We start from the raw sequence: 72089 nt of genomic DNA, 5'->3' as shown, positions 1-72089 counted from the left end.
GTATCGACATCGATACTGTCAAGGTATTTTATAGTTCAGGTAAATTATATTCAAGATTTATACATATGTAAAGGAAATCAAAATTACATGGTCGACACTACACTGTGGAGGATTCTTTTAAGGATTCAATCCAAATTCTGTTATATTTGTTGCAAATCCTGTGAAGCGTTTGTTTCAAATCATGAGGAGGATTTTTTGCAAATCCTTCGTGTGCAAGATTTGTTCCAAATACTGTGATGCTTTTTTTCCAAATCCTGTGGAGAATTTGTTGCATAGCATAGCATAGTTACGGTGTACTTCGTAGATTGGACACTAGTGATACTCATGCTTTTTTTTTAAATCCTTATTCAGATTGCTATCAGAAATCAAGGTGGGTGTTGTCCTTGAATTCAATCTAGGATAAAAATCATAAAAGCATGAGGATTACTACTCCTGATCACGCCCATCTCCACCGTAACTTGGGAGATGAAGGAAGTGTTGATGTAGTACTTACTTAACGAGACGCCCCCGACTCAGCGACACCCTCATAAGTACCACTGAGTTGGATATTGGGGAAGGTATTCGTTGGGTCAGGATTTGTCTGTAGCTGACAATGTGACCGTGGTAGATCTTACACCGTAACACACCACGCAAAGGTGTCTTCCCAGAGTTACGGGACATCCTGTGGAGGATTTGTTGCAAAACAGAAACTTAAAACAATTCGATAAAGTTCAAACGATCCTCCTTTAAAAATTCTGAAGAATTCTTACTTTCCTCTGGAATTCCAAATTAAAAATGCCGTGAGTATTTCGAAGATTTTTCTGGGGAAATTCAAAAGATTTCTTTGTGGTGTTTTTTCAGTAAGCAGAGCGACCGGCCGTTCCGCGAAAATTAGTTCTGCTTTGTGCGGAAAGCAATACGATCGGCTGGTCACCAAAATTGTGTGCTGCTTGGTGCGGGTGAGTAAATTAATAAGAAAGTGAAAATTTGTTGCTTGTCCAGTCGTATTTCTCCAGTAAGTGATACAGTGTTCGGTGGCTCATGAGTTTGCACTAGCCATAGAGTAAGCGTTGTGCAGTGCGTGATTTAGTCGTCGCGAAGTAGTTAAGATATAGAATCAGTCTTCGGGAAAATACGTAAGACACGCGTTGCTTTTCCGTCTTTGTATCATCATGAATATGGCGTCGTTCAAAAGAAATAATTAGTCGCTTACCAAGGCGATTTCCAATGTATTTCCTTCCCAACTAACATACTATTACTTTCCAGTGCGCTCATGGAGATGCAGAGGATTCCTCGGTCTCTTGTAGCAATGAGTGTCGAACTATTTTTCCTCCCCTTATCCTAATTGACTGTGAGGACATGGCCGGCAGCGTTATTGGTCTTGAACTAAAGAAACTCCGGAGTATGTACAGCGAGAATAGCTTTCTAGTCCCGAGAAAATTATTCAATTAGTGAGCTGTGCATTATTTGTTTTTTTCTCGGCCAATCACGAGAAGCAACTACGATGGGTACATTCAATCAAGCTAAGCTTAGCTAAGAAATTCAAAAGATTATATTGTAAGACGAGTTAGTAGCATCCCATTTAATTTGTAGCTTTACAGATACTTATTTTGACTTCAACAGGGCTGTCTTCAGTGTCTCATATCTGACTAGACGTATTCAAATTATGCGGATACGGAAACAATCCAATTCATTTTTTTATATGAGAAGATATGTGCATTGCTTTTACAAAACTATTTCTTCTTTTACAGTTGTACAACATCCAGGAACTGATCGACAAGGAAGACTTCACCAACAAGCCGAGAGAAACTGACCCGAAACAGTTTGACTGGCAACACTATTTCCATCTGGAAACAAACCATAAATAGCTCGATTTGCAAGTATCCAACTTTCCAACCATCCTCCAATCGGTTACGCTTCAGGCAAGCTACGAGCGCAACCCGATCAAGGGAGTGAAATTATCCAAAAAAATCCGGCGACACTGCCGTTTTCGTGGAGTGCGGAATTCACGCCCGCGAATGGATCTGCCCCGCTCTGTGCACCTACATTCTAAATCGACTGCTCACGTCCACCGTGCGCAAAACTATGACGATCTACAGATGATCGGTAAACGTGGCTCGGAGGCGATTTGTCGCACACTCGGGAAGGAGTACGTGTCGGGGGTGATGGTCGAGACCATCTTCAGCGTGTGGCATTTACGTTCGATTTGAGAGGGCATCCGGATAATACGAACATGTTTATTCTGCCGGCGGAGGAGATCCTATCAATTGGAAAGGAAACGTTGGCCGCTTATGTGGCCATGCTTAAGACCGCCCGCGAATTGGGGTACTATGGAGCTGCAGAAGGGCAGAAAGGTGCATTGCGAATGGAAATCGATTAGCCATTATTAGTAGATTTTGTCATCAAGTTCCTTAGAAATGAATTACTAGTTATATTGTTTGAAGGATAAATAAATTACCATCAAGTTCAAGTGATTATGATATCATTGCTTAGGGTTAACATTTGATCCAAGCAGACCTAATCAATAAAATGCAGTTTTACCTTAGATTTAGATTATTTAAGCAGTAAATAGATCCGCTTTTGACCTCGTTCATATTTTCTATACCAGTATACACTTTCCAATTGGGGAAATCTGAAATCGCTACGAGAATATTTCCCAGCCTTCCATAGTAACATTTTGGTTTTGTGCTGGTTTTATAACACTCTTGTAAAGTAAATTATGGTCTACGTGAAAAAGCAAACTGCTTCAGGTTCTACTCTCTGTTAATCGATGAAACCATCGATTTGAAAAACACGGGTAAGCCAGCTGTCTTTATAGGGGAATTGATGATCCCCCTTAAATCTCAGGAATTATCAGCTTTGATTCCAAAGAAAAAACAATGATGGAAGCTGTCATGATCTGTATGAAGGAGCTTAAACTTTCCTTTAACTATTTTAGCGGCCTCACAACTGATGGAGCACCAGCAAAAATGGAAAAGAACACTGGCGCTGTGACACTTCTAAGAAAGGAAATGCAAAGGTATGACGATATTATTCTTCCACATTGCATTATTTACCAAGAAAATCTGTGTGCGAGAACGATCAATAATTCTAAAATAACAACGCTCTTCATCAAGACAATCAAGTTGATCAAGGTGGGGGGACTCAACCAACGCCAATTTCAAATGATGTCGACGGAAATGGAAGCAGAATACAGAAATTGGCTGTGTTATTGCGAAGTTTGTTGACTAAGTCGTGGTACCATGCTTGAAAGATTCTATTTTCTTTAAGAGGAGTTGGCGCTATTTTTACGAGATAAAGGAAACCAGTACCCGTGCTGAATGATTCTGAATGGGTGTGTGATTCAGCTTTTCTACTGGATATAACAATACCATCCACTGGATATATCCAAACATGTTAATATATAGTTGCTTATGGATGTGGCTTTCTCAGTCTGAGGATAATCAAAACGGCTAGATTTTGACATTACTTGAAATTACTTAATTTCAAAATCTAGCCGTTTTGATTATCCTCAGACTGAGAAAGCCACATCCATAAGCAACTTTAATTCCAGTCAACAATTAACAATTAATATATAGTTTGTTTTCCAATATTAACGTTTTTGGAGAAAAAAAACCTTACATTTTGGCACAGTCAAATTGTTGCTGCAAAGTTGGGATATTTTCCTCGTCTTGCTGAAAACAGTTCATGCAAATCTGGTGGTACGAAGTACAATTAATTGATTTTGGATAACGCAGTATTGAGACAAATTTGCATTTTCTCAACACCGTTCGCTCTTCGTGTGAATAGTGTACCTGGAATGTTTCAGATGGAAATTATTGACCTCCGATTCAACGACTAGCTCAAGGAGCAAACATCATTCATAAATTTCTATAGCGACTATGTGAATGAAGAAAGTTTCCCTGCTCCTCGCCAGCATGCTATGAAAATGTTTTCTCTTCGGAAGCAAATAGGTATCTGTGTGAAGAGCTCTTTTCAAGAATGAAAGCAATAAAAAGTGATAATCGTTCCTCATAATCTGACGAAACCATGGAATTTTTCGTGCGAACTGCGGTTCACAACAATAAGTCTCGGGTATTGAGATTGCCAATAATTACAGGTTTGCCAAAAGAAAATCAACCCGTTTTGTAAAAAAAGCAAATGAAGAAGAACATTTAGCTCCATGTTAATTCACCGAGTATAGAAGCGGTTACCCCGGAAATCACGATTTTGACGTAGGACTTACGTCGTGTTGAAAGAATTTAAACGTTATTGGCATTCATCGCAGCGAACGAATTTCTAGTGAGACTCCTGGGGGGAAGAGCCGTTTTGCCGAATGCCATTTGGCCGAATAGGTCATTTGGGCGAATGCGTCATTTGACGTCTCACATCTCACTGTGAAAAGTGGAAATAAGAAGTTAGAAGCGATGAGTGAGAAATGTGGTCTCCATTCTCACTTTGCTCTTCTCACTTTACGCAGTGAGAAGTGAGAAATGAGCGGTGAGACGTTAGAAATGAGGTTGTGAGGAGTGAAACGTCCCACTTATCACTCATTTCTTACATTCTTCGCAATTTGCCCTTATGGCTGAAAAAGCCATTTGGTTGAAAAGGTCATTTGGCCGAATAGTTATGTTCAGGGAATCAATATTCGAGTAACGCCAAACAATATACCCTTTGTCGTCAACAGAGTTTGTTACTGACAAACGCACCTCGCAACAAGCCTTGATCAGAACCCAAACACAACATGACAAGAATCATTTGCCGTGCATGTTCTGATATTTCTGAGAATACGCTGCTAATTTAGTAATCATAGTTAGATTCTCAAATATTTCCATAAAAGCAGAAGCTGTGATAGCATAAACACGAAATAAGCTGTAGAGATAATGCAGAATAACGGGATGAAAAGTTAGCAACAAAATTGTCTTCTTTTTTGTTGCTGACAAAAAATTTCGGATCTTTGTCAATATTATCTCCGACAAAAACAAAGCTTTGTCGTTAGTTCTCTTTGTCGCTTGTTTCGCTTGCGCATAGAAGAAAAATTGATTCCCTGGTTATGTTACTACTAGAATAGTCAAGTTGAAGGTATAGCAATATACCATAGAAATGGGAACGGTATGGAAGTCCATTTCCAGTTCTAGCGATTGGTAGAACATGAGAAATATAGAGAAATATAAAAAGTAGGAGAATGGAACGGACTTGGAATTGAACCCACGACCTCCTGCGTATGAGGCAGAAGCAGTAGCCATATGTCTACCAACCCGAGCAAAGTCTGAAAACATAATGAGAGCAGATAGAAAACATATTTTGATATTGATATCAAATTGAACCCTTAATTTGTTTTCAAATATGAATAATTATGACTGATTACATACTTTGATCTCATTTTGCTGTTGATTTCTAAATTGTATGATCTGACATCAAACTGTGTACTTATTTTGTTATCGGAACAGATATCAAAATTAGTTTTCGGTTTGCTCTCATCGATAGCAGAAATAGTTTTCGATTTGATGTCACAGTAAGATTTTTCTGCTTTACTTTTTGTTATTATAACCGTTAAAACGACCAAAAAGATATCAAATTAAGTAATCATATTCGGCGATTTCACAACATCAAAACAAGTTATCGATTTGCTCTCAAGCTTTGCTCGGGAAGCCCGTTCGGCAGGTATTTCCGTCCATCGTCGTAGGGGCTAAAATCCACGAAACCAACTTTACAAATATTGCATTACAATTTAATAATTGTTGATTTTTAAATATAAAAATGCACTGTTTGAATTTTCTGAACCGTGGAAATAAAAATTGAGGGTGTATTTCGGTGATAAAAATCAGAAGGGTTGTGTATAAGACACGACAGTAAGGTAGACGTTGGACAACGTAAGGATATTATTGCATTACATTACGCATTGTAGTTTATTATGGTTTTGATTTTAGTGTTAAATAAAGTATTATTGTTTTGTTGGTTTAAATATGAGTATGGTTAAAGCATGAGCATCTGAGACACATTGTGATCAAACATGTTGTGGATTGTGGATTATTCACATCACAATTAGGTTGATCTTTATTTCTTATAATAAAGATCGATTTCCTCACATGCCAACAGCATCCGAGATACATTTAGCTTGGTGTCGCTGAGGAAATGAAGCGGATTAGAACTGATCTGTTAAACCGAAAGGCCCTTTTCAGGACCACAATAATCACCAGAAGAGGGTTATTACCGACTTGATTTTTACTCTTTGTTCGAACTGTTTGAAAAGAACCTAGAAGAACCTAGAAGAAGAATTATTTTGACACGCGCTCGTGATTTTACAACCGACGACAACATTCTGCTGTCGCCAAGCGATTATGATTTGCACTTTAATCAAAAATTAATCTCAGCTAAACCTTCGCTTCCCCAAAATTGTGATCCTGAAAATCGATTTACTTTCAAGACCTACCCAATCACAACTGCAACAAAACCAAATAAATATCTTGAGAAAATTGCATTTGGCTGCCACTGATGCCATCCATGTGAATAAGTATTTGTAGCATCTTCCCCCGACGCGCCTCTCCCTCGTGATACTGCTACGGACGGCAACTTTCTTGCGTCGCAAAGCGGTTAATTTGCACTTTGAACAAAATTCTTCACACAACCTCTTTCCTTGTATAAAATGGTGGGTCTGAGAAGAACCGATTAGGACGACGGGACTGGGACCGCTATTCGCTATCCACGACATTTGAAATGAAATGCTACGCGCCTGGAGGAAAGCAATTTTCTTATAATCAATAAAGGAGGCCCATTAGACCCGCCTCTTTGTTGATTGGTATGAGTGCAAATATTGGGTAACTGTACTGCCCTTCTTCTTCTCTCTTCTTCTTCATTGGCATTGCATCCCCCACTGGGACATTGCCGCCTCGCAGCTTAGTGTTCAATTAGCACTTCACAGTTATTAACTGCGAGGTTTCTAAGCCAAGTTACCATTTCTGCATTCGTATATCATGAGGCTAACACGATGATACTTTTATGCCCAAGGAAGTCGAGACAATTTCCAATCCGAAAATTGTCTAGACCGGCACCGGGAATCGAACCCAGCCACCCTCAGCATGGTCTTGCTTTGTCGCCGCGCATCTTACCGCACGGCTAAGGAGGGTCCTACTGTACTGCCCATGATTGCATATTTGTAACACTCGCATTTTTGTTTATTTTGTAAAAGGCCTGTGAATCGTTCTGAAATCTCAATTAACTGCATCTAATCCTACAACAGTAAAATAGGCTTTACTATCTTGCTTATCTGTGGTAAGCTGGAAATAATTCAGTTTGTGGGAAGGATTGACAAACGATTTACAAAATCAACCAAAAAACAAATGTTACAAATATGCGATCATGGGCAGTGTAACACTCACCAGAGGGGCGTGGCTACAGGATTAACTTTATTGATTACAAGAAGCAGCTTCTCCACGCGCGAGCCATTTCGGCTAGCAGACACGCTTCTAAGTTCGAGACAGCAGCACGTACGGACGTGATTTTTGCTCGCGCTTTTTTTCCAAGTGTATTTTCTCGTTCATTCGATGTTTACGTTTTTGCTTCGTCGCGTTGGCGTTATTTTCTCCCGGACCCGTCATGGGAGACTCGGTGACCTCGGTGGATTCGGTCGCTGGAAAAGTGCCTAAGCGCACTGCTCTTGGAGGCGCGGGTAACCCCTCCAAGCAGCTTTTGCAGAGCAACGTGTTCTCGCCGTTGTCGCTTGATGACGCCAGCAATCCGCCGAAAACGAGGAAGAAGCAGCAACCGCAGCTGCCGCAGGTGCAACCGGAGCGGAAGGAGAAGTGCCCGCCCGTGTTTGTGAAAGGCGATCCACCGGATTTACGCCCAAAAATTCGCCAGCTGATCGCTAAGGGGCTTAAATGTACTTTTCGGCTCTGCAGCGAGGGCGTGAAAGTGATGCCGGCCAACAGGGACCATCATCAATCCGTCGTGGAGTTCCTCGAGGTCCACAAGTATGAGAACTGTGTAGCTTGCTGCTGCGCCAGGAAATCACCCATTGCGCATTATTGCACTCGGCGAAGGTATCGCCTTACTCGGATCACTGTTGGACTCTGACTGAGGGAGAACGATGCTTGGCTGCTTGCTCGTCACCAACACCAAGACGGCATAAACAGCATATAATATAGAGTGGTATACAACAGGGCTGTCTCGCCCCACACATCCCCCTTTCTCTCCGGCTTTTTTTTTATTAGTCTCTTGCAATTATAACTTGTCCTTGGTCTCCTCTTTTATTGTAAAGGTATTATTGAGCTTATATTTAATTAAAAACTCGGTAAAAATACCACTATAAAGATTTATTTGCCGAAGGCACAATTCAAAGGCCAAGGAAATCGAAAACCATTTTCTACGGAATATTGTGCTATATTCAGGCAACGAACAGATATTTCCGGTTTGAATAGATGAAGCTTCCTCCAACGGTTGTTCATTTACCTCATTCATATGCTCCAAGATTCAATTTGTACGTTGGTCTTCCTGGTCTTCAACCCATAGAGGGCCATCGCACTTTGTAGGTGATTGTAAGTACGATTTTCTACTACAATTTTGGCGCGTCAATCTCCAGCTGCTGAGCGAAGCACATCAACTCAACACCACGACCTCCTACCAAATATTCCTCTCTCTCATCTGTCACTTTCCCATCTAGGGCTAATGCTAATGGCTAATATATATATGCCCTTTATTCGGTTTATGTCATTTACCATACCCGTCTCAATCCCTACAGATGCGTCTCCGAATTTCGTCGCTGGTTCATTCATTTCATTTATTCAGTTTACATCTAAACAGACAACACTGAATCAACAATTTGACGCTACAATACACGGTTTGAGGCCTGCACTTGGTCTGCCCACCTCGCCGCTGTGCTCCACGCCGTCTTATTCCTGCCGGATCGGAAGCGAACACCATCTTTGCAGGGTTGCTGTCCGGCATTCTTGCAACATGTCCTGCCATCGTACCCTTGCGGATTTAGCTACCTTCTGGATACTGGGTTCGCCGTAGAGCTGGGCGAGCTCGTGACCACACAACGTCTTCTTGCACACCGTCAAAGATGGTCATAAGCACCCGTCTCTCAAATAATCAGAGTGCTTGCAAGTCCTCCTCGAGCATTGTCCATGTTTCATGTCCGTAGAGGACTACCGGTCTTATCAGCGTCTTGTACATGTCACATGGTGGTGCGGTGGTGAATATTTTTTTGACCACAGTTTCTTCTGGAGTCCGTATTAGGCCCGACTTCCCCAGATGATACGCCTTCGATATTCACGATTAACATTGTTATCAGCCGTTAGCAAGGATCCAAGGTAGACGAATACCTAGACCACCTTGAAGGTATCCCCGTCTATCGTAACACTGCTTCCCAGGCGGGCCCTGTCGCACTCGGTTCCGCCCACAAGCATGTACTTGGCTACGATGCATTCACCACCAGTCCAACTTTTGTTGCTTCACGTTTCAGGTAGGTGTACAGTTCTGTCACCTTTGCAAATGTTCGGCCGACAATGTCCATGTCACCCGCGAAACAAATAAATTGACTGGATCTGTCGTCGCTGGTATTGAATCCATAGATCTGCAGTCAAACAAAGTACGCGAACACAATAACCGCCCTAGTTTCAGCTCCGAACTTCTTCTGAAACGAACTTTCTCTCGGAGCTTGATCTGTCAAACTAAATGATGCCTTTTTTAGTGCAATTTTATGAGAATCTAGCGCACTTCGTCCGAAGTTGGGTTTCTAGCCTATGTCTTGCATGCTATGATGGCATAAACACCAGCTATCTCGCATCGACAAAACACGCTAGCAGTGCACCACTATCTTGTGCATCTTCGCATTCGTTCAAAAGCCTTAATTCCTTACACAAGCAAAGTTATCGGCCACGTATAGATAAGCAAACTCTGCATTTATTATCCGCTCTTTTTTTCCGTTATTCAATCACACGCACATTCTCTAAAAATAGTGATCGACATCACTATATGTGCCATATTCCGAGTACTGATCAAATTTGACACGATATTTTAGGGAGCATCAGAGCTAGCGAAGTATCAAATTCTTTTTTATATGAAATTGTATCTGAATGATAAATACATCTCAAGACAAGACTGATCACCATCGATGCAAACTCATGGTACAGCTACATTGTCTTCTTTTATGTCTTTTCCTGTCATGTACATCGTTTTCCAGGTGGTCATGACTGTAGCAGGTTTCCTCTATCTTGTCGTTCCGTGTCAAAGCACCAATTCCGACATTGCTAAACGGTCCTTATACAAATCATACTAATAGAGTTATTCCATACCAAAGCGTAACTCTCTGAATGTTCCCGAAAGGATCGAAAGCGTTCGTGTAATTTAAAATACTCGTTTTTCCCCTTTCCAACGTCGCCTTAACTAATCTTGTTAGTTTATCCGAAAGTTCACATTCGTGCATTAAATACCATAGCAAACGAACATAACAAAACGATACAGATTTATTTTTAGTATTCTATTCTGTAGTGTGCTCATAACATGTAAGGGAAGGTAATCATATGATAATTACTTCTGCGTCATACGCAGCTAGTCGTGGGATCAATCCCAAGTTCAATTCTCCTACTTTTTTCTCTCCATATATTTCTCATGTTTTAGCAATCGCTAAGATTAGAAATAGACTGAATACCGGTTCCATCTTCTATTCTTTATCTACAACTTGACTAATTCTAGCCGTAACTGTTAGAAATCGAAAAGAGCAAAAGGAAGCTCGTTTTGGCATCCATTCCAACCTGTTAATCAAGATGAGCCTCTTCCATAGAACCTATCCCCTAGATTCCAATAATATTCTCGTGGCGAGTGCAGAAGTGTTCTTGGTTTACAATGTGGCGAGTGACTGCATCTTTTATCAATTCCTTTACATCTACGGTAGCCCGAAAGGACGTGGCCAGCGCCGTTTGTTCCCAGACAACCACCCATCGCATAAGAATGTACGATTAAAATCGTTTACCGATCCAAATTTCATCAAAATCGCATTGTGGTGCGAAGCTCATCAGTTTATTTATAAACTTTCCCGCACAGTAGGCTATTTTGCGAGTTTATTCCAGCTTCATATGTTGACATCGCATATTTCTGCAAACAAACTCAAACGAAATCGGATTATCTGTCAAACAGAGTTTGTTATCACAAACTACATCGCAATGTATAACGAACAAACTCGCATAAAAATCGTGCATATCGCATACACTGCCGTTCAACGTCGGATTAGAAATACGCATATATCGCCTCCACTTTTGTACGCAAAAAGCGTTTTCGCGACTGGTAAGCGATGAAATTTGTGTGCATAGGCATCGCATAATAGAAAAACAATTCTATTATGCATGCATACTGGTTGTCTGGGTTAACCCCCCTCGAGCTTTTGAACTGAGCACATTGAGGTTCTCAGTGCAAATCTCATGCCCTAGCCATTGGTTCTCTATGCAATTGAGATTGTTCTGATAAAACACGGAGTAGCAACTACGACATGTAAGGTTATCATGCTCAGGCTCTACTTTGTTAATGCAGTGTTCTTCTCATAAGACAAGAACCTCGACTAATTCTATTCGTTTTTGGAGCGAAACATCGTGATTTCGCATGAATTAAAACTCAAGCATAATCCATTTCTTCAAATTTGCAAGTAAGCTATCTAAAACAATAGGATCGAAATTTTAAGATCTGGTCAGGTATCTGGGTATTATTGTATCACCATGGTTGGAGATACATCCAATGTTATTCCTGACATTCGATATTAGCTGCACCAAGTTGGGGTCTTTAGTTAGCCTTGTGATTGAATTGCTAAACATTACTTTATTTTGCAATTTGAAATCGAGGCTCTTCAAAAGCGTCATTGCGGCATCCACAACTTCAATATTACTTTCTTACAACGTGCCTTTGCAGTTTTTGACGTAGGACTTACGTCTCTCTTTACTATACCGGGTGTCATTTCAAAATTTCTAAATCGGCCGCGTTACGCTGTGTTGAAAGATTTCAAACGTTAACAGCTTTTACCCTAGTGAACAGATTTCTGCAGTTAACCCCTCAATCGACAGCTTTCAAGTATGCCTTTCATATTAATGCTTGATAATATCCGAAACCTTGTTTCAATAGGCTTAAAACTGTTTTCAAAGCAAAACATTGAATTCACGAAAACCTATAAATATGAGTACCGCATCATGCTTGCATCATTCCATTACCACGTTCTGATTGGTGCAGACGTCAACGAATGAGCTCACGCTAGGTCTGCTAAGAAGGCATAAAATAGCGCAGCGCGAATTTTTCCTCTCAATCTAACCGAAACAGGCAAAGCAATAACAGCATCGCATCGTCGGAATTTTGAACGGTTGCATCATCGTCTCAGCCACGCATTCGCAAACCTAAAGCCTTTTTAAGAGCAAGGCAGAATCGTCAGCATTCTCAGGTCAGCATCATCGGCATTTTCAGCCCGTCATTGTCGAGAAGCCAACAGTAAGCGCGGCACGGCGGTGTGTGACGATAGAGTGTCGACGACAACACTACTGATCAAGTTTTCTCGGCCGATGGCAGCAGCGGTTAAGCGTTTGGTATTCCTGCAGACATCGATTCATAATGTTTTAAACAATCATAAACTCCCAGTTGAACCGCTCAAGAGGAAATTTACATCTAACATTGTGAATGGATCTTTTCAGAACCACTAATATACTTACTAAAGAGTTTTCGCAATAGAATCATTTTGAAAATGTAGTACAATCAACTTAGAGCAATTAGAGAGCGTTTGCGTGACAATTTTATTAATTCGCGTTCATGGCGATGAATTGTTACAAAATTATGTCTTCCTCGCTCACGACAAAAGAAAATGCGTTTCTTATTCTAAGATTTCAACGAAAATTTTGTAATTTCTCCATTAGAATTCCAAAATTGTCACTGTTTTGAGTCTAAATATTTGAATTTAAAATTTGATTTATTTGTTGATGTGAATAGGTAAATAGCTACTGAATTTTGTGCAACTTTCAAACGTTGGTATATAAAGCTTTTGAATATTCTTGGTTAAAGCTTGGGAAATTCTAACAGAAATTGGTTGGTGACTTCCTGCTGGAAAACTTCCGAAAAATCTGTTGGTAAATTTTCAGGATTTTTCACAGAAATTCTTGTGATCATAGCTAAATTAACTTGAAGGAAATCGCAACGTGAATTCTTGCGGGAGTTTCTCGGAATCTCTGCAAAACTCTTCCGGGAAAACATTTTCAAAAATTTTCAACAATTTTTTCAAAATCAACATCAAAAACAATTTCTGCGGAAGCACTTAAAGACAGGTGTTCATGTCCTTCAACAGACATGTTTTGAATACGCCATGCTTTAGAATGGTTTAAAAATGACAACAAGTGGCGCCCTCTCCTCATAACATTTGTTTAATCAATGCTCAAGAGTGTAACCATGGAATTCAAACAGGGTTTGTTAATATCCGAAAATTGATGTTAGTAAATAACTACAAACGTTAATTTTGTTCTCGAAAACATTTGCTAACGAGAATAAAGCCCATCTAAATAGACATAAAACTAGTTTTCAAATAAACGTCCTTAGATATAGAATTTCATTTGTTTAAATAATCCTAAAACTAAATCCGCACAAAGTCCTAAAATCGTTATGTAAATCAGCGCCGAATCCACGAAAACCGCAAAATCCGCGAAAATCGCGAAATCCGCTTAGTCGTAACAACCCTGAAATTTTATGCGTGATTTTCATAAATAACGTCAAAACTAACAGTGGATAATTTTTCTGACTTAACCGCGAAGTGGACGAAGGACTTCACTTGACCACGTCTTTAAAGATTCATAAGATGTTCAAATCTTTCACATAATCTTATTTGGATAAAAAGCCACCGATAACAGCTCAAACATTAATAAACTATCAATCGATTTTTCATCGAATGTTGGATTTTTTGGCATTGATAAAAAAATATGTAGAAAAACATTGTTTGATACTGACCGCACACAAAGCGAACGTGACTGAATGATCGTCCCATGTTATGAATTCTAAATCTTATCACCCGAAATCCCATGTCCGGGTGTTTCCTTCCTTCTACTACTAATAATGTTGTCTCAGAAAAGAACACCCCACTTCCCACCTGAACTGCAATTCTAAACTCGCTTGCCCGGCTTATTGGCCTGTATCAAGCGAAAAGTCCCGTTAAGAAATAGACGCCAGCAGCGAGCAACGAGCGTAAAAAAGAAGAAGCCCTTCTCGAACGCGTTGATGATGATGACGCTTTGGCTGACAAAGAAGCGGGATACAAGACACTAGCTGATTGGCCCACCAATTGGGAAGCAGAGAAGATTCAAAATTAAGTATTTAGTATAAAAGAAAAGTGCATTCACTCGCAGAGCATTCAGTCTTTTTATACCATCACTAGAAATTCGCGGTTATTTGAAAAGATCGTTTTCTTACTTTTTGCATAGCCGAAGCAAACAGCCTTTTCAAGGCTCTAAGAGTTGAAAATAATGTTCTCCTTCAGTCGCTATCGCTTTTGGATTAGAAGGCGCTTCAGTGGAAGGGCTGAGATACAGTCTACATCCCCTGCTAAGCCAACTTGTGGTTTATTTCAGGCAGTCCTTCAGTGGGAAGGTTGCCACTGTCGAGGCTAATATTTCGTGACCGGACAGATACTTTCTGAATTTTTTTGATGATTCTTGTTCGAGGTAGATTTGATTTCTGTGTCGGTTTGATGAGAAGATTTTGCCAAGGAATGGTATGCAACGCCGATTATTTATCCAAAATAATTGATGTGAGAAATTTGGACATATTATGTATCTTAAAGGTATGGTCAAGTCAAGTCCTACGTCCACTTAGCGGTTATGTCACAGACATTACCCACTGTTCGTTTTTTAATTCGCATTTTTTTATTCGGTGGTTCAGTAGAACCATGCTACAATAAGCTGAATTTGGCAGATTATTATGCATTATGTTGTAGTGTGTGTTTTGTTTTATCACCAACATCGATTTGGCACTTATGGTACTGGTACTTTGGCTGCTAGGCTGAGGTAAACTAGATATTTGATACGTGACCAGGTGAGTCATTGGTAATCTTGAACTAAGCTTAGATTACGCAAGTGAATTGAGCAAGTCGCTTGACTTGAACATCTAAACTCCCCCGTTCAACTCATTTGCACGAAAAGAAAGTTGAACATGTTCAACCTTTGGTAAGTCAAATGAATTTTACTGAAATGATCAAATTACCTTGTCAAAACCTCGGTTAAAACATAGCATGATACTTTAGGATCAATGCCCCATTGTTTTTTCCTCAGAATCTTGCTTTGTGTTTTCTAGTGCTTTTAACACACCATTCTGTTTTTCGTCATCAAACCATTTCAACTATGAACGGACCTTTCAAATCGCCCACGACATGCTTTGAACTGTGTTCCAACTCGCAAACCTTCAGCTATTCAACTTATCTGGCCATCATCATAACTCCCATATCATTCCAACTTTATTTGGCGGTCTTCCCAACACGCCATTACGGTTCTCAAAACACGTAAAAAATCTCAACTTTTCTTGGCGGTCCACCTAACACGACATTTCAGTTCTTTCACACCCAAATCATTCAAGCTTCACTTAGCGAGCTTACCAATACGCCATTATGGTCCTTAAAACACGCTAATCATCAACCGTCTAAGACGAGTTGAGTAACTCCATTTAATTCCCCAAATTATTTCGATATCTTTGCAGATACGTATTTCGACCACAACTGTGTGGTCGTCTTCAGTGTCTCGTACTTGACTCGACGACGCTAATCATTTCATATTTTCTTGGCGGTCCTCCTAACACGCCATTGCGGTCCTCAAAACTCGCAAAACAATTCATCTTTTCTTGGCGGTCCTCCAAACTCGCCATTGCGGTCCTCAAAACTCGCCAATCATTTCATCTTTTCTTGGCGGTCCTCCAAACACGCCATTGGGGTCCTCCAAACACGCCATTGCGGTCCTCAAAACTCGCAAAACAATTCATCTTTTCTTGGCGGTCCTCCAAACTCGCCATTGCGGTCCTCAAAACTCGCAAAACAATTCATCTTTTCTTGGCGGTCCTCCAAACTCGCCATTGCGGTCCTCAAAACTCGCCAATCATTTCATCTTTTCTTGGCGGTCCTCCAAACACGCCATTGCGGTCCTCAAAACTCGCAAAACAATTAATCTTTTCTTGGTGGTCCTCCAAACTCGCCATTGCGGTCCTCAAAACTCGCCAATCATTTCATATTTTCTTGGCGGTCCTCCAAACACGCCATTGCGGTGCTCAAAACTCGCAAAACAATTCATCTTTTCTTGGCGGTCCTCCAAACTCGCCATTGCGGTCCTCAAAACTCGCCAATCATTTCATCTTTTCTTGGCGGTCCTCCAAACACGCCATTGCGTTCCTCAAAACTCGCAAAACAATTAATCTTTTCTTGGCAGTCCTCCAAACTCGCCATTGCGGTCCTCAAAACTCGCAAAACAATTCATCTTTTCTTGGCGGTCCTCCAAACTCGCCATTGCGGTCCTCAAAACTCGCCAATCATTTCATCTTTTCTTGGCGGTCCTCCAAACACGCCATTGCGGTCCTCAAAACTCGCAAAACAATTAATCTTTTCTTCGCGGTCCTCCAAACTCGCCAATCATTTCATCTTTTTTTTGGCCAAACGCCATTGCGGTACTCAAGAGACACGCAAACAATTTCGAATCTTCTCCGTTTTACTTACTTACGCAAACGCGTCTCTCCCAATTTGGAGCACCGGTCCCCACGTAAACACTGCAAAAAGCAAACATCCTTCTTGGTTCAGGAATTTTCCTTTTCTTCTGGGATTGCGCAGTGGGTGATTTCCATGACGCAGTATTTTTATCAGACGCATTAGTTTTAACATTATTCCACTTGATACTAACAAAAAATGAGCAGTAAAACCTGCCACTGTCGCCAAATGTGTAGCTTGCTGCTGCGCCAGGAAATCACCCATTGCGCATTATTGCACTCGGCGAAGGTATCGCCTTACTCGGATCACTGTTGGACTCTGACTGAGGGAGAACGATGCTTGGCTGCTTGCTCGTCACCAACACCAAGACGGCATAAACAGCATATAATATAGAGTGGTATACAACAGGGCTGTCTCGCCCCACACAAGAACTATACTCATGATCACCCCGGCACGAAGCCGCTCAAGGCTCTGCTGCGAGGACTCCACGACATGAAGGAGGAAGAGCTCCAAGCAGAACTTGAAAGCTGCGGACTGAAGCCAGTAGCCGTGCACAAGATCGATCGTCACGACAAGGCGAGGAAATATCGCGACCAGCTTTACGTGATCCATCTGGAGCACGGCTCCACTACCTGGAAGGACCTGAAGCTGGTTGGCGTTATAAATTACACCGTCGTTGACTGGGAGCGATATCGGCCAGTGCACCGCGATGCACCAGGTCTTCACTCTTGGCATGTTCATCATTGAAAATGGCTGCTAGGGTGGGCCTGGTCAACTGGAACGCTTGCTCGCTCAAGAGTAAAATAATTGAGCTGGAGGATTTCCTTGAGGAGAAGGAAATAGACGTGGCGTTCATCGCCGAAACGCACCTAAAACCGGAGGTGAACATCAACATCCCGGACCTCCGCATCGTGCGACTCGACCGGCCGACCAGGGGAGGTGGTGTGGCCATCGCTCTTCGCTACAACATCAACAGTCGTCTGCTTCCAACCTTCCAGCTCAGTGTCATCTAGGCCATCGGTGTCAAAATCATCACTTCGGTCGGCACAATCGCGCTCATCGCGGCGTACTGTTCAACGCAAGCCAAAGCCGGCGAAGGATCATCGGCTGCCCTTCGGAGGGACATAGTCAAGCTTACGCGGAGGCAAGGCCAGTATATCATTGCCGGCGACTTGAATGCCAAACATCAAGCCTGGGGCAACAGTCGCGGCAATCGAAACGGCACCATCTGGAGCAATGATATGAAGGAAGGTCACTACACGCCGCCGCCGCCGACGATTTTGGGTCGGCGCGCCGCCGATCATAATTTGGCCACGCCGGTGACTAACCGCAATAAAAATAATCAATTAACTTAAGTCGAGTCGAGCCAAGTAAGGGTATGCGATAACACACTTTTTCCTAACGAAACGAAACGAAACGAAATTTAAAATGTCTATGTTGATTCGGATCGAAACGAAACGAAATATAGATTTACTTTCGAGACTTCGAAACGATACGAAATCAAGGTTCATTTAATTCGAAATTTTTCGAAACGAAACGAAATTTTAATTTTTTTTTCCGCGGATTTTTTATTAAATTGGTTTTACATTATGTACGCAATTCTGATTCCACTTTTTCGAAGTAAAATAACTGTTTTGCGACCAATAGAGTTAAAATAACAGAAGAGGAAGTCGGTGATAAATTATCGCATTCTCGCCGCATATACCTTTGGCGATAAGGCCAGCATTTGTGCCGCTTTCAAAGGAATTCATCATGGAGCATGTGCTCCCAAATATGATCAATTTGATATCAGTTTTATTCCAGTTAGTATAAAAAATATAGAAATTGTGGGATTTTCCATACACGAATTTCGTTCAAAACCTTAGTTCACCTAAGAATAATGTAATTATGCTGAAGCATACTTCATATTGTCTTGTCGGCGTGGTTCTATGGTATTGAGCTAAGTCAAAATTAGAAAATGAATGATAAGAAAATTATTTTGAGCTTTTTAGTGGAATGTCTTCACATGTCATAAGACGAGTTAATACAATCCCATTGAATTCCACCACTTAATTGTATCTTGACAGATACGTATTTCGACCTCAAATGTAAAGCCGTCTTCAGTGTCTCGTACTTGACTCGACTCGACGAGAAAATGAATGCTTGAATTATTATTTTTTATTTAGTGGGATACTCAATTATGTATCCACATCTGCCAGGTGCATACACAGATAGAGAATTGAAATTTGAAAAAGGCGTAACAGCCAAAACTTATTCCTTCTTATTTTGCGTCTACATATATATAGCATACATTTGCTCACTAGAAGAATCATGTGCACTAGGGTGGCTCAAATCAGTATGGAAAAAAACTTTTTTGCAATTCCTGATCATAATACCTGGTTTACAGTTGTCATTTGAGTGATAAAACGGCCTACTTTTCCATACCAACAGAATGGGTGCTTTAATGACCATTATGCAACTCAAATGGGTTGCATAATATTCATTATAGCACTCATTGAGGTGCTATAATGAAAAACCTACATTGGGACAGTAGTTACATGACTACTTTTAGCTGAATTAGTTTGGGTGAGTGTTTAAATAGTGTATTCTAAGCGTCTCGTAATAATTGAAATGGTTTGTTGGACATAACATCACAATTTTCCAAAGGCAATTGCATCCATCGCTTCATAGCTTTTCAAGCTATGCAATTTGGCAGATAAGATGTAATCTTATTGTTCTCTGCCGCAACATAATTTATTCGCATGAATGATCATGTGGAGTAAATTCGATTGTACAATTTTGGTATAGATTTATCATATTAAAGCCCATTTTCGTCATTGCAAATAAATAGCGTACTCGTTGCAAAACTCGATTTTTTCAGCACTCGTAGTATTTATCCAACTCGGCAAGCCTCGTTGGATAAACGTACAACTCGTGCTGAAAAAATTATCGTTTTGCAACTAGTTGCACAAACTACTATTTAAATTTTTCGATGGGCCGCCCTCTTATTCGGTTCTATTTGATGCCCTGATGCTCTGGACAAAATTTCAGCCAAATCGGTCAACGTTTGGGCGGTGCTAAACTCGTTGGAAGTTTATATGCAAAAATGTATGCAGAAACATCCAAAAACAGTGATTTGCAGTTAGACGGCACAATTTACAATGAAGAACTATGATACTCATTCAGATCTTGAAGAATTTAATACAGAATGTTATGCTGAAAACCGCGAAAAGATTAGTGTTTGCCCGGCGAAGTTATTAGCATTTCTCTGCAGTGGGGTTTGAGCAAATTTCGTTTCTTTTACCTTTGAAAGTAATTAAATTCACCCATACAACACTCCAGTAAAAGGCTAATATCATTGCCCAATAAACTCTTCTCGCGGCTTTCAGCATAACATTCTGTATTTAATTCTACGAGAACTGAATGAGTATCATAGTTCTTCATCGTAAATTGTACCGTCCAACTGCAAATCACTGTTTCTCGATGTTTCTGTATACATTTTTTCATATAAACTTCCAACGAGTTTAGCACCGCCCAAACGTTGACCGATTTGGCTGAAATTTTGTTCAGAGCATCAGGGCATCAAATAGAACCGAATAAGAAGGCGGCCTATCAAAAAATTTGAAAAATTGTTTTTTGAGCCACCCTAATGTGCACCTTTCTAAAATGCACAAAGATATGTACTTCAGATTGAATTTCACAGACCCATAGTCTTATATACAATCAGCTCGACGAACTGAGCTATTGTCTGTGTGTCCTTGGCATATGAGCAGAGCTGTAGCATGGACTCCCAGCGCCCTTGGCGAAACCGGTTTAAGGCGCCCCTTACTTTCTTGGCATGTTCAAAACAAACAGCATGATAAGAGCTGGGATACTTTTAAAATCAATTGGCCTGGGTCCCTCCTCATTGCTTGATCCCGGGAAATGAGAAAACGAACCCTTTGGATAAGGTGGGCGCTTGTACGATGATGTTCACGACCAGAAAATATCCTTGTATGATTTTTTTTTCTATTAGTTCGTCAGGAAAATCTTGAACTAGCCTCAGGAATCTTGAAACAAAACCAACAGAACTGGAAAAAGGTAGCTGAATATTTGGCTGTATTTTATTCGCCCGTTGATGGATTAAAAATTGAATAAGGGACGAGAATTCATTCGAACCATGTGTCGCCCATTAGCGTAACTAACAAAAAATTCTAGGGGGGCTAACTTTTTTTTCTAATGGGGATGCCCTGATAATGCTTTTATATGCATCTTTAGGGACCATGTCAGATAGCTAGAGATCACTCGTTCGGGTAAAAAACACTAAAAAATGGGTAGTTTTTGGCTGTTGCAGTTTTGTAACGCGGCAAAAACGAGTTCAATTCAGCATCCGACGGTTTCTATAATTTATTTAACGTCTTTCAAGGATTGGAAGATTTTTTTTTGGACATCTAATACTTGAAAAAGGTAAAATAAATTACCGAAACCATCAGATGCAGAAATAAACTTATTTTTGCTGCGTTATAAGACGGTAACAGCCGAAAACTACACAATCCGTTATGTATCCACAGTCGCCAAGCATTAATTCTGGAAATAAATTAAAAATATTGAAGGATTGATCATTTGTTGCTGAATTTGAATTTCTGGTGCTGGATAATCAAGGGGGCCTAATATCCTTCGTTTTCAACATTTTTATCGCAAAACATAATAATTGTTCAAAGTTTGAAAACTTGATAAAATAGATTCAACTAGCTTGTATAGAGATTATAGAGAGAGCTAGATATAAGGGGGGCCAATTTGGTCCTAGGTGTGGCTATAGACCCCCCTAGGCCCCCTGTAGTTACACCAATGTTGTCGCCTACTGTCCAATCACTATAGGGTAACGATGGTATTTTAAACATTTGAATACATTTTTTGAAACGTGAATATTACAGAGAATAAATAGGTACATGATACCCATTTATTCAACTCTCGGAAGACAATCTGTTTGCAGCGAGGAATATCAGGATATTGTTTATGTCGTGTAGGCGTGCAAGGAACATCGTGGCCCCAGACCTGCACTAAATGAATATCTCCGAAGAAAACAACCAAAGCCTCCGAACAAATATTGAAAGCGGGTGAAGCGCTTATTCAGCTGAAAATAGTCGTGGGAAAATTAGCTTAAATTGTTTGTTGGGATTAGCGAAGTGTTGGCGGGTCTTGATCTCTATTACATGTGTCTTGATAACCAATTTTTGAGGGTTTCTCAATGAGAATAGATAGAAGGTGAGGAAAAAGACCAAATGCAAGCGTATTAGTGGATGATGAAAAATGTAAACCATTTGGTGACATACATATTTGCACGGCTTCTTATGGGAGCTCGTTCGAATGTAGTAGTGAAAGCTTTTTTGCCATACACGAAAGGCACGCACTCAATATATGGATTTCCATACCTTAGTATTTATTTTCATTGAGGGTTTCTGATGTAAGAATGTAACCATAGTCCGCCCATCCTCTAGTCTGCCATACCCCATCACGAATATCTTTCTCTTGTTTTCCAGTTTAATATCTGTCGTTTCCCTTCCAAATGTCTTCCTCTCGGTATTGTCTCCCAAGAAAATGTTTGTTCGTTCCATTACAGAAGTGAAACATCGTCAAGAATGGCAACTATGTGAACATCAGCATCGAACAAAAATTATACGCGGTTTTTACAGTCTACTGTGTGTTTCGTCTTTGGCGTATTGAAGTCCTCACCTGGGGCTTCTTAGCTTAGCTTAGACTGACTGTATATATCATTGGTTGCTACTCCGTGATTGATCAGAACTGGTGCAAATTGCGTCCTCGTCTGGGGCTTCTTCCCCAGAAACTTGTTCCATTCTTCTTCTCAATTGTATTTCCTGTTCAATTCAAGTGGTATCGAAGCGCGTAAAAAAACGTGATGAGATTTTTCATCATTTCCCACAGCTCTGGTTTTCGGCGCCCCCTAAGGCCTGGCGCCCTTGGCGGGGGCCAACCTGGCCAACCACACGCTACGACGCTGCATATGAGAACAGCTATTATGGTCAGAATGAGCTGAAAGCAATCATAAGTAAGGAACTTTCAACAATTATAATGATCTTTCAACCCGTTCTGGATTTTTTTGACGTAGGACTTACGTCTCTCTTTACTATACCGGGTGTCATTTCAAAATATTCAAATCGACCGCGTTACGCTGTGTTGAAAGATTTCAAACGTTAATAGCTTTTACCCTAGTGAACAGATTTCTGCAGTTAACCCCTCAATCGACAGCTTTCAAGTATGCCTTTCATATTAATGCTTGATAATATCCGAAAACTTGTTTCAATAGGCCTAAAACTGTTTTCAAAGCAAAGCATTGAATTCACGAAAACCTATAAATATGGGTACCGCATCATTCTTGAATCATTCCATTACCACGTTCTGATTGGTGCAGACGTCAACGAATGAGCTCACGCTAGGTCTGCTAAGAAGGCATAAAATAGTGCAGGGCGAATTTTTCCTTTCAATCTGACCGAAACAGGCAAAGCAATAACAACATCGCATCGTCGGAATTTTTGAACGGTTGCATCATCGTCTCAGCCACGCATTCGCAAACCTAAAGAGCAAGACAGAATCGTCAGCATTCTCACACTCAGCGAACTGGACTATCGAAATTCATAACTGGCGCCTTATGAATCTTCGCCCGATTATTCCAACAACAGTGCTTCTTATACGCAGTTACCTTCTCAGGTATTCAAGCGTCGATGGGCGTAATCAACTAATTAGAGAGCGTTTGCGTAACAATTTTATTAATTCGCGTTCATGGCGATGAATTGTTACAAAATTCTGTCTTCCTCGCTCACGACAAAAGAAAATGATTTCAACGAAAATTTTTGAAATTTCTCCATTAGAATTCCAAAAATTGTCACTGTTTTGAGTCTAAATATTTCAATTTAAAATTTGATTTATTTGTTGATGTGAATAGGTAAATAGCTACTGAATTTTGTGTAACTTTCAAACGTTGGTATAAAGCTTTTGAATATTCTTGGTTAACGTGATTTTGTGTTTCAGCAAGTATACTCTATTACCACTATTACCACTCTAGCTAATTTGAAGAGTTAACGCAGTAGCGTCACGGTATCACAAAAGACAAGCAATGTAGTGAAGAGACATTGCGAGGGGTGCTTAAACATATAATTCAATGTGCAGCATAACATGTCGAAATAATGTGCTAGAAAGCATCATATGATCCCATTTTGGAATCTCAGTTTAAAAATGTAATTAAAATTTTCAAAAATTGTAAAATTAGTGTAATATTTGCAATTATCGCACCCCTGGCAATCATTTTTAGGCGTTAGTCATCTTTGGTAACCCAAGATGGTGTGAATGTGCTGTCTGTTGCCCAATATATGGGGATTCTTGCTTGGTTGGTCAACGTAAAGGTAGAACCAACAAATGTTTTGCGATGTATTCATCAAAGAGGTGGAACATCGGCTTAAGTTGCAATGCTGTAATGAAGAAAACATTCGTTTTATTGATCAATGTAAAGCCTATTACGCAGCTCTCAAGGAAAACGGTCAAGGAAAATTTGATCAAATTACCAAAGTAATTTTGTCAATCGGTCAAGTAGGCGAAAAAATCATTATTTGTGCTGTCATCAAGCATGTAAGCAAATGGAAATAATAGCTACAACTTTGTTTTTCTAAAAAAAAAATCATTTCTTTCAGCAATGTTGGACCAAAATCAATGGATGAACTCCTCTAAAAAAGCCAACGCTGGCCGCTCGTACCGACGTAGGTGTGCATCTGAAGATGTTCGCTGAATGAGCAATAACGTGAACGCCAAAAATGTGAAAATTGTGAAGTCTTCGTTTGGCTGCTAATGCAATGGTTAATAAACGCTTTGCCGAGTTGTGTATCCGATGATTTCTAGCATGACACGTAGTGAATCAGTTCTCAGCTCTTTTGACGTAGGACTTACGTCTTTCTATACTATACTGGGTGTCATTTAGATTTTTGGAAATCGAGAGCGTTACGCTGGAAGGGAAGATTTTGAACGTTACTAGCGCCTTTATCTTTCGATGGATTTTTAAGACTTATATATCATTCGACTCGGACACTCTCCAGCAATTTGCGTATTTCATTGAAACTTAAGATTATTAACGATAAGCTATTGAAAATTTCAATTCTTGTCAAATTCAGTAAAAATTTCATATGTAACCAATCCCGTGCGTTCCTAACACGGACCTCAGAATGCGGTATGTTACGGGCCTTCGGGTCTATCGGAAGATTTTCTTTGTGTATAAAAGAAGCAGTGTTTGCCGTGTGCGAGTCATTACAATTTGTGACAGCAGCGCGTACTGACGTGCTTTTTGCTAGCGCATTTTTTCGTTTCGTTCGTTCGCTGTGTTTACCTACACAGCGACATCATGCAGTCACCAGCGGTAGAACTGCCGGTGGGTCTGCGAATATGCATGAAAGAAGTGGGCGCATTTTTCTGTCATTCTGTGCTTGATGATGGTCGGATGCAGTGGCTGCTGCCTCAGCAGCCCAGGGCAGCGGTGGTGAATGAAGAAGTATAAAATTAGAGAGATTTGGTCTGCTCATCCAGGTGATTGGTTTCATAGTCCACATGATCCCGGGATGGGTACGAGTCATGTCATATTTGTCAAGTTGTGCTTGGTACTAAACGACACGTACATTAAAACATGGTTATACTATAACAGTTCTGATTCCCCAGCAAACAAAATCAACTACACTGATGAAAATAATAATTTGATTAAAATAATTACTTTCATTTGTTTGCAGAAGGCATTAGCAATTAAAGATGCACAATCAGCAATAGTGTTAATATCCATTTTAGCTTAGAAAATTTCGCTGTATTATTTGTAAATGTTTTAAAAAAGTTCACAAAAAAATATTTCCAATAGAATATTTAAATAAACTTTATCTTATTCTTTGTTTTGCATTTTCTGAGAAATTGTATTTATAAACTTGACGTAGACTTAATAAACTTGACGTAGAGTTTACAATCAAAACATTGAATAATTTTTCGTTGACGTTTTAGCAGTACCTCCTCTATTTTAGTAGGGTTACTGCTCCTTGACTTGTTTCTTATTGTTGTGATTTTTTTTCAGCAGTAAGCACGCATGTTACCAAAAAGAAGCAACGAAATTGGTGCTGTATTTCTTTGTTTGGAAAACGGGACAGTTCCCCTAAAATAGCACATTTTGCACAGGTCTGAAAATTTTATAAATAGATTTTTAAACTTCAAATACTATCATTAATAAAACCCAGATTAATCCACCTAGCGTTGGTTATGCCTTTCTCGCATTTAGTTAAGACACCAACCTTATATGGGGTTTATATGGTCCGATGTACTATTTTCTTCATAACTTTAAAACGCAATGACCGATCGTTATAAAATTCAATAGTGATCAACAAGGCTTTGTCCCCTGTCGAATGCGAGAAAATCGATTAAGGATTACTATACGAAAAGTTGTCTAATGTTTTATAGCTTTTGTGCACACATACACATACAGTCGATTGGTATATAATACTATGGGTCTCATAAGCTTCTATAAAAGTTCGTTTTCGGAGTGAAATGATAGCCTTTCGGTACAACTTAGTTGTACGAGAAAGGCAAAAATATATAAATGACCTTCATTCGTTGAGTAAGCTTGAGTAAGGGCTTAATAGTTAGAAACAAAGCAATTCTAAGTACGTATTTAATTATTAGTTTCATTTCCAGAGGTTTTGAATAAACAAATTGCTAATAATTCTACAAAGCATGGAAGTAGTCGTTTCTAATATCAATACCTATAATCAAACTCCATAGATGCAAAAGTAAGAAGTTAAATGTAAATACGTTACGTTTACACAAGTCCTACGTCTACTCGCGGTTATGTTGAAAACATTACCCATTGCTCGTTTTTTTGCAAATTCTATGCGAAGATCTAGAAATGCCCACTAATCTTCAATGTTCGTTACATATAATGCAAATAATCGAAGATGAGCTTAGCTCGATTAACTGTACACATTATTTATTTTATTTATTCAGACTAAGGTCGAAGTGGCCTGTGCGGTATGTAAGAGTCTTCTCCATTCGGCTCGGTCCATGGCAACACGTCGCCAGCCACGCAGTCTACGGAGGGTCCGCAAGTCATCTTCCACCTGATCGATCCACCTTGCCCGCTGCGCACCTCGCCTTCTTGTGCCCGTCGGATCGTTGTCGAGAACCATTTTCACCGGGTTATTGTCCGACATTCTGGCTACGTGCCCGGCCCACCGCAGTCGTCCGATTTTCGCGGTGTGAACGATGGATGGTTCTCCCAACAGCTGATGCAACTCGTGGTTCATTCGCCTCCTCCATGTACCGTCCGCCATCTGCACCCCACCATAGATGGTACGCAGCACTTTCCTTTCGAAAACTCCGAGTGCGCATTGGTCCTCCACGAGCATCGTCCAGGTCTCGTGTCCGTAGAGGACTACCGGTCTAATGAGCGTTTTGTAGATGGTCAGTTTGGTACGGCGGCGAACTCTATTCGATCGAAGCGTCTTGCGGAGTCCAAAGTATGCACGATTTCCAGCCACTATACGCCTCCGAATTTCTCTGCTGGTATCATTTTCGGCAGTCACCAGTGAGCCCAAGGACACAAATTCTTCTACCACCTCGATTTCGTCACCACCGATGCCAACTCGCGGTGGGTGGCTCACATTGTCTTCTCTTGAACCTCTTCCTATCATGTACTTCGTCTTCGACGTGTTGATGACTAGTCCGATCCGCTTGGCTTCCCTCTTCAGTCTGATGTAGGCTTCCTCCATCTTCTCAAAGTTACGTGCCATAATATCTATGTCGTCGGCGAAGCCAAATAGCTGGACGGACTTATTGAAAATTGTGCCACTCGTGTTAATCCCTGCTCTTCGTATTACCCCTTCCAAAGCGATGTTGAATAGCAGACACGAAAGACCATCACCTTGCCGTAACCCTCTGCGGGTTTCGAAGGGACTCGAGAATGCCCCTGAAACTCGAACTACGCACATCACCCGATCCATCGTCGCTTTGATCAACCGTGTCAGTTTATCCGGAAATCCGTTTTCGTGCATTAGCTGCCATAGCTGGTCCCGATCGATTGTATCATATGCGGCTTTGAAGTCGATGAATAGATGATATGTGGGCACGTTGTATTCGCGGCACTTCTGCAGTACTCGGCGAATGGCGAACATCTGGTCCGTGGTGGAGCGTTCGCCCATAAAACCCGCCTGGTACTGCCCCACGAACTCCCTTGCAATTGGTGCTAGTCGACGGCATAAAATTTGGGAGAGTACCTTGTAGGCGGCGTTCAGCAATGTGATTGCGCGGTAGTTGCTACAATCCAGCTTATCGCCCTTTTTGTAGATGGGACACACGACAACTTCCATCCACTCCTGCGGCAAAACTTCCTCCTCCCAAATCTTGGTAATGACCCAGTGCAGCGCTCTAGCCAGTGCCTCACCACCGTGTTTAAATAGCTCTCCTGGTAGTTGGTCAACCCCAGGGGCTTTGTTGTTCTTCAGCCGGCCGATCTCCTCCTGGATTTCCTGGAGATCCGGGGCCGGTAGAATTATGTCCTGCGCGCGTTCCCCTAGGTCCATCACCATACCGCCATCTTCCTCTGCCACATACCGCCATACCGCCATCTAACTGTACACATCGTAGTTGCTAATCATGATTGGGCAAGAAAAAGCAAATATTCAGTATGCACTGCTCACCAATTAAATAATATTCTTGGAATACAAAAAAGTTATTCTTATTGTATAGGTACTTGCTGTGTAGTTTCCCATTCATGACCAATAACGTTGCTGGTCACGTCCTTACAGTTAATTTAGGATTAGGAGAGGTAAATTCGTTTAACACTCATTGTTATGAAAGTCCGAGGAATGCTCTGCATCTCCGTGAGCGCTACGAGAAAGGAATCGTTGGTTAGTAGAGAAGGTAATTCATGTGAAGCCCCTTGGTAACCGACTAAATATTTATTGTAAAGTTATTTTGAAAACAAGTAGACGAAAACTGTGTTTCAAATCAATCCAATACAAGATGAATGTGCTTCGTTTAACAAGCTTCTACAATACGATCGCTTCCGCACTAAATATTTTTGTACTCTTCGATGCAGACATTAGTCATTAGTGGCGTGATCAGCATCTGTAAGATCGATTGCACACTGGTTAAAAAAAATCTGCTACGCTATGTAGATTTTTTTTCACTTCGCGTTCTTCTAGCTGCCATCCCATGACCAGCAGCAACACGATCGATGCCGTATTCATATTGTACAAATAGTAAAAAATATCATAAAATATAAATTTGAATCTTGGAAACACTGAAGACGTTTTATAAAAGAAAACTACATACGTATTAATACGACTAATACGACTAAGAATAGGGTTATGTAAGAGGCGTTAATAGAAAAAAATGTATACCCTAAAGTTTTGAAAACAGCTTAAAGATTTTGTTCAGCGGCGCAGCCAAAATTTTTGATAATATAAAGAATGGTTTAAGTTTAAATTTGTTTCGAAATTCCGCGGAATTCCGTTAACTTTCGTTAGAAGCTAGTTTTTTCTAGCGAAATTTTTGTTATTTTACGAAACGAAACGAAATCAAGAAATGAGATTTCGCCATGCTCAAATTCCGCGAAATTCCGCGGAATTTCGTTTCGAACCACCAGAAACGAAATTTTTCGAAATACCGCATATGCTTAGAGCCAAGCACGAGATTCAGTGTCTCGGTCTAATAATTGAGGTCGAAATACGTATCTGTGAAGAAATACAGCATGGTAGAGTTAATTGGAATAGTACTAAACTAGTCTTACGGAAGTTCATAAATGTTGTTAAGGTGGATCTCGTCAAAATTCAATTTCAAATCTATCTCAAGCGATGGTGTCCCTAAGTCGGTGTAGTGACATACCTTGTCTTGGTTATTTAATAGGTTGGTTGATTAGTTTGAAAGTTTGAATGAGTATAATAATACATAAATTGTTAAACTGATCTTTGGAATGCGTTAAGTCAAGGCCTCATTTAGCCGGGCACCTAAACTTGTAGGTGACTCGCAAATTGGGTTTGTTGTGAGGCTTGGATACATGCCCAAAGCGTTCCCAATTCTTAAAGGATCTGGCATTGGTGCAGGAAAATTATTGCAGTTAAGAAATTTCAAGTCAAGTTGCACATTAGTTATTTAGACATTTTTTTCCTATTTATTTAAATCAACTTATTTAATCAGTATTCTTTGTTTTAAGACTTGTGCTATTAGGATAATTGGCTTATAAGACTCCCGAGTAAGTAATTCATATTTTGAAATCAATTTCTGAATATAACTGACATAACCACTTGCTGAGCATCAGCAAATATTGCTGAGTAAATATTACGAGCATCAGTTAAATACGCTTCTTATTTTCTTATTCACAGCTATTGTAACACAGAACTGGGGTCAGCCAGAGCTCATTTTAGTTATGTTGATCATCTATTGAGATTTGTGCATACAAGAACCCGAGGTGGGTAGTAAACTGTTGTAATAACTGACTTCACAGTTATAAGACAAACACTTTGCCTTGGGACGTGATCATTAATTAGATATCAAGAGACGACGCACTCCGTTGATGGTTAGAATCAATCTGATTTTATTTTCCATATGCTAATGCTACGTCCCTACTCATACATGGTATGCGGGGTGGATACGTGACCTTTTCTGCAATGGTCAGCATAAATACGGTCGTCGCCCGAGTGGCATGATCGCGGTTATGCTGATCATAATGTTTATGTTATTGGATTGTAATGTGCGCTCTTTCAGAAGGCTCGTATCCACCACACGCCCTATCTAATTATTTAAAAAATCATAAGGGTTGTGTACAAGACACGACCGCCCGACGTAAACTATGTAAAACCGTTTGGTGAAATGAAGAACCTAGCAAGTCTCATCATTCATGAATATTACAAAATTATTCTTTTGATTACTTTTGAGACAACACTGGTTTCGAGCAATATTCAAAACATAAAATCCAACGATGGCAATATGTTGCAGTTTAGCGGTAAAATCATAGAGCCAGCATATGCATTTAAGTGAAATACTCTTGTGATATTCTGACTAACGAATGGTTGCTGTTGTGCTGGTGTTTAGGAATCCGCATGATCTGAAATCTGTCATTTTCAGGGCATTAAATTTGTCATTGGAGGAATTTGGTTTGACGGAGAGTAAATTCATGAGATTGTTCCGTTAAATCGGCAGCAGTAACGCAAAAATTCATTAGATTCAATCCATCATTTGACTTCTGCAGAGTTAGTGATTAAAAATCCATCGAAAGATAAAGACGCTATTAGCGTTTGAAATCTATCCTAATTTCGAAACGGTCTCGAATTTGGAAATTTCCGTTTTACACCCTGTATCTTCCCCTTAGACGTAGTTTACGTCAAAAAATTCGTCTCGGCTTAACCTTCGCTTCCACAAAATTGTAATCTTTCGATTGATTGTTAATAATCCGCCTTCCCAATCACAAGCTGCAACAAAACCAAATAAGATCTTGAGAAAATTTCACCTGGCTGCCACTGATGCCATCCAACACGGCAACATTATTACGTCGCCAAGTGGTTAATTTGCTCTTTGAACAATATTCGCCTCACCTCTTCCTTTGTATAGGATGGTGGCCCTGAGAAGAACCGATTGAATCATTCAGCAACTCCCCGATGCTGGGACCGCTCTCCGCGACATTTCTAATGAAATGCCCGCGCGCGCGGAGAGCAGTTTTCTTATAATCAATAAAGATGGCTCATTAGTCCCGCCTCTTTGTTGTCCGGTATGGCTGGAAATATTGTGTAAACGTCATACACTCACCAAAGGGGCGTGGCTACAGATTCAACTTTATTGATTACAAGAGAGCAGCTCTTCCGCGCGCGCGAGCCATTTCGTTCGAGATGTCGCGGAGAGCAGACCGTGGTACCACCTTCGGCATCGGCGGAGCTCCTACCGGAAATTTTATTCCCGGCGATGGTGTGGGTCGCGCGGTCGTCGTCATTAACATTAGCAGCGCTCAGTTTAAATTTTCTTGTATGAAGTAGGGGAAATGACGGCTTTGGCAGGTTTTGTGCTATTATTGTCAGGGGGGTTTTGTTGACCAAAATTCATGAAATTTGACCACAATATTCTTTGATATGCAAAGAATGTTTAGGCCAAATTTGAGCATAATGAGTTACAGAAAAAAACCCCTGACAATAATAGAACAAAACTTGCCAAAGCCGTAATTTCCCCTACTAACGATTGGCTACCATCAATGAAAGTAGCTTTTAAGTCACAACTTGAGGCGAGATGAGTTTTGATCAAAGTAAAACTTAATTGCTTGGTCATGGCAGATTGAAAGACTTATAATTTTAGTAGATAGTCATCCATGTGAATACCTTTTTGCAGCTTCTCCGTTTGACGCGCGCTCGTGATTCTACATACATACAGAAAACATACGATGATTCAACTCATTCATGAGTTTTAAGGTACTGAAATGCCACGTGCGCGCGGGAGAGCAGTTTTCTTATAACCGATAAAGATAGATCATTGGTCCCGCCTCTTTGTTGATCGGTATGAGTGCAAATATTATGTAACCGTAACACTCACCAAAAGGGCGTGGTTACAGGTTTAACTTTATTGATTACAAGAAAGCAGCTCTTCCGCGCGCGCGAACCATTTCGTTCGAGATGTCGCGGAGAGCAAACCGTGGTACCACCTTCGGCATCGGCGGAGCTCCTACCGGAAATTTTATTCCCGGCGATGGTGTGGGTCGCGCGGTCGTCGTCATTAAAATTAGCGCTCAGTTTAAATTTTTTTGTATGAAGTAGGGGGAATGACGGCTTTGGCAGGTTTTGTTCTATTATTGTCGGGGAGGTTTTTGTTGACCAAATTTTATGAAATTTGGCCACAATATTCTTTGATATGCAAAGAATGTTTAGGCCAAATATGAGCATAATTAGTTACAGAAAAATCCCCTGACAATAATAGAACAAAACTTGCCAAAGCCGCAATTCTACTAACGATTGGCTACCATCAATGAAATAGCTCTTAAGTCACAACTTGAGGCGAGATAAATTTTAATCAAAGTAAAACTTAATTGCTTGGTGATAAAAGATTGTTTTCCATCGGTAGTAGAATCACGAGAGCACGATCAGAGAAAGACTTATAATTTTAGTAGATAGTCATCCATGCGAATACATTTTTGCAGCTCGCGTGCTCGTGATTCTACTACCGATGGCAACATTCTGCTGTCGCCAAGCGATTATAATTTGCACTTTAGAAAAAAATCGTCTCGGCTTAACCTTCGTTTCTACAAAATTGTAATCTTTGGATTGATTGTTAATAATACAAATTCATATTTCTAGCATCTCCCCCCGAGGCGCACTCGTGATTCTGCTACGGACGGCAACATTATGGCGTCGCCAAATTTGATCTTTGAATAATTTTCGCCTCGCTTCTTCCTTTGTACAAAATGGTAGCCCTGAAAAGAACCGATAAATTTCAAATGATGCAACGATTCACACCACGGGCTGGAATACAATTAGCTCAGCAACTCCGCCGGGATTGCTCTCCGACACATTTCCCTCGCGCGCGGGGGAAAGCAGTTTTCTTATAATCAATAAAGATGGCCCATTAGTCCCGCTTTTTTGTTGTCCGGTATGAGTGCAAATATTGTGTAATCGTAACGCTCGCCAAAGGAGCGTGGCTACATGTTTAACTTGATTGATTACAAGAAAGCAGCTCTTCCGCGCGCGCGAGCCATTTCGTTCGAAATGTCGCGAAATGCAGATTGAGGTCTCACCATCGGCATCGGCGGAGCTCCTACCGGAAATCTTATTCTCACCGATGGTGTGGGTCGTGCGGTCGTCATCATCAACATCAGCACTCAAATTAAATGTCCTTGTCTGAAGTACTAACGATCGGCTACCATCAATGAAAGTGGCTCTTGGGAGCGTCCACAAATTACGCAACGCTTGGAGGGGCAAGGGGGGTCGGGCGAAGTGTGACGACCCATACATCATTTTTAAATGATTCATACAAAAAGTGTGACATAGGGGGGAGGAGGGGTTGAAAATGCCCAATTTTTGCGTTACGTAATTAACGGATCTTCTCTTAATGTGACTTGGGGAGGCATTACACACCGTGTTATTTTTCCTATCTTTTATCTCTTTCTAACATTGTCACCTCGTAATTTTGGAGTGACGTATTTCGGTTTTCAGTTGTTTGATGTAACTGTAAATGTATCAGCATGTAGATTGCGAGTAAGCACGCGCCGGTGATACTTTTTCAAAATCATATTTGTTGTAGAAAAAAAATTAAGCATTAATGATAATCAATAGTATCAATAGAATTGGCAAATTGCTGAAGGGTTTCCGAATCGATTGATAAGTAAATGTCGAAAATCCATCGAAAGATAAAGACGCTATTAGCGTTTGAAATCTATCCTAATATCGTGACGGTCTCGAATTTGGAAATTTCGGTTTTACACCCTGTATCTGAGTCTTCCCCTTTGACGTAGTTTACGTCAAAAAAATGCTGGTAAATTAATTCTTTTGTGTAAAATGGTGATTCTGAAAAATCATTATCTTGATAGAAAATTTCACTTGGGAACAACTGACGCCATCCATACGAATACATATTTGCAGCACCTAAGACGCGCGCCCGTAATTGTGCTGCTGGAATCACAAAACCGAAAAAGAATTTCACTGCCACTGAAGCCATCTCCCTGCGATGCGCGCTCGTGATTCTGCTACGGACGATAGGCAACTTTATGGCGTCGCCAAGCCAATCTTCCTTTGTGTAGAATGGTGGCCCTGAGAAGAACCGATTGTCGACGATGACCACATGATCCACGACACGAGCTGGAATTCGCTCAGCTGGAATTCAACTCTGGGAGCGATGCTGGGACCGCTCTCCACATTTCAAATGAAATGCCAGAGCAGTTTTCTTATAATCAATAAAGATGGCTCATTAGTCCCGCCTCTTTGTTGTCCGGTATGACTGCAAATATTGTGGAACCGTCACATATTCACCAAAGGGGCGTGGCTACAGGTTCAACTTTATTGATTACAAGAAAGCAGCTCTTCCGCGCGCGCGAGGCATTTCGTTCGAGATATCGCGGAGAGCAGACCGTGATACCATCTTCGGCATCGGCGGCGGAGCTCCTACCGGAAATTTTATTCCCGGCGATGGTGTGGGTCGCGCGGTCGTCGTCATTAACATTAGCAGCGCTCAGATTAAATTTTCTTGTATGAAGTAGGAGGAATGACGGCTTTGGCAGGTTTTGTTCTATTATTGTCGGGGGCGGTTTTTGTTGACCAAATTTTATGAAATTTTGCCACAATATTCTTTGATATGCAAAGAGTGTTTAGGCCAAATTTGAGCATAATTAGTTACAGACAACCCCCTGACAATAATAGAACAAAACCTGCCAAAGCCGTAATATCCCCTACTAACGATTGGCTACCATCAATGAAAGTAGCTGTTAAGTCACAACTTGAGGCGTGATGAATTTTGATCAAAGTAAAACTTAATTGCTTGGTGATAGCAGATTGTTTTCCGTCGGTAGTAGAATCACGAGAGCACGATTCAGAGAAAGACTTATAATTTTGCTTGACAGTCATCCATGCGAAAACATTTTTGCAGCTTCTCCGTTTGACGCGCGCTCGTGATTCTACATACATACAGAAAACATACGATGATTCAACTCATCCATGAGCTTTTAGGTGCTGAAATGCAACGCGCGCGTAAGTAGTAGTAAAATTCTTCTTTATTTAAAACATTTTTTGTTCTATAATTAATTTTAACATGTACAGTGATCGGCCGGTTGGCCCTCCAACTTCAATTTCAATTATTGTTATTATTTTGATTATAATGTTTGACTTAATTTTTAAAATATAATGTATCATGACGGCCTTCAGGAGGCGCTAGTGTGTTTTTTAAAATTTGATAACCTAACTACTATGTACACTAATATTTACAATGAAAATTTGATAACCTAGATTGGAACTAGCGCCCTAAGCGCTTCTTGGTCCGAGTGCAAGCAACGGACCCTAAACTTTTCTTTACACTCACCAAAGCGTTCATGTAAGGTTTTTATTCCGGCCAGACGGTGAACCTCGGATGTTCTTGTCCTGGGAGGGGTGTTGAGGATCATCCTCAGGAATTTGTTTTGGACCCGTTGAAGTTTGAGGTGGTGGGTTTTAGCGCAGCTTGATTTGCTTGTAGACAGCAAGCTTATTTTTCAGGGACAATGACGACCGGCGGTTGATCAAAGGGTACAGTAGTTTCAACAAGACGTTACACTTTGTCACCGTTTTGTCAACCTGTTGCCTGAAAATAAGCTTGCTGTCGAGGGTCAAGCCAAGGTAGTCGGCCTCATTGGCCCATTCCACAGTCGTGCCATTGAGGATGATTTTACAGTCCCCAGGCGGAACAAGCTTAGGGGATTTGGAGTGGGGGAAAATGATGACCTGGGTCTTCGCCGCGTTGATACAGATCTTCCAGCTGGTGAGGTACTCTGTCAGGGCATCCAGGCCTCGTTGGAGTTTTGCCACTAGCGCTCTGATCACTCTACCGTTGTAGACGATGGATGTGTCATCTGCGAACAGAGACAGAATGCCGCCTTCTGGAGGTTCTGGCATGTCGGAGGTGAACAGATTGAAAAGCAGGGGCCCGAGGATACTGCCCTGGGGAACGCCTGCGACGATGTTGTGCGCATTGGAACTCGCTCCGCTGATTGAGACCCGGAATGTCCTTGCCGACAGGTAATTGTTGATGATTTTCACCAGGTAGCTGGGAAGATTGTAGCGTTGTAGTTTGTACACCAGGCCATCATGCCATACATTGTCAAATGCCTTCTCGACATCGAGTAAGGCCATGGCGGATGTTTTCGAGACAAACTTGTTCCGTCTGAGGACGTTGGTAACTCCGGTCAGTTGGTGAACGGTTGATCGACCGCATCGGAAACCAAACTGCTCCTCGAGCAAGATGTTGATATTTTCAGCAGACTCAAGTAACCGATGATGAATAGCTTTTCGAATAGCTTGGATAATCCTGAGAGAAGGCTGATGGGACGATAGCTTTTGGGTGAGGAAGGATCCTTCCCAGGCTTCCGGATGGGGATGACTTTCGCTGACTTCCAGGACGATGGGAAGTAGCTGAGCCGGAGACACTGATTAAAGATCAGCGAGAGGTGCTCAAAGAACGGAGCACTCATGTGTTTGAGCTCGAGATTCAGGATGCTGTCGAAGCCTGGGGCCTTCATGTTCTTCGACGATTTGATATAGGCCGTCAATTCGCCAGCTGAGATCTCCAACTCCTCCGAGAAGTCGTTGGGAATCAAATGGATGTTGTTAGCATGCGTGTTGACGGCTGCTTCGTGTGGACTGACGATGTTCTGCCCAAGATTGTGTGAGCTGACGAAGTGACGACCTATTTCAGCGACCTTCTCTGCAGGAGTTATCAAGCGATCCTTAGAGCCATTATTGTTTAGTGGGATCAAAGGTGGAATGGGCCGAGGCTTGGATTTTAGAATTTTGGTCATTTTCCAGAACGGCTTAGCATAATCTGGGAGAGTGCGGATCTTATTCGAGAAGTCGTTATTTTTGAGGTCCACCATTCTGGCCTTGATAATTTTTGTGATTCGATTGCAGCGTGCCTTAAGCTCAGGCAGTCCAGTACGCTGAAACTGCCTGCGAGTGACATTCCGCAATCGAATCAAATCTTTGGTGAGTGTATCGATGTTTAAGGAGTTGCTTACCTGCCGAGCCGTCGGTACGTGTTGCTCTCGGGCCGCCGTGATCGCCTCCTCGATAGCGCACAGCTGGCGGTCGATACTTTCCGGCGTCTCCGGACGCACCTCGTAGTCGACGGTGTTATCGACGCACTGCTGGAACCGCTGCCAGTTCACTCGGTGGTAGTTCCGCCGTAACTGCTGGTGCCGATTGACCGAGGAGCCCAGTTCCGCCACCACCGGATAGTGATCCGAACTGAGCTCCTGGTACACAACCGGCTGCGAGACGTGGTCACTCAGGTTTGTAATGTAGAGGTCGAGCGTTGCGTGGGCACCGGACCGACTCAGCCGAGTGGGGGAATCCGGGCTCAGGATCGTGTAGTGGCCTTCCTCCATGTCGTTGCTCCAGATGGTGCCGTTTCGATTGCCGCGACTGTTGCCCCAGGCTTGATGTTTGGCATTCAAGTCGCCGGCAATGATATACTGGCCTTGCCTCCGCGTCAGCTTGACGATGTCCCTCCGAAGGGCAGCCGATGATCCATCGCCGGCTTTGGCCTGCGTTGGACAGTACGCCGCGATGAGCGCGATTGTGCCGACCGAAGTGGTGATTTCGACACCGATGGCCTCGATGACACTGAGCTGGAAGCTTGGAAGCAGACGACAGTTGATGTTGTAGCGAAGAGCGATGGCCACACCACCTCCCCTGGTCGGCCGGTCGAGTCGCACGATGCGGAAGTCCGGGATGTTGATGTTCACCTCCGGTTTTAGGTGCGTTTCGGTGATGAACGCCACGTCTATTTCCTTCTCCTCAAGGAAATCCTTCAGCTCGATTGTTTTGCTTTTTAGCGAGCAAGCGTTCCAGTTGACCAGGCCCACCCTAGCAGCCATTTTCAATGATGAACATGCCAAGTGTGAAGACCTGGTCGAATCGGGTTTTGCAGCCGCGCAGTCGAGTGGCGAGCTGCGCGAAGATCGGCATCAGTTGCTCGGGAGTGTCCAGCGGGGCAGATTCTTCCGGTGGGACGGCTTCGTTCTCCGACTGCCGACGGAACCCAGGAGGAGGAAGCGGGGCCATTCGCTGGTGGATGGTGCCGACGATGCTGGAGCTTGGCCCGATGCAGCTGCCGCTGCCAGTCGCGTGTGCGGCTGCAGCGGTGGAGGTATTGGAATCACACGACGGGGAGCCGGGATGGCTGGAAAGTTCACCTCGTTGATTACAGGAACACGGTTCTTCTTCGGAATGGTCCTGGTGGAAGCCTTCTTCCGGATTTCCAGGAACTCGGCTCGCTTTGGGCAGCCCTTTGTGGTGGCCCGATGTTTGTCGCCACAGTTGGCGCACTTGGGATCAGCCACCTCCATTTTGTCGCACTCGTCAGTCGGATGGGGTTCGCCACACTTGTTGCAGCGCGGCTTCATGCGGCAGTTCCTGGTGCCGTGCCCGAAATTGAAGCAGTTGGTGCATTGCGTTACATCGCGGTGCACTGGCCGATATCGCTCCCCAGTCAACGACGGTGTAATTTATAACGCCAACCAGCTTCAGGTCCTTCCAGGTAGTGGAGCCGTGCTCCAGATGGATCAGGTAAAGCTGGTCGCGATATTTCCTCGCCTTGTCGTGACGAGCGATCTTGTGGACGGCTACTGGCTTCAGTCCGCAGCTTTCAAGCTCTGCTTGGAGCTCTTCCTCCTTCATGTCGTGAAGTCCTCGCAGCAAAGCCTTGAGCGGCTTCGTGCCGGGGTGGTCATGAGTGTAGTACTCATACTTGTGGACCTCGAGGAACTCCACGACGGATTGATGATGGTCCCTGTTGGCCGGCATCACTTTCACGCCCTCGCTGCAGAGCCGAAAAGTACATTTCAGCCCCTTAGCGATCAACTGGCGTAATTTTGGGCGCAAATCCGGCGGATCGCCCTTCACAAACACGGGCGGGCACTTCTCCTTCCGCTCCGGTTGCACCTGCGGCAGCTGCGATTGCTGCTTCTTCCTCTTTTTCGGCGGATTGCCGGCGTCATCAAGCGGCAACGGCGAGAACACGTTGCTCTGCAAAAGCTGCTTGGAGGGGTTACCCGCGCCTCCAAGAGCAGTGCGCTTAGGCACTTTTCCAGCGACCGAATCGGCCACCGAGTCTCCCATGACGGGTCCGGGAGAAAATAACGCCAACGCGACAAGCGAAAACGTAAACAGCGAAAGAACGAGAAAAAACACTTAGAAAAAATGCGCGAGCAAAAAACACGTCCGTACGTGATAGCCTCCCCGATGGTGTGGGTCGCGCGGTCGTCGTCATCAACATTAGCAGCGCTCAGATTGAATTTTCTTGTCTGAAATAGGGGGAATGACGGCTTTGGCAGGTTTTGTTCTATTATTGTCAGGGGGGTTTTTGTTGACCAAATTTTATGAAATTTGGCCACAATATTCTTTGATATTAAATTAATGATTTCGTGTGTGTTACTTCTACGTGAAGTTAAACGATTTACAATGATATGGAAGTGCTAATATCATCTTCCAAACTTGGGCGTACATGATCATGATAGCATTAGAGGCGAAAGTATAGAATTGATAGTTCCGTTAGGATACGGCAGGCATGAAGAATGTTTTTATAGAAGTCGATTTGAAAGCGAGCGGAGGGCAATATTTGTGATGGCACATATCGCACGACCTTCCTTCTGCCAAGCTCCCGTATGAAGGGGGAGGGAAGAATATCAGTGTGGAAGCTGGAGATATATCAGCTTCCACACTGATATTCTTCCCTCCCCCTTCATACGGGAGCTTGGCAGAAGGAAGGTCGTGCGATATGTGCCATCACAAATATTGCCCTCCGCTCGCTTTCAAATCGACTTCTATAAAAACACTAGCTTTATGTACCCGGCCTTGCTCGGAATTGCCAGTTTGGTTTGCAGTTTTCTTTTACAATCGGAAAATGATAAAACCAATTGATCAACAGGGTAGTTGTGTTTACTTATTCATACTTTATCATTTGATAAAAAAGAAGGCTTTTGGAAACATTGACTGATTTTGAAGAAGGGATCGTGGGTTTGAAAGGTCTTTTTCCGGGAAAACTTCTATTTCTAAAGAAGGAAAAACATTCATCGATGCCATATTCGGGCAACGCATATTTTTAAAGAAGGGATCACACCCATCATTGCCTGATTCCGGGCAAATGCCTACTTTTGAAGAAGCAATCACATCCACCATTCAGAAGGAAACACATTAATCATTGCTTTTCACTGGGCATACAATTATTCCGATGAACAACAATAACCAATCCCAATACCCCCCCCCCCCCATCCCATTCCAAAAGTCCCTTCCAGCCTCTTTTTAATAGTTTCCTTTGGGTAGGGATTATGTGCTTACGTGTTTGGTTTGAATTGACCTATGCGATAAAAAGATATACTAAACTGTTCGTTTAATGAATATACCCTCTCTCTCATTTAGCTATGGCACTCATACCCAGTCTGATATAGTCTTCCTTAGACAGATAATATGGGTTCCAAATTTGGTGGACATCGATAAATGGGTTCAGCAGTCATGCTGAATTGATCGATATCTAAACAATACCCCCTCTCCCACACCCTCCCCTTTTTTTAAAATTACTTAACCACATCCACTAAAATCGCTTCCTTAGGACAGACAATATTTGATACAAATTTGGTTCAAATCGGTCATGAGGCTCAGGATTTACATTGAGTTGATCGATTGCTAAACAATACCCCTCCCCACATACCCTCCCTCTTTTGTAAAGAACACCTCTCCTCCCACACCCTCCCTCTTTTCCAAAGAGCATGCCTAACCCCCTATCGTCCCCTTCTTAAGATAAAGAATTTGTGTTCCAAATTTGGTCGAAATCGGCCAAGGGGTTCAGAATTTACACTGAGCTGACCGATAACTAAGAAATACCTCTCCCCCACACCCCTTCCCTTTTCCAAAGAGCATGCTTAACCCCCGATCGTCCCCTTCTTAAGAGAAGGAAATTGTGTTCCAAATTTGGTCGAAATCGGCCAAGGGGTTCAGAATTTAAACTGCGTTGATCAATAGTTAAGCAATACCCCTCCCCCCATACCCTCCTCCTTTTCCAAAAAGCACGCTTAACCCCCCTATCGTTCCCTCTGTAAGATAAAGAATTTGTATTACAAATTCGGTTGAAATCGGCCAAGGGGTTCAGAGTTTACACTGCGTTGATCGATAACTAAGCAATAACCCTCCCCCCACACCCTCCCCCTTTTCCAAAGAGCATGCTTAACCCCCCTATCGTCCCATCCTTAAGATAAAGAATTTGTGTTCAAAATTTGGTTGAAATCGGCCAAGGGGTTCAGAATTTACACTGATTTCATCGATAACTAAGCAATACCCCTCCCCCCACACCCTCCTCCTTTTCCAAAGAGCATACTCAACCTCCTATCGTCCCCTTTTTAAGATAAGGAATTTGTGCTCCAAATTTGGTCGAATTCGGCCAAGGGGTTCAGAATTTAAACTGCGTAGATCGATAATTAAGCAATACCCCTCCCCCCATACCCTCCCCCTTTTCCAAAATGCATGCTCGACCCGTCCCCACCTTAAGATAAAGAATTTGTGTTCTAAATTTGGTTGAAATCGGCCAAGGGGTTCAGAATTTACACTGAGTTGACCGATAACTAAGCAATACCCCTCCCCCCACACCCTCCCCCTTTTCCAAAGAGCATGCCTAACCCCCCTATCGTCGTCTCCTCAAGATAAAGAATGTGTGTTCCAAATTTGGTTAAAATCGGTAAATGGGTTCAGAAGTTATGCTGGAACATACATACAAACATACATACAAACATACAAACATAGCTTTATGTACCCGGCCTTGCTCGGAGTTGCCAGTTTAATTCGCAGTTTTTTTCACCATCGGAATTGGAATAGGTCAAAAGGATAATTGTGTTTTCTTATTGATATTTCATCATTTGATTAAAAGAAGGTAGATTACATTTGAAAACATTGACTGATTTTGAAAATGGGATCAAACCCAAAATCGCTTTATTCCGGGCAAACGTCTATTTCTAAAGAAGGAAAAACATACACCGATGCCTTATTCCGGAAAAACGTCTATTTTAAAGAAATGATCACATTTACCGTCCAGAAGGAAACACTTTAATCATTGCTTTTCTCTGGGCAAACCATGATTTCGATGAAGTGTTGAGTTGATCGATCCCTGTCATCTTCGCCTTCTTAAGAAAAAGAATGTTTGTTCCAAATTTGGTTGAAATCGGGCAAGGGGTACAGAAGTTATGCTGGAACATTGGATCATTGCATACCTTGCTTTTATTTATTAATCTTGAATCATTATCATATAATTATCATACCTTTTAAAATTTGGAATAAAGGTTACTCGATTATGGATCACTATGCAATTTGATCATTCATAATCATCAATCATTAATCATATCGATCGTTAATCATTAACCATACACATAGTGTGTCAACATTTAATCACGATCGGTAATCGTTAATCATAATCCAACGGTTTTTCATCTATTATTCATAATCGTTAATTATTGTCAAAAATGAATTTAATCATTAATCATTATCAGTCATCATTTTCAAAAATTATAATTCATTAATCATAATCTTTAATCATAGAGTTGAATGATTTAATCATTTAATCTGCTTAGAATTGGTCCTGGGGGTCAGGAGTTACACTGAATTGCCCGTTTTCTAAAGACAACCGCTTTCCCTTTACCCCTCCTCTTTTCTCAACGGCCATTTCACCCCTTTGTTATCTTCTCCTAGGGATAGAAAATGTGTGTACCAAATTTGGTTGAAATCGGTACAGGGGTTCAGAAGTTACACTAAATTGCTCGTTTTCTGAACAATACCCCTCCCTTCAGACCCTACCCCTTATCCAAATTTCCCTCCCGTACGATCGGCTCCTCATAGTGAATATGTGTACAAAATTTGATTGAAATCGGTCCTGGGGTTGGGAGTTACACTGAGTTGCTCGTTTTCCAAAGACAACACCTCCCCTATACCCTCCCTTTTTTCCAATGACCATCCCATCCCCTTTGTTATCTTTTCCTTATGATGTAGAATGTGTGTACCAAATTTGGTTGGAATCGGTACAGGGGTTCATGTTTTACTTTGAGTTGCCCGTTTTCTAAACAAAACCCTCCCTCCAGACCCCTCCCCCTTTCCCATTTTCCCTCCCTTATGCTTACCTCCTCGTAGTGAATATGTGTACAATATTTGGTTGAAATCGGTCCTGGGAGTTGAAAGTTACTCAGAATTGGTCGTTTTCTGAACAAAACCCCTCCCACCACCCTCCCCTTTTCTACATGACCATCCCACCCCTTTGTTAACTTCCTCTGAGGATAGAGAATGTCTGTACCAAATTTGGTTGAAATCGGTCCTGGGAGTTGAAAGTTACACAGAATTGTTCGTTTTCTGAACAAAACCCTCCCACCACCCCTCCCCTTTTCTACATGACCATCCCACCCCTTTGTTAACTTCCTCTGAGGATAGAGAATGTCTGTACCAAATTTGGTTGAAATCGGTCCTGGAGTTGAAAGTTACACAGAATTGTTCGTTTTCTGAACAAAACCCTCCCACCACCCCTCCCCTTTTCTACATGACCATCCCACCCCTTTGTTAACTTCCTCTGAGGATAGAGAATGTCTGTACCAAATTTGGTTGAAATCGGTCCTGGGGGGTGAAAGTTACACAGAATTGTTCGTTTTCTGAACAAAACACCTCCCACCACCCCGCTCCTTTTATTACATGACCATCCCACCCCTTTGTTAACTTCCTCTGAGGATAGAGAATGTCTGTACCAAATTTGGTTGAAATCGGCCAAGTGGTTCAGAAGTAGTTAGCGAACATACATACATAGATTGGTTTTTATATATATAGATAGATAGATTCTTCATGCCTGCCGTATCCTAACGGAACTATCAATTCTATACTTTCGCCTCTAATGCTATCATGATCATGTACGTCCAAGTTTGGAAGATGATATTAGCACTTCCATATCATTCTTTGATATGCTATGATATGATATGATATTTGATATGAAGTACTAACGATCGGCTACCATCAATAAAAGTGGCTCTTGGGAGCGTCCACAAATTACGTAGCGCTTAGGGGGGGAGGGGGGTTGGGCGAAGTGTGACGAACCATACATAATTTTTAGATGCTTCATACAAAAAGTGTGATATAGGGGGGGAGGGGGTGGTTGAAATGCCCAATTTTTGCGTTACGTAATTAAAGGATCTTCCCTTAAGGTGACTCGGGGAGGCACTACACACCGTGTTATTTTTCCTATCTTTTGTCTCTTTCTAACATTGTCACCTCGTAATTTTGGAGTGGCGTATTGCGGTTTTCAGTTGTTTGATGTAACTGTAGATTGTGAGTAAGCACGCGCCGGTGATACTTTTTCAAAATCATATTTGTTGTAGAAAAAACTAAGCATTAATGCTAATCAATAGTATCAATAGAATTGGCAAATTGCTGAAGGGTTTCCGAATCGATTGATAAGCAAATGTCGAAAATCCATCGAAAGATAAAGACGCTGTTAGCGTTTGAAATCCTAATTTTTGTGACAGTCTCGAATTTGGAAATTTCCATTTTAAACCCTGTATCTGAGTCTTCCCCTTAGACGAAGTTTACGTGAAAAAATCTGTTGCAAACATCAAAACTGCCATACAAGCCATACAATTTTCTTCAGTCATAATGCGATTCAATTGTTTGCATGGTCTCTTTCCGATACTTGCTTGGGATTCAACTACCGACGTTAGGGTTGCGCTTTGAATAAAGTTCATCTCGGAACCGATTTCTTTTTCAATCATCAACAGGAAAAATACAACATTAAAGTCTCGCGGGAAAATTTCATGTTGTGCCGACAACATCCAAATCGTTGCAAACGCCACATTAGTGAATAAATTGCTGTAGCAATCTTCCGATGACAGCCTATGCTCGGACCGGCACTAATGCTATGATTCCGCTACCGATGCCAAACAATTATGCTTTGTTCTATGAAGAAAGTTCGTCTAATATCAACATTCTCAATCACTAAAATCATATAACTCCGAATTGCGCTAGAAAATTTCACCGAAGAATTTTCCAGTTCCTAACGGTTGCACTTTAGGAAAATTATTTCAACTTAACCTTCCTCCCAAATATAATGATGGTCCTGAAAAGAACCGATTAATTGCCACTTATGTCCTTATTAACAGCAGCCACTGGGCTGCGCGACCGCCATCTGATGATTCGGCTCATCGAACGCCGTCGATTGCCAGATCCGCCGAAGAAGGGACACGGATGAAAATGATGTGCCGCTGCTTCCACGACCGCCACCACCTCCGACCGAAAAAATTTCATCCGCACCACCACCGCTGAGACAGCCGTTGTCACTGGGACCGCTTCTGGACGCCCTGGTCTGCTCGCCGTGACATCCAGAATGAAAATGACGCGCGCACGCGAAACACGGGGCTTTTTATACACAGGGAAAACCAAGCAGTGTATCAAAAGGCCCGTACCTTACTGCAATCTGATGTCCGTGTTGGGGATTTATGAACGGAATTGAATTTTTCACCCGGTTTGGAAAGAAATAATATTTTCAATAGTTTAACGTTGATAATCAATAGTATCAATAGAATTGGCAAATTGCTGGAGAGTTTCTGAATCGATTGATAAGCAAATGTCGAAAATCCATCGAAAGATAAAGACGCTATTAGCGTTTGAAATCTATCCTAATTTCGTGACGGTCTCGAATTTGGAAATTTTGGTTTTGCACCCTGTATCTGAGTCTTCCCCTTAGACGTAGTTTACGTCAAAAACAAATTAACGTTCTCTCGTACTAAATGTCCACAGTTGCTTGAAAACGTGAAGAAAGCTGTGGAAAGTGTGCTTTCGAATGAGCTTCCATTCTGCGATGCAGTCGCATTTACTTCGGACACCTGGACTTCACGCTCAAATGAGCCTTTTCAAAGTTTGACGCTGCACTACGTGTCGAAAAAATACGTAATCAGGAAATTCACAGTAGACTGCAAATCATTTCGCGGACGTCACACTTCTGAAGCAATTGCTAAGCTATGCGACGAAATGATTAGTTCAATACCAGGGCTCAATCCATCCTTCACTCGATACGCAACAACCGATTCAGGAGCAAACATGCTAAAAGCAATGTGCTTAGCTAACGAAGTGTCAGGAAGTCTGAAATGTATTGACCATATTTTCAATACATGTGTAAATAAAGCATTGGAAAAAAGCTCTCTGATGGAAGTAATCGGACTTTGCAAGAATCTGGCATCCCTGACACATCGGTCATCGCTATCACAGCAAAAAATTCGAAAGGCATGTGAATCTGTCGCTGGTAAGGTTATTCATAAATGTTGTGCTTGTCCATATACTATATGTATTTGCTTTTTCAGTCACATACAGGAAAATAGTGCAGCCGGTCCAGACAAGGTGGAACAGCCTATATGCTTGTCTCGTGTCAATTATTGCTATGAAAGCCCCTCTGCTGTTTGTCCGAGAGAACGATGAAGGCACAGACCTTGCCAAAACAATTCCGGACGAGTTTGGATTCTGTAAGCTGGAACAAATTATAAGGCCTCTAGAAGATATCCGCAAAGCATCCGAAGCATTATCCGCGGAGGATAAACCGACAATTCATCTGGTGCTTTGTTATATGATGACCCTCAATAATCTACAATCAAAGTACGGAGGTCTAGGAAAAGAAACCATGGAACTATGTCGAGTTTTTGTTGAAAATCTCAACCAGCGCGTTCCCAACAAGGGGAAAAATGAATATGTTGTAAGTATTTTGGGTTGTGTTTTCATAATATGACAATGTCAAACATATAGGGGAACGGTTCGGAACTTCAACCCATAGCTCCTATTTCCATCCCATCAAAAAGAAAGCAATGAATAGAAATCTCTGAATTGTCACATTTGTTTATAGGGAGTGAGCTCGTAAATAAAAACTGAAATTTAACGCCGGAATCAACTATTTCCGGCGAACTTCCGTAAAATGTTACCTCTCATATCATGATAATAGTTCCGTGCAATTGTTTTGGACTGAGATCCTAATATTTCGGCTTTATTTACAAATTTATGAATGTAAATACGCTAGAGGGTCCATTACTAGCACCCAAGGGGGGTCCATAATAGGCGCAACAGGGTAAATCAAGTGGGGGATCATTATACGTATGTAGGAGAAAAAATAATGTGCTTGCGTGTTTGTGTAGATACAAAACACGTTGCTGATATCTGTCGCTTGCTATCTGATGCTACAGAACGACAATAGGTTGTGCGATCCACTATAGCGCATCGTCTGAAGTAAATATCAATCGTTAGGGGGTCCACTACTAGCGCTCACTCCCTATATGATTTTACACGTTCCAACTGTGACTTATTTTAAGTTGTACATTACTTTATTGGAACAATGCTATCTTTCTGTTCACTTTATAGAACCCTTTGAGGTAAATCAAATTGTTGATGCTTGTGATTGAAAAATAATACATGCTTTGTTTGCTACAACTCTTTCTTTCATAGTATTGTGTGGCGAACTTGATTCACCCAAGGTTTAAAGGGTCGGTCATGAAGTTGGATAACGATCAATATACTTTTGACGTTACAAAAAACCGCATGCTGCGTGAGTACTCACTGCGATACGATCAGGTACGCGAAGGCTCCGGTGTACCTGATCAGTTTTCGTGCCAATCGACATCAAATAATCAAGAGAAAACATCTGGCTGGAGCGACCTTGAGAAATTGACAGAAGAATTTGAATGTACTGAAACTATCCCAGAATCGAAGCAAACAGACATTCAACGTGAGATGAGAACTTACATCGAGAATACACCTAGAGCAGAGTCAGTAGAAGTAGATATTCTACAGTGGTGGAAAAACAAAGAACGCGATTTTCCGTGCCTTGCTAAATATGTTAGGCAAATACTGGCAATCCCGGCAACATCTGCGCCATCTGAACGAGTTTTCTCGTGTGGTGGAAATATAATGACGGCACAGCGTTATCAATTATCAAGTCAAAACTTAGAAATGTTGATCTACATAAAGCAAAACTTTGATAAAGTCCTGATTGCTAAATGAAAGTATCGGTAGTGTAGATACGTTTAGTTTAGGTTTCGTTAAGTTTCAACAACGTATACCATCGTCTACCATACGTTTTAATTTTTTCGGTTAAGTTTCATCCCTTTATTGTTATTTTTTTAACATTACATGTTTTTTTATATAAGATCGTACACATCGTCAATGCACGAGTGAGGCATCACTCCCAATAAGTGTTTATTCTGAGTTTAATAATAACTCATCAAATTGTATTTGGACAACAGACATAATATTGAACCATTTCAACGGGTAATTGAAATAAATAACTAAGCGGTCAACAGTGGTGTATAATCTTTAATTTAATGTACCGAAAGGATTTTATTTCACTCCAAAACTGAATCCTGTATTATAGGGAGGGCACATATCCTGATCCGATTTGCTGGCAGTGGCATTCGACGGGGAATCATGCCGCATTGTTTCCTATTAAAATATTTAATTATGGGCTCAAAAGTTATGAAAAATATACAGTTTTTTCTTTATGAACGAGAATAACAACATCACCATGAGTGGATTAATCAGATTATTTTATTATTTTTATAGCAATGTACAAGCGAAAACAATACAGGAACAGGCTTCGGCAAATGTTAATTAGCACCTTTTGAAAAGTTAAGCGAGAATTGTTGCATTGCTGCACTTTTGCGTAAGCATGGTTGTCCCGTGTCGTTCCGTTCCCGTTGACGCTTTTGATTAAACAAATTATTTCATATCATGGCTGGTTTTGCCTAATCCATTCTAGTTCTTAAATTTATTGGTGGACACTTATGAAGGTCGTTAAGGCGGTGGAGGGGGCATCGCCCATTGGTGCCATGTAGCAGCTGCACTCGGAGCGGCGGTGTGGCGATGGCAGTTTTTGGGCAGGGTTTGCAGAAATCGCTATCGATAGATAATGAACAACGATAAAAGAGAGGCAAAAACCACTTCGAATCATAACAAGCCATGAAAACAAAACTGTCGCACTTGTATACAAGTTGGAAAAAACTGATTCGGATAGGCGGCCCCCACCGAGGGGCTGTGATAAAACACGTTTTTTCGCTCATTTTATGTTGGGGACCATCACAGCTCTGTAAAACAAGTGTAAATGCATCATCAGAACCGGTGCCCCCGCAATTGGGGCTTATTAAAAGAAATTTATCATGGGTTGTAGCCCCCGAATCATTTCATTATCGTAACAGCTACCGAAAAACGTCTCTCACGGTATGCTACCTATCGAGAGTTTATATAGACATGAAAAGTGAGAGATTCTCTCATTCTTATTTGGATGCAAACCCTGGTTTTGGGGCAGTTGGGATTGGGTTTTAATATTTATTAAAATGTTTATAATATATCTTATTTGTATACTTCATTCATAATTTTTATTCATCATAATTTTCTCAAACTGCAGGGGTCCCGTAGCGTAGTTGGCTACACGTTCGCCTCATAAGCGAATGGTCATGGGTTCGATTCCCAGCCCCTCCACCAAACCTTGTCAGTCGCCAGAGGCGCAGTCCGTACGGTGGCGTTTTGGGGAACGCGCCTCACCGACACGGCTGCCTGATGACGACTGACAAACCTGTTCTTCTCGGAGGCATTCCTCCAACGTGCTTCGATTAATGGCAACCGAACAAAGCAACGATCACTGGATTTACCACATGGACAAATGAACACAATGGACTCACGATGATATGGACTGGCAACGACAATGGACATCTAAAAATAGATTCTGTGTGGACTCTGTACAGCAGAGTACCACAGTAGATCACGGCACAGTAGCGGTTAAGAACACAGAGTGCCTACCAAATAAAATACACGAATAAAAAAAAAAAAAAAATTCTCAAACTCCATTTAAAACAATTAACTAATTATTCTGGCCACAAATGGCTTCGTGGCCACCTTTGCTTTACTAACTCTATTTCAAGCGATATCCTGTTGAAGAAACCATAATATGGACAACAAGTTGGAGGCGGACATCCCAAAAGCTGAGTATAATTTTAATTTTAATATGCTATGACATGCACTTAACTCTTTCTAAAACAGAATGATGTAAATTAGCAATCACAATTTAAGTTACTATCCAATCTAAACTTTATTTTTTATGAAATATAATTCCATTTGATACCTACCAATGAATTAGAAAGAATTAGTTCAACAATCGGCAATCACTGGTGTGATATGCCAACAGCTACATGTAGTAGGTAACTACATTTTACATTTACACAATATATATCACCGATGGCTGGCGGGGCATTGATCGATAACATCCTTGAAAAAAACTTTCTTCTGTGGATTTACTAATATCTCCACTATTGGTACCGTTTCCCAAATGCAAATAAAAACCTGATTAATCCACCTAGCGGTGTTGATGCCCTGTTGTAAAAAAAATATAAATGAGTATTTTTTAACGTGTATTGGGCATCAAAAATAAGATTTTGACAATGACTTCTGATCCCATAGTCCGATCTGTCAAATTTTCAATAGCAAATATTGTTGTACGAGAAAGGCAAAAATATTTGGAAAAAAAAAATTCCGCGGAAAAAAAAAATTTCGTTTCGTTTCGTGAAATTTCGAATCAATTGGCACTCTGATTTCGTTTCGTTTCGAAGTTTCGAAATAAAATTATATTTCGTTTCGTTTTGTTTCGAGTTCTTTTGGAAATTTCATATTTCGTTTCGTTTCGTTTCGACTTGTAAAAGTATGTTATCGCATACCCTTAGTTCCAATAGTTCGGATTCCTCCTCCTATACCAGTAATGGGTAGTGTTTCAGTTACATTCAGTTTTGCATTATTAGGTAATAAGTCTTTTCTTATGATACAACAGGATGCACCTGTGTCAATGATAAATTGAATTTGCTGGTTATTGCTGTTAAGTGTAAAATTTGCTCTTGACGCTACAACAGAGTTATACACGAAATAACTCCTGAATAAGGTTCACCTCTTCTCGTGCGGGATTCTCATTGCGAGTGCTAGGTTCTCTTTCTTGTTCATTACCACCATGAACACAATTACAAGTGTGCTGGGTATTTCCGTTCCTTCTATGGTCGGTACTGTTGCCATGCGACGGTCCTTGATAACTGTTTCGGAAGTGGCCTCTACCACCTCGTCCACGTCCATGTCCCCGCTGGGAATTGTGATTAAAGTTATTTTCCGGACCATGATGGTAACCTCTACCACGATAATTTCCACGTCTGTTGAAATTACCGTTTCCCGGACGCATTCCTCTTGAATGTCTGTAACTTCCTCCTGCCTTGTAGGATTGGTACCAGTTAATCTCTTCATTTTAACTGGCACTACCTCCAAAGCATCAGAAATTGCCCTATTCAAGGTAGGCGGATTCCTAGCTTTGACGAAAAAGGCTGTTTGTGGATTCCCCAATCCAGTAATAAAAGCATTAATCGCAACAGGTTGTACAATAGCATCTGCTGCTGCTTCATTTGCAAATGTTTTGGTAGACACATGAGCTGTGGCAAGTTTTGCTGCCAGCTGCTCTACCGATTTCCCAAATTCGGTAATTGTCTGCTTATGCTGTCTAATCTGTTTCAATTCTGCTTCACAAGCCATTGGAGTCAATTTGACTGCAAATTTAGTTGTGAGCAACTGCTTAGCTTCATCAATTGTGGTTGCTCCCTCAATTGCACCATGGGCCGAACTAACCAATCTTGTTTTAATAAAAGTGATTAGATTGGCCTCTGGTACATTTGCAGAGTATGCTTTCAACAAGTCGACAGTTTCTAGGAAATGTCCAAGTTCCAAACTGTCACCATTGAATTTATCAATGATCTTCAAGGCAAGTCCTAAATCGAGTGCAGCCATTGTAAAATTTTCAACTTCGCAAAAGGGTTCAGACTCTTCCTCTTCTTCTTCTTCTCCTATCTCTTCTTCTACTTTTCCTTCCTCAAATAAATCTTGTAAATTTGATTCCTCTAATTGTTGTTCCTTCAATAGTTCTAGACATTCATTGATAGTTCTGTTTAAAGTTTTATATCGTTGGAATAGAACCAATTGTACACTTCCATCAAGACTTTTACTTCTTAGAATTCTTTTAGCATTATCTTTAAGAATCTTAAGTTCAACAATTTTTATCTGTTTAGTCTCTGGTCTAAATCTACAATATTTTTTTAAACTGTTGTGAAATTTATTTACTTTGTCTGCAATTTGTAAAAATTCGTCCATTTACAGGCAGAGCAAATAAATTCCGGAATAAAATTGGAAAATTTTTACCTGAATCTCTTTTTGTCCATCTTACGCCCCTACCCGTCGATATTCTTCGATTGTGTCCGTTAACTCTTTGTAGTGGAACTCTAGGTCTCCCATCCACATAGTGTTTCCCGTTTCCATGACAGCGACGGCTGCTACCTGATACACTGCTTGCACTAAGATCCTTTTTGCTTCGAATTCCTCCGGCGTGACGGGAATTCGTTTTGCCATCAATCGGCACCAATGGTTTATTTCACGCGCGAAAAAGTCTTTGCACTGTTTCAGTTTTTCTTCCGGCAGTGTTCTACGTTCTGCCATTTTTACTTTAGGAAATTGTCACTCAACACATTATTTTTTCAAATTTACACTTTGTTCACATCAATGAAGGAAACAGCGGCCTTCAAATGGCGCTTTTTCATTTTCTTCGCGTGTATTTTACACCCAGGTTTTTTTTACACGGTTTGGTTTTGGTCGTTTAAGACCTTCAGGGTCAATGAATCAATGAGTTTACCCCACCAAAAAATTCACAAAAATCAGAAGGGTTATATACAAGATACGACCGCCCGACGTAAACTACGTAAAACAGATCATAAGATAAGATAATTATTTTGGTTAGAGCCTAGAGTGATTAAAATTTTGACTTTTGCGCTCCCTTATGCTTGAATGTTAACATTAGCTGGTTTGGTGAACCTCCTAAATTTTCAACTGGACACTACTTGCAGAGGTCCTTCCTTCATCTTATTAAGTACAAAAGGAAGCTATTAAAAAGGCTTCTAACGGCAAGGAATATCAGATCTTCATGTGATAAACTTTGTACAAAATGTGAAGTTGAATAAAAATTCTTCACACCTGTTTTGTTACACTTACTTCAATTCAATTGTTTCTTCTTGCTGAGAAAGCCACAGAAATTAGCAGAAACAAAAAGTGTAGAGAAAATTGAAAAAGGTGAGAATTTGGATTAGGATGTAAAAAAATTTAGCTGAAGTGACTCTTCAATAAGCCACTAACAATTTTTAATATTTACAACTTAAAGCACGCGAATAATTTACTATTCTGAATGATGTCTTTACTCATGTAACAGTCACATTTGAACATGATGCAATAGTGTCCGGTACTAGGAGACATTTTTCTGAAACGTAAAATTTTTCACCAAAATTCATCGTTGAAAAACGTGTTCAAATGATCATATATAGTTTGTATGAATCATTTTGTGTTTCTTTCTTCTATCTATTCTTCCTTTGAAGCAATATAACTCACGAAGAGGATGACCGATTTGCAAGATTTCCTCACTAATCGATTCGTATTGGGGTCAGCTGTGTTTCTATATGCAAAAGGTTAGTAAATTTTAAAGGAAATTTGGGAAAATTGTCAAAATACAATATTAGGGCGAGTTTGGAGAAAACCTAATGCGGTCGCTCGAAAAATGATCTAGAGTGCGGCGTCGCAATCAACGCAAAAAATGACATTTCGAACGTTAAACGTAAAGACTCGAGCAACGCAGGGTACGTTCTGCTAGTATGGTATAAAGTATGGTTAAAGTTTTTTTTATTAAATGGCTTATGTGTCCGGCACTGGAGGATCTCCCCCTAAATATAATCAACCCGAAGACTTCGTAGAATATTTCTAAATCTGTAAGACGATTGTTGTTGCGAACCGATCGGATTTTCGTAAGCAAAGAATAAAGAAAATAAAAATGCACATTATTGATGTTATTCTTTTACGTGCTCAATTTTCACGATTTTTCGTTTTTCACACGATTTTGTATTTTTCTAATAATTTTTCTTGCAAGCAGTGAACTGTTTGGCAATAAAGACGATTTCACTTGCTAAGTTTCCTATGTTGCCAATGTACTCATATATTTTTAGATATTAATGACCAACGTTGCAAAACGGTTTTCCGAAAAATGTACTGTTCTCATAGTAATTCTCAATATTCTCATACAAACTTCAAACCGCGCGTGCGTGCTTAGTCAAATTACAACCATTGGAATGTTGGATATATGGGGTCGGGAGGTAGCGAGGATTGTTTTGGTAAACGTTTTGCCGCGTGTAATGTGTAGTTTTTCCGCAAATCATGTTCAATCGCAGACCAATCCATTTATGTTTCGAACAAAATTGGCGTAACTCACTACATATGAAAATGGTTGGATATGACAATTTAAAATTTTCATTTAAAAACCTCAAATTTATTATTCCACAGTGGTTATTCGACGTGGATACACGCTAACTTTCACCTACTCAGTGACTGAGTAAAATTGCATTGCTCTCTCTTTCTATCCCACAGAAATTTTACTCAATTCCCGTCAAAACAGTTAGAGTGTAACCTTGTTGATAATCAATTTTAATATTCACTTCTTGCTAACATGTCCAGTATCAGTAGCACTTTTTCATAAACACTACTTTTTTTGCTCCGACCGCGGTCATTGCTCTGGTTCTATTTTGTACTTTTTGTGCGAATCACCGCACAAAAGTAGAGCGCAAGAATCAACCGCAGACGGCGACCGTAACGAAACTGTGAAATTTTATGGGTTGGTAAAAATTTGGAATTTTTAATGTTTTTACGTTGATCATTAATAGTTCCAATAGGCTTAAAAATTGCTGGAGAGTTGCCGATTCGATTGATAATAAAATCTCGAAAATCCATTGAAAGATAAAGGAGCTATTAGCGTTTGAAATCTATCCTAATTTCGTGACGGTCTCGAATTTGGAAATTTCCGTTTTACACCCTGTATCAGAGTCTTCCCCTTAGACGTAGTTTACGTCAAAAAATCAAAGAAAATTCAGGGGGTATTTGAAAAGCTGTAAAAGTTCAGGTTAACCGAGAAATTAATGAATTCCAACCGCGCAAAAAAAAAACCTGGGTGTATACAGAGTAGACTGGCCCAGGAAACAAAAAGTTGTATACTTCCACGGGGCACCCCCCAGGATTGTGTCTTTGAGTGAGAAAATCAATCTCTGAAAATTTCATCTCAATCGCTTGTTGCATAAGCTGGCGCATTTGATTTGAAGTTTGTATGGGGATTTCAGCCAAAATGTATAGGAAAATACACCTCCATCACTCTTTCTATCTGGAAATTGGTTCTGATTGCTCGATTGACCTCAGAATTGCAAAAACGGCAGTTGGTATGCTACAGAACAATTTCACAGAACATTGTATGATGATTAAATGAACTTTTATATAGGTTTCGGTTAATGCGATTCAATCAATAAATCCAAAAATACACAATTCAGCTCCTAATAAATCAGCTTAAAACTATATAAAAGTTCATTTAATCATCATACAATGTTCTGAGAAATTATTCTGTAGCATACCAACTGCCGTTTTTGCAATTCTGAGGTCAATCGAGCAATCAGAACCAATTTTCAGATCGAATGAGTGACGGACGTGTATTTTCCTGTACATTTTGGCTGAAATCCCCATACAAACTTCAAATCAAATGCGCCAGCTTATGCAACAAGCGATTGAGATGAAATTTTCAGAGATTGATTTTCTCACCCAAAGACACAATTCTGGGGGGTGCCCCGTGGAATTCGACAACATTTTTTTCTCCCTATACTAAGCTGGGCCAGTCTAATACAGAGTCACCATCAGCTGTGCAGTTGTGACGATGAGGATCGCCCACAATTTCCACTCGTGACTCTCATGGTATTCACTGTGCTGCATCTGCACAACGGTCACCTGTGAATCCCCATTGTGGTTTTCTTCTTTGGACGATGATTTCCCCATTTTTAGCAATTATGACGCATTAAATTATCAATTTTCCGTTTCCACTACGCATAGGGGAGTTTGTGATAGTTAATCGGTTCTTGTTCGCCACTTTTATCTCACTACTGGGAATCTTTCCTTCACTTGCGACGAGTAGGAGCGCTATCACTTCGAGAACTTCGAGATCGCTACATCTTTGTCGACCTTTACCGGTCCATCGGACCGTGCAAAACTACTTTATCTCTCTATGGGAAAAAACTTGCAGGGCATAATCAACGCGGCAAATCTCCAACCAAACTACGGTGACACTAGGTGCTACTCAGCCTTAGTGAAGGGCATGAACGATTACTTCAAGACGATGACGGACACAGCAACAGAGCATGAGGCATTCCAAGCCATGCCACAAGCGAGTGGAGAGTCAATCGTATCATTCCACGCCAGACTGGCACAAAAAGTACGCCTTTGCGGCTACAGTCCATCCCACCAAATCCGTTTTATCTTGTCCCAGCTACTGAAGAAATGAGAGGTTCTCAACAGGAGTGCGGCCAAGGACGACGAAACCGGTGGGTTTACGTTCCACAAAAGGAATGTTTGTCCAGCTTTGGGCAAACGATGCAATTCGTGCGGGCGTACTGGACAATATGCCGCAATGTGCCGTACCGACATCAGACAGAAACGCATCAATAATCTACAGGAGAAGAGATCGGACAGTATACTGTCAAATGATTGGAAAGATGAATCGAATAACGACCAGGTAAAATTCAAAATTAATCTGTGCTACATAACTCAATGCATGAACTCAAATAAATTGTAGTTGAACTCTTAAATTAAAATTGTAGATCCATTTCACTAGCATTTTCATTTAACACGTTATAACCTAAGTACAAGACACTACCAATACTCTCCATTTTCATGCTTTGCTTTTCATGCTCATGGTTTGCTTGTTTTTTCCCTAGAATATCAATGCGATTGTATCTCTAAGTGATGCACTTGTACGTTGTCGGCTCGGCTCATCCAGCCCACTTGAATTTTTGGTTGATTCTGGCGCCGATGTCAACATCATCGGAGGGAACGATTGGGCATTGTCAAACAGGAGTTCCACTACCAGAAAGCCGAATTAACACTTGTAGAGCGTCCAAGAACAAAAGAAATCCGCGCATACGCATCGGCTTCCCCAATGGTCATACGGTGCGCGATTCGCACAGAGGTCGAAGTGATGAAAGCATTCAAACCCATAATCACCGCTGAATTTCTTGTAGTGGAAGGTGGGCACCGGTCGATACTGGGGAGAAGCACATCCGGAGAGCTGCGACTTCTTGAAGTAGGTCTTTCGGTTAATAGTTGCGAAGAGTCAACCGCTGTTGGAGTATTTCCGAAAAAGCCAGGAGTGCGTATACGATTCAGTATTGATACTTCAATCCCACCGAGAAGAATGCCAATTACGGACCGATGCCCACGTAGCGTTTTTTCAAGCTGCGTTGACGCCGCGTCCACGCAAGGTACCCGGCATCAAATGTAGTCGTGCACACGTTCACGTGTGCATTACTCCATTTGATGCTGGGTACCTTGCGTGAACGCGGCGTGCACGCAGCATAAAAAAACGCTACGTGGACATCGGCCCTACAATGTACCGGCAGCTTACCGGGAGGCCGCCAGGAAGCGTTTGGATGATATGGAAACACGTGGAATCATCGAACGTGTTGTTTCAGCTCCAGGGTGGATAAGCGGCATGTCGGCGGTTCCCAAGGGTTAGAACGATTTTCGGCTAGTGGTGAACATGCGAGCTTCAAACAAGGCAATAAAGCGAGAGTACTTCCGCATGCCGTTGATTGAAGAAATGAAGGTAAAACTACACGGCCCGAAGTTCTTCACGAAGCTGGATTTGACCAATGCCTATTACCACCTAGAACTATGGGGGTCGTACACTTATTACACACTTAGATTATTTTACAGTATACGGTAACTTTTTACCGAATTCTCAACAACGGTAATCAGTTCGGTAAACGAATTTAGTACCGAACGTACGGTAATCGTTGAGGATTGCTGAACTGTAAAAAAATACCGAACTGTACGGTAATTTCACCAGAAAATTTACCGTAGGATTTGTAAATGGCATAATATCAATATTCATTTTAACCATTGAAATAAAATAATTGTATTGCCAAAAAGGCGTAAGATATGCTCATTTATTTGAAAATTATCATAAACATTATATTATGATGTCAATAAGTCCTGAAACTGCGGTTGTTATACAAGACAGCGTAATGAACGAGCAGACGATATAGTGCTGCTCTGATACCGGCTTTCCAGTTTCAATTAAACTGGATTGTGAACGGACTCCAGTAGCTGAAAGAATTAGAATGTATGAACTACAACTTGCATAAACACTTTTCAATGCGAATCACAATAAACATTACACATTACCTTAGAGTTACAAATAAATCTCTTCCGAAAAATGGTTTCCTGGAAAATGAAATAAGAACAACAAATGACGATTGATGTTTATTGTAAAATAATCTGGCTTACCTTTGAAGCGATTTTTTCGTTCTGTTTCGAACGGAATGTTTGCCCAATGTCATGACTGTCAGATTTATTTTACAGTATTTCAGTAATCTAATTAGCCGATTACAGTTCTCTTCGGTATTCGATTACCGACTTCGGTACGAGGATTAATTTACCGTATGTTCGGTAATTTTTTGACAGCTTCCGTCAAGAAATTTCACAAAATACTGTACGTTCGGTAAAAGATTTACGGAAAAACTGTAAAATTATAACTTTTACAGAAATCTTGTAAAAATGTGTGGTTACCGATTGAATTCGGTAAAAATATTACCGAACGACGAAATAAAATCTGAGTGTGTACGTAAGCATTTTTTCTGAGTTTTTCGACCCCCCCCCCCTTGTCAGATTTTTTTCATACAACAGATTTTGACGTAGGACTTACGTCTCTCTTTACTATACCGGGTGTCATTTCAAATTTTTCAAATCGACCGCGTTACGCTGTGTTGAAAGATTTCAAACGTAAATAGTTTTTGCCCTATTGAACAGTTTTCTGCAGTTAACCACTCAATCAACAGCTTTCAAGTATGCCTTTCATATTCATGCTTGATAATATCCGAAAACTTGTTTCAATAGGCCCAAAACTGTTTTCAAAGCAAAATATTGCATTCACGAGAACCTATAAATATGAGTACCGCATCATTCTTGCATCATTCCATTGCCACGCTCTGATTGGTGCAGACGTCAGCGAATGAGCTCTCGCTAGGTTTTTTCCTCACAATCTGACCCTGAGATCTGACAAGAACAGGCAAAGCAACCGCATCGCCAGAACTTTTGAAGTGTTGCTCCATCGTCTCAGCTACGCAATCGCAAACTTAAGCTTTCTCAAGAGCAAGGCAGAATCGTCAGCATCATCGGCATTTTCGGTCCGGCATTGTCGAGGCCACCGCACAAAGGAGAAGCCTACCGGACAGTAAGCGCGGCTCGGCGGTGTGACAATAGACTGTCAATGAAAACACTGAACAAGATGAATTATTGACAGTGGCTGATTTTCTACCCGCCACTTCCACAGCCAGGCGCTATCGTATATGCGCAAATAGCCAGCATGAGTTAACCTCCAGAAATTGATATGGCGAAAGACATCTAACGCGGGTTTTCTCAAAATTAGGAACTTTTCATGAAAAACTGTATTGTACCGGTTATGATGGGTGGTGTTCGCTAGTACGCCTACCAAATATTTTTGACGTAGGACTTACGTCTATCTCTACTGTACCGGATGTCATTTTAAAATATTCAAATCGACCGCGTTACGCTGTGTTGAAAGATTTTAAACGTTAATAGCGTTCGTCTCAGTGGACGAATTTCTGCGGTAAGCCCCTCAATCGACAGATTTCAAGTATGCCTTTCATGTCCATGCTTGATAAGACCCGAAAAACTTGTTTCAATAGGCATGAAATTGTTTTCAATGAAATACATTGAGATCAAGGAACCTATAAATATGGGTACCGCATAATTCTTGCATCATTCCATTACCACGTTCTGATTGGTGCAGACACCAGCGAATGAGCAGCCGCTGGGTCTGCCGAGAAGCCATAAAATAGCGCAACGCGATTTTTCCTTTCATTCTGACCGGGACAAGCGAAGCAACTGCATCATTGATTGAACAGCACTTTTAATAGGGAATGAAGTCTGCACCGACCGCTTTTTCGGCTCGTCACCATCGAAGCGACCATCATCATCCGAAACCTAGCCAGCACATCAGCAGTCCACCCTACAGACCCGACAAAGCAGCAAAGCTGAGCAGATACCGGCAGCAGCAGCAGAGTCGAGCCGAGACCGGCCGGCATCGGTGCTGAGCCGAGACAGGCTGAAGAAAAGCCACATGATGCAGCATGTATGTCCAAAAAACAAACGGTTCTTCAGAGAGCCAATAATAGAGATCAATATCAATGCTTTCAACACCCTTCGGGATAGAAATTTTACTTGGGTGCCAAATCCAATATTCTAGAGATAAAGTTTTATGCGTGATTTTCATAAAAAGCGTCAAAACTAACAGTGGATAATTTTTCTGATTTAACCGCGAAGTGGACGAAGGACTTCGCTTGACCATGCCTTTAAAGATTCATAAGATGTCCAAATCTCTCACATAATCTTATTTGGATAAAGAAAACACCGATTACAGCTAAAACATTAATAAACTATCAATCGATTTTTCATCAAATGTTGCATCTTTTGGAATTGATCAAGAAATATCTAGATAAACATTGTTTGCTACTGACCGCACACAAAGCGAACGTGACTGAATGATCGTCCCATGTTACCAATTCTAAATCTTATCACTCGAAATCCCATGTCCGGGTGTTTCCTTCCTTCTACTACTAACAATGTTGTCTCAGAAAAGAACACGTACTTCTCACCTGAACTGCGATTCTAAGCTCGCTTTCCCGGCTTATGGCCTGTATCTAGCGAAAAGTCCCGTTAGGAAATAGACGCCAGCAGCGAGCAACAAGCGTAAAAAAGAAGAAGCCCTTCTCGAACGCGTTGATGATGATGACGCTTTGGCTGACAAAGAAGCGGGATACAAGACACTAGCTGATTGGCCCACCAATTGGGAAGCAGAGAAGATTCAAAATAAGGTATAAAAGAAAAGTGCATTCGCTCGCAGAGCATTCAGTCTTTTTTATACCAACACTAGAAATTCGCGGTTATTTGAAAAGATCGTTTTCTTACTTTTTGCACTTAGCCGAAGCAAACAGCCTTTTTCAAGGCTCTAAGCGTTAAAAATAATGTTCTCCTCCAGTCGCTATCGCACGGATTAGAGGGCCCTTCAGTGGAAGGGCTGAGATACAGTCTACATCCCTGCTGAGCCAACTTGTGGTTTATTTCAGGCAGTCCTGAGAAGGTTGCCAGATATTTCCTGAATTTTGTTTGATGATTCTTGTTCGAGGTAGATTTGATTTCTGTGTCGGTTTGATGAGAAGATTTTGCCAAGGAATGGTATGCAACGCCGATTATTTATCCAAAATAGTTGATGTGATAAATTTGGACATATTATGTATCTTAAAGGCATGGTCAAGTCAAGTCCTACGTCCACTTAGCGGTTATGTCATAGACATTACCCACTGTTCGTTTTCGAGACAAACTTGTGCCGTCTGACGACGTTGGTAACTCGAGTCAGTTGGTGTACAGTTGATCGACCGCGTCGGAAACCAAACTGTTCCTCGAGTAAGATGTTGAGATTTTCGGCAGACTCAAGTAACCGATGATGAATAGCTTTTTCGAATAGCTTGGATAACCCTGAGAGAAGGCTGATGGGTCGATAACTTTTGGGGGAGGAAGGATCCTTCCCAGGCTTCCGGATGGGGATGACTTTCGCTGACTTCCAGGAAAGATCAGCGAGAGGTGCTCAAAGAACGGAGCACTCATGTGTTTGAGCTCGAGATTCAGGATGCTGTCGAAGCCTGGGGCCTTCATGTTCTTCGACGATTTGATATAGGCCGTCAATTCGTCAGCTGAGATCTCCAACTCCTCCGAGAAGTCGTTGGGAATCAAATGGATGTTGTTAGCATGCTCGTTGACGGCTGCTTCGTGTGGACTGACGATGTTCTGCCCAAGATTGTGTGAGCTGACGAAGTGACGACCTATTTCAGCGACCTTCTCTGCAGGAGTTATCAAGCGATCCTTAGAGCCATTATTGTCTAGTGGGATCAAAGGTGGAATGGGCCGAGGCTTGGATTTTAGAATTTTGGTCATTTTCCAGAACGGCTTAGCATAATCTGGGAGAGTGCGGATCTTATTCGAGAAGTCGTTATTTTTGAGGTCCACCATTCTGGCCTTGATAATTTTTGTGATTCGATTGCAGCGTGCCTTAAGCTCAGGCAGTCCAGTACGCTGAAACTGCCTGCGAGTGACATTCCGCAATCGAATCAAATCTTTGGTGAGTGTATCGATGTTTAAGGAGTTGCTTACCTGCCGAGCCGTCGGTACGTGTTGCTCTCGGGCCGCCGTGATCGCCTCCTCGATAGCGCACAGCTGGCGGTCGATACTTTCCGGCGTCTCCGGACGCACCTCGTAGTCGACGGTCGAACAATTCGAACAATTCAATGACCTTTGGGTCTTTATTTATTTATTTAATGTGTTTATCAACAGGCATCATACAGCCCAAATGATTTTATATAATGCTATTCAAACTAATACTAAAGCGTACAGGCTCTTAATGGTTCAACAAGTTACAAAATAAACGAAAAGTAGAACTATGTACGAAAAGCAAACAAATTGGAAAACCTTCTTCTAAGATTAGAACGACTAACACTAAAGTCGAACACTGAAGCCACTCTGTTGAAGATCCTTTGCAATCCAGTAATCGCACCGTGCATGCTGTAGTTGGTGCGTTGGAAAGGTAAACGGAGCATGAGGTTATTTCTCAAAGACCGAGGGGCAACGTTAATGTTCACATGCCCAAGAATCGTTGGACAGTCTAAGCGACTTTGAAGAGCGTCGGCGATGAACAAAGCCCTCGCCGTATTCCTACGCACGTACAGGGGCTCCAGATGTATTAGTTGGCAACGATCGTGGTAACTCGGCAGATGAACAGGGTTTCTCCATGGTAATTTGCGTAGTGCGTAGCGCAAAAACCTGCGTTGTACCGACTCGATTCTCTCAACGCCATTGTTGTAGTTTGGGCTCCAGACTTCAGAACAGTATTCTAAGATGGAGCGCGATAAAGAGCAGTATAACGCTTTCAGGCAGTAGATGTCGCTGAAGTTTTTGGCGATTCTGAAGATGCATCCGAGAGATCGAGAAGCTTTAGCTACAACATACGATACATGCTGTTTAAATGTGAGTTGGGAATCCAAGATAACTCCCAGATCCTTAATATTGTCCACGCGTACGATATCTGCGTTCAACAAACGGTAGCTGAAGTGAATCGGATTTTTTTCCGCGAAAAGGAAATTACTGAACATTTCTTCGGGTGTACCATCATACGGTTGAGTCTGCACCAATCAGCGAACAATTCAAGCTGCTGTTGGAGAAAGCAACAATCTTCTGTTGAGCGAATTAGACAAAACATCTTGAGGTCGTCAGCGAATGACAATCGTGGTGCCTTCAAAGCTAGATGCACGTCATTGAAGTACAATAGAAAAAGGAATGGACCCAAGTGGCTACCTTGAGGAATCCCTGATGTTGAAATAAAGCTGGGAGCCTGGTTATCTCCAATGATAACCGCGGTCTTGCGGTCTGTGAGGTATGAACGGAACCAATGTAGGAAGCTACCGTTAATGTCGAACTTGTTCATTTGTGCAATCGCAATGTCGTGATTCACTTTATCGAAAGCAGCGGCCAGGTCCGTGTAAATCACATCGGTTTGCGCACGTTGTACCATACTATTTGTTATAAAGGAAGTCAGGCAGAGCAAATTAGTAGCTGTCGATCGCCCAGACGTGAAGCCATGTTGGTCGTTACTGAGAAACGGTTTGCAATGGGCCTCAAGTGGCTCCAAAATAACCAGCTCGAATAATTTGGAAACAGCGTTTAACGAAGTGATCCCGCGGTAATTATTGATATCGCGTTTGTTGCCCTTCTTGTGAACCGGAAACATGTTTGCAGTTTTCCAGCAAGCTGGAAAAATACCACTATTGATTGATGCTTGGAAGAGAAGAAGTATCGGGGTCACCAGAACGTCCAAATGTCTTTTCAGTAGAACCGAGGGAAAACCGTCGGGTCCCGGAGAGAAGCTACATTTAAGCCGAGAAGAAGCACTGATAACCATCGTTGCATCAATGTCGAAGGCGCCAAGAGTTTGGTTGACGGTCGGAGCAGTAATCGCAGCGTTCTCAATTTCCACGGCTGTTAGTACCTCGTTTGAGAACACGCTCGAAAACTTCTCGGAAAAGAGCGAACAAATGTCCTGGGGCGTAGATGCCGTGTTGTCATTGAGCGTCATGGAGGAAGGTAATCCAGATTCCTTGCGTTGCTCGTTGACGTATTGCCAGAAGCGTTTAGGATGCGATTTGAGGTTGCGTTGAATATTAAGCTGATATCGAGAGTAACACTCCTTACTGGCTCGCTTGTACTCATAATTGAGCCTAACATAATGGTTGCGCAGTGAGACTGAACGATGCTTGGAAAACTGCCGTAAAGCAGCTTTTGACGTAGGACTTACGTCTCTCTTTACTATACCGGGTGTCATTTCAAATTTTTCAAATCGACCGCGTTACGCTGTGTTGAAAGATTTCAAACGTAAATAGTTTTTGCCCTATTGAACAGTTTTCTGCAGTTAACCACTCAATCAACAGCTTTCAAGTATGCCTTTCATATTCATGCTTGATAATATCCGAAAACTTGTTTCAATAGGCCCAAAACTGTTTTCAAAGCAAAATATTGCATTCACGAGAACCTATAAATATGAGTACCGCATCATTCTTGCATCATTCCATTGCCACGCTCTGATTGGTGCAGACGTCAGCGAATGAGCTCTCGCTCGTTTTTTTCCTCTCAATCTGACCCTGAGATCTGACAAGAACAGGCAAAGCAACCGCATCGCCAGAACTTTTGAAGTGTTGCTCCATCGTCTCAGCTACGCAATCGCAAACTTAAGCTTTCTCAAGAGCAAGGCAGAATCGTCAGCATCATCGGCATTTTCGGTTCGGCGTTGTCGAGGCCACCGCACAAAGGAGAAGCCTACCGGACAGTAAGCGCGGCTCGGCGGTGTGACGATAGACTGTCAATAACAACACTGAACAAGATGAATTATTGACAGTGGCTGATTTTCTACCCGCCACTTCCACAGCCAGGCGCTATCGTATATGCGCAAATAGCCAGCATGAGTTAACCTCCAGAAATTGATATGGCGAAAGACATCTAACGCGGGTTTTCTCAAAATTAGGAACTTTTCATGAAAAACTGTATTGTACCGGTTATGATGGGTGGTGTTCGCTAGTACGCCTACCAAATATTTTTGACGTAGGACTTACGTCTATCTCTACTGTACCGGATGTCATTTTAAAATATTCAAATCGACCGCGTTACGCTGTGTTGAAAGATTTTAAACGTTAATAGCGTTCGTCTCAGTGGACGAATTTCTGCGGTAAGCCCCTCAATCGACAGATTTCAAGTATGCCTTTCATGTCCATGCTTGATAAGACCCGAAAAACTTGTTTCAATAGGCATGAAATTGTTTTCAATGAAATACATTGAGATCAAGGGAACCTATAAATATGGGTACCGCATAATTCTTGCATCATTCCATTACCACGTTCTGATTGGTGCAGACACCAGCGAATGAGCAGCCGCTGGGTCTGCCGAGAAGCCATAAAATAGCGCAACGCGATTTTTTCCTTTCATTCTGACCGGGACAAGCGAAGCAACTGCATCATTGATTGAACAGCACTTTTAATAGGGAATGAAGTCTGCACCGACCGCTTTTCGGCTCGTTACCATCGAAGCGACCATCATCATCCGAAACCTAGCCAGTACATCAGCAGTCCACCCTACAGACCCGACAAAGCAGCAAAGCTGAGCAGATACCGGCAGCAGCAGCAGAGTCGAGCCGAGACCGGCCGGCATCGGTGCTGAGCCGAGACAGGCTGAAGAAAAGCCACATGATGCAGCATGTATGTCCAAAAAACAAACGGTTCTTCAGAGAGCCAATAATAGAGATCAATATCAATGCTTTCAATACCCTTCGGGATAGAAATTTTACTTGGGTGCCAAATCCAATATTCTAGAGATAAAGTTTTATGCGTGATTTTCATAAAAAGCGTCAAAACTAACAGTGGATAATTTTTCTGATTTAACCGCGAAGTGGACGAAGGACTTCGCTTGACCATGCCTTTAAAGATTCATAAGATGTCCAAATCTCTCACATAATCTTATTTGGATAAAGAAAACACCGATTACAGCTAAAACATTAATAAACTATCAATCGATTTTTCATCAAATGTTGGATTTTTTGGAATTGATCAAGAAATATCTAGATAAACATTGTTTGCTACTGACCGCACACAAAGCGAACGTGACTGAATGATCGTCCCATGTTACCAATTCTAAATCTTATCACTCGAAATCCCATGTCCGGGTGTTTCCTTCCTTCTACTACTAACAATGTTGTCTCAGAAAAGAACACGTACTTCTCACCTGAACTGCGATTCTAAGCTCGCTTTCCCGGCTTATGGCCTGTATCTAGCGAAAAGTCCCGTTAGGAAATAGACGCCAGCAGCGAGCAACAAGCGTAAAAAAGAAGAAGCCCTTCTCGAACGCGTTGATGATGATGACGCTTTGGCTGACAAAGAAGCGGGATACAAGACACTAGCTGATTGGCCCACCAATTGGGAAGCAGAGAAGATTCAAAATAAGGTATAAAAGAAAAGTGCATTCGTTCGCAGAGCATTCAGTCTTTTTTATACCAACACTAGAAATTCGCGGTTATTTGAAAAGATCGTTTTCTTACTTTTTGCACTTAGCCGAAGCAAACAGCCTTTTTCAAGGCTCTAAGCGTTAAAAATAATGTTCTCCTCCAGTCGCTATCGCACGGATTAGAGGGCCCTTCAGTGGAAGGGCTGAGATACAGTCTACATCCCCTGCTGAGCCAACTTGTGGTTTATTTCAGGCAGTCATGAGAAGGTTGCCAGATATTTCCTGAATTTTGTTTGATGATTCTTGTTCGAGGTAGATTTGATTTCTGTGTCGGTTTGATGAGAAGATTTTGCCAAGGAATGGTATGCAACGCCGATTATTTATCCAAAATAGTTGATGTGATAAATTTGGACATATTATGTATCTTAAAGGCATGGTCAAGTCAAGTCCTACGTCCACTTAGCGGTTATGTCATAGACATTACCCACTGTTCGTTTTTTAGTAGTTTTCAACCGTCGCAGCGAGCTGGAGTACCATGGAGGACTAACTATCTTACGACAAACTTTCTTTGGAACGTGTTGATCAATGACGTACGCCAAGACATTGCAAAAAGTTTGCGCTCCGATATTCACATCTTCTAGGTCCAGGATGTTACGCCAATCGATGGAAGACAGTAGCTCAGTGATGTTATGATGGTCGGCTTTGCGGAAATCGAAAGATACGGAATCATAAGAGGTATTGAAATCATGCGTCAATCCGAGGTTGACCACGACGAGCAGCGGCGGATGGTGTGCCACTGATTTTACTAGCGGTGCAGGTGCAATCAGTGAAGATGTAGCTGTGCTATGATCACTGATGAAGCAGAGATCAAGGTGACGATTATTCTCGTTGGCGATGGAACTAACTTGAACTAATGCTGCTGAACTATAACTATCGAGAAGCTTTACCGCTCCGGTGTGTAGAGAAGAATGATCTGTGTCTGGATAGAGATAGCCGTTGGGTGAAGTTATCCACGTTATGCTCGGTAGATTAAAATCCCCAAAATTATGATTTCATCAAGCGCAGTTGCTATTTCTAGAATATTAAAAGCGAACTGCAGTGAGCTTCAACATATTCTGTATCCCGGACTCGGTCAGGTGGGATATATAGCGTACACAAAAACAGTTTACGGTCACTAAGTTCGATCGTTATCCAAACCTGCTCGAGGCAGTCCCACGATGCTTTTTTGACAGCCTTTGCTTTAAGACTAGAATTCACGGCAATCAGTACACCGCCACCTATTGTTTTACGACTGTTGTTGGAATTTCGATCGCATCGAAAAACCTCGTAAGCAGGACCAAATATCTGGCTGGAAAGCGTGTCATCATTCAGCCAAGTCTCAACGAGAACTATGATATCGAAGCACTGATCAGATGCTGCAAGGCGGTAATCCTCGACCATGGAATTAAAGCCGCCCACATTTTGGTAGTAAAGCAGCAGTCGTTCATGTGGCTTCTGGATCGGATGTGTGGAACTGCAAGCGGCGGACGAATCAATGCGGGAATAATGCGAAACATTGGGGTACTTGCCTGCGCGAGGATTTTGGAAGACCTCCTCACCGACACCATACGCAGGACCAGGACGGCTGCAGGTCGTTGACGGAAAGGGCTCGACTGCGATGGGTGGCTTAGAGGCTTCCATAGAGCTTGCGGCAAGTGTGCGTCCCGGTGACTCGATGCATACAGTACGGTTAGATTCGTCCGGTTGACTGGAAGTCGTAGATATTTCAAAACACGAAGTGTTCGAGAAAGAATTGTACTTGCCCGAATTTGGATTTTGGAAGTCCTCTTCACCGACCCCAAACACAGGACTGGGACGGCTGCTGGTCGTCGTCTAAAACGGCTCGACTGTGATGGGGGGTCCTAAGGCCTCTATTAGGCTTCGGGCAGTCGTGCGTCCCAGTTTCCAACGATGGTTTATTGAAGTGGAATGAAACGGTGGCTGGACGACTATTTGGTTATGGATGGTTTGGCTGGAAGTCGTAGATATTTCAGGACACGAAAAGTTCGAATAAGAAAGGTACTTGCCCGTGTTAGGATTTTGGAAGACCTCTTCACCGACCCCAAACACAGGACCGGGACGGCTGCTGGTCGTTGACTGGAATGGCTCGACTGTGATGGGGGTTCGAGGCTTCCATTAGACTTTGGGCAGTCGTGCGTCCCAGTTTCCAACGATGGATGGGTGATGCTGTAATTCTTATTGTAGATTCGGCAGGCGAGTGGCTGATCCGTTTTTTTGATTAGGTGCAAAAGGTCGGACACTGATGCCATCGGGCCAATACCAGGCATCACCGATCACACTTGTGACCGATTTGCAGACCGATACTTTAAACGAAACGAAAGAGAGATCGTCTATGTTCTTGCCGCGAGGGACAAGCTTTGTAACGGTGACTAGAGAAGCATCGACGTTGGAAATCTCAATGACATACTTTTTTACTTCCTCAACTTCCTGGTCAGGAGCAAACGGAGTTACGTAGAAGGATTCGATATCACTCGGGGCTTGATCTTTGTTAGCCACTTTTAGCGGAATACTGCATGAACCGCCGCGAAAACCGTTTTCCTTAGTGGCGTCAATGGGAACGGAACGATTTATGCTACTAGCAGCAGGTGGTACTTTACTTATTGGTCCTTTCTTTTCAGTTGGAGCGGCTGGAGTAGAAACTGTTGTATGGGCTGTATTTCTGCTGAATCCAGAACTGGTTGATGGTTTCTCGATTATCTGCACACGCTTATTGGTCCCAACAACAAACTTATCCGGAATATTGGCGATGGAAGTGTTCACTTCATCCAGGACTTCGAAGAAGGAAGTGTCATCGCACGACCTAGAGCGGTTCACATGATCTTCCGTGGTATCATCCAAATTTATTTCGTCAATACGTTGCGAAAAATTATCATTAGGAAGTGAACTGAATGACGTCTTCGTTTGCTGTGGGGTGCAATATAAAGTCCTATTTATTTTGCGAAGATTTTCCCCATAACTTCCGAGGCGCGTGTCCATTGAATCCGTACGAATGAGCAGCTCACGCAAAGCTTTCATGATTGTTTTTTCTCTATCGTACACGGCAGGATCGAAATTCAACCGACAAGTGTCGCAAAACCAGTACATGCCGATTTTAGCAGACCAAGAGGAATAATGCGTTTTGGTGATCCCCACGCAAGCGTAATGGAAAATTTTTCCACATGATCCGCTGCAATTAATTGCACTTCCAAAGTCCAACGCATTAGCGCAAGATTGGCAGCAATCCATTTCTTGTTGAGTGGAAACGTACGAGAGTGTAGATAAGCTGCGCCTTTCGGTATGCCGCAACCGTAACGTACAATTTAGCTTCAGCAAATTACCGGCAGATGTCGCTTTGCTCTAAAAAATTTTGCGTAGGTGGTAGTAGTGGGTTGTTTTGGTGAACAATCACTAACGAACTAGCAGACCGTATTAACACGTTTGGTTCACAACACAGCGAATAAATAACACTAGTCACACGAAGCACGGCACAAAACGGGTTGAGACAAAGGAAAATCGCGAATTAACGTCAATGGCAAATGGAATAAAAACGTTATCACGAATGACGAGAGACCGTAAACATATTAATCGAACGGCAGTGTTGCCAGTTTTGTGTGTGTTATCGACGCACTGCTGGAAACGCTGCCAGTTCACTCGGTGGTAGTTCCGCCGTAACTGCTGGTGCCGATTGACCGAGGAGCCCAGTTCCGCCACCACCGGATAGTGATCCGAACTGAGCTCCTGGTATACAACCGGCTGCGAGACGTGGTCACTCAGGTTTGTTACGTAGAGGTCGAGCGTTGCGTGGGCACCGGACCGACTCAGCCGAGTGGGGGAATCCGGGCTCAGGATCGTGTAGTGGCTTTCCTCCATGTCGTTGCTCCAAATGGTGCCGTTTCGATTGCCGCGACTGTTGCCCCAGGCTTGATGTTTGGCATTCAAGTCGCCGGCAATGATATACTGGCCTTGCCTCCGCGTCAGCTTGACGATGTCCCTCCGAAGGGCAGCCGATGATCCATCGCCGGCTTTGGCTTGCGTTGGACAGTACGCCGCGATGAGCGCGATTGTGCCGACCGAAGTGGTGATTTCGACACCGATGGCCTCGATGACACTGAGCTGGAAGCTTGGAAGCAGACGACAGTTGATGTTGTAGCGAAGAGCGATGGCCACACCACCTCCCCTGGTCGGCCGGTCGAGTCGCACGATGCGGAAGTCCGGGATGTTGATGTTCACCTCCGGTTTTAGGTGCGTTTCGGTGATGAACGCCACGTCTATTTCCTTCTCCTCAAGGAAATCCTTCAGCTCGATTGTTTTGCTCTTTAGCGAGCAAGCGTTCCAGTTGACCAGGCCCACCCTAGCAGCCATTTTCAATGATGAACATGCCAAGTGTGAAGACCTGGTCGAATCGGGTTTTGCAGCCGCGCAGTCGAGTGGCGAGCTGCGCGAAGATCGGCATCAGTTGCTCCGGAGTGTACAGCGGGGCAGATTCTTCCGGTGGGACGGCTTCGTTCTCCGACTGCCGACGGAACCCAGGAGGAGGAAGCGGGTGCCATTCGCTGGTGGATGGTGCCGACGATGCTGGAGCTTGGACCGATGCAGCTGCCGCTGCCAGTCGCTTGTGCGGCTGTAGCGGTGGGAGTATTGGAATCACACGACGGGGAGCCGGGATGGCTGGAAAGTTCACCTCGTTGATTACAGGAACACGGTTCTTCTTCGGAATGGTCCTGGTGGAAGCCTTCTTCCGGATTTCCAGGAAATCGGCTCGCTTTGGGCAGCCCTTTGTGGTGGCCCGATGTTTGTCGCCACAGTTGGCGCACTTGGGATCGGCCACCTCCATTTTGTCGCACTCGTCAGTCGGATGGGGTTCGCCACACTTGTTGCAGCGCGGCTTCATGCGGCAGTTCCTG

General features: G+C 42.0%; 1 protein-coding gene across 5 annotated transcripts; it reads left to right on the top strand.

Moving 5' to 3' along the window:
* Positions 1 to 46120: 46120 nt before the first annotated feature.
* LOC134203621 (uncharacterized) lies at positions 46121 to 49264 on the top strand. 5 transcript variants are annotated; one of them, XM_062678506.1, is made up of 4 exons: positions 46121 to 46660; positions 46719 to 47104; positions 47845 to 47944; positions 48109 to 48659. In XM_062678506.1, the coding sequence occupies exons 1-4, from the start codon at positions 46390 to 46392 to the stop codon at positions 48126 to 48128; spliced, it is 777 nt and encodes a 258-aa protein (XP_062534490.1). In that variant the 5' UTR covers positions 46121 to 46389; the 3' UTR covers positions 48129 to 48659. The 5 variants fall into 5 exon arrangements, with proteins under 5 accessions (XP_062534490.1, XP_062534491.1, XP_062534494.1 ...); XM_062678507.1 differs by lacking the exons at positions 47845 to 47944; positions 48109 to 48659 and adding an exon at positions 49154 to 49264; XM_062678510.1 differs by lacking the exon at positions 47845 to 47944 and having other exon boundaries at positions 48116 to 48659.
* Positions 49265 to 72089: the final 22825 nt, after the last annotated feature.

The sequence above is a fragment of the Armigeres subalbatus genome, unplaced genomic scaffold (genome assembly GCF_024139115.2).
Source record: "Armigeres subalbatus isolate Guangzhou_Male unplaced genomic scaffold, GZ_Asu_2 Contig1997, whole genome shotgun sequence".
Lineage (NCBI taxonomy): Eukaryota > Metazoa > Arthropoda > Insecta > Diptera > Culicidae > Armigeres > Armigeres subalbatus.
Note: the sequence above shows the minus strand (reverse complement) of the source record. Positions and strands in the feature narration are given on the sequence as shown.

What these genes read in the sequence shown, in the direction of transcription:
- LOC134203621 (XM_062678505.1), top strand. Translation starts at nt 46,390, where the DNA reads ATGATTAGTTCAATACCAGGGCTCAATCCATCCTTCACTCGATACGCA. An exon ending in GGCATGTGAATCTGTCGCTG is followed by an intron (nt 46,661 to 46,718) that starts GTAAGGTTATTC and finishes TTGCTTTTTCAG; the next exon opens with TCACATACAGGAAAATAGTG. An exon ending in AGGGGAAAAATGAATATGTT is followed by an intron (nt 47,105 to 48,108) that starts GTAAGTATTTTG and finishes CCAGAATCGAAG; the next exon opens with CAAACAGACATTCAACGTGA.